We start from the raw sequence: 57,812 nt of genomic DNA on the forward strand, positions 1-57,812 counted from the left end.
CATATACAAAGTACTAGCTTTCATAAAAAGCTGCAATATTTTTTGTCTAAGGTCACACATAAAAGCTGTGCTTTGAGATTTATCTGCCGTAAGATATTATTCATTGTCTATCTTATTTCTTTGTTTACATTATAAGCTGAATAGAAAGATGCAATGAATACTGAAAGTGAACTGGTGGGAGCAGTCTGAACACAGAATAGACCATAAGGTGGTAAGTGCTTGGAGGATTTGATGGACAGAACAATGAGAAATTCAATGTTGTGGCGAGACAGTCTCGTGTTGTATATACATGTACATGTTAATGTTGAGTATAATTTGACACCAGCCGTTCCAGGGTATAAACTTGAAGAAACGATCATATAAGAGGATCTCCAAGTTTAAGTTAAAGGTCTTGAGATAATCATAAAGCACAGTAGTATCTAGGATTACATAAAATGTGTTAGGGGCGTCACTTGGAATTCATTTTCTCCTATGTGCTTACACGTCACATGTAGGTCTTAAGTCGCCACTTGGCATCCATTTTATCAATATTACTTAAGCTGTCATTTTCCTCCAGGACGAGAGTATAAATAGTAACTTATGCAAAGAAAAAGTGTTGTTTATTCAGACGGGATGGTTTCTGCCATGAGATGGGGCACTCGAGTCCATTATAAGGTCAAAGGTCATGCATTATTTGGTCTGTCTTATATTGGGGATTAGGTTCTCAGATTACAATTGCTGGCTGCCAGCTTCTCACTTTTGATTTAATTGGCTGTTGAATACAAAGAACGTTTCCTCTATAGGAATATGTTTTCAATTTCACCCACCATCCACCCCAATCTACCACCTTAAATATTAGTTGAATGTAGGAACAGTTCTCAGCAACCCAGTGGTGTTTTATAAATAAATGACGATTACCAAATTCAACAATGATTAATTTCTCTTCTTTTCCCCTAGAAATAACTACTTTTCATCTCTCCACCATCAATTCAACCCCTTTCCGTAGCACCCTGCTATGTGAAAAAGCATGGCCTCATCCCCGTTTAGAATCCTCCGTGTGCCAGTTGATGGGTGGAGTGTCCATGTCCACAGGGCTTGGCTACCCACTATACCAAGTGTTGTCGACAGGGCATGGAGCAAAATTTTCCCAGCAGAGATACCGACTCCCAAAGGGCAAACTTATTTTACATAATAAAAGTAAAACTTTATCAAGCCTTATAGTTATCAACAGCCTTATCAATTTGGCGAAGACCTTGTGTCAGGTCTAGTCATTTGTCTGGTTCTGGTTTTTATGTGGTCAGTAATTGTGGTTCTTCATCTAACGACAGAAGTTCAGAGACTGTAGCATTTGGTTCCCTGTTGTATATAAATGTACATGTTTATGTTGAGTATAATTTGACACCGGCCATTCCAGGGTTAAAGAGCAACACTTGAAGAAAAGATCATATAAGAGGATCTCCAAAATTTAAGTTAGAGGTGACTTGAGGTATAATCATAAAGCACAGTAGTATCCAGGATTACAAAGAATGTGTTAGGGGCGTCACTTGGCTCATCGTCTCCTGTGTTCCATTCATTGTCTCCTGTGTGCTTACATGTCATGTAGGTCTCAAAAGTTATCACTTGGCATCTGTCTATCAATATTGCTTAAGCTGTTATTTTCCTCCATGATGAAAGTATAAAGTGAGGAAAGGATAGACATTGGATTCAATGCAAAATATTATTTGTCGCCAGCTTGGCAATCTGGATGATCTAATATTCATCCAGCCAAAAAATCTGGTTGCATTAGGCAACCTGGCGACTGCTAAGTTTAGTCCCTGCCTCATTGTGACAGCATATGACTCATCATCACTCCAGTAATGCCTCAATTCTTTCACATTGAAATGAGATGAAGCTAATTCTAATAAATAAAAGCAAATGTAGACAAATGGTGAGTAAATCCATGAAATTTCCAATGAATGTGAATGTGAAATACAGTCATGGGGGTCCTATAATACAAAACAAGTTGCTTTCTTTAAAAAAAAGAAAAGCAATACATGAACCTAAGACCGCTGAGTGCCGGGTCACCAAAAGATTGTTGCTGAATTTGTGTTTGATTTTCAATTGAAACAATTGACTGTGTATAGAAGAAACCAGTTGAAAGTATATATTTACAGCTTCTATTTGAATAGATATTGTAAAGCTCGACTATTCTATTCATCACTCGAGAATTTACATAATTTTTCCGATTATAACCCTTTGGCAAATCCTAATTTCTACTAACCGGATGACTTATGCAAATTGCACAAATCTATCGCAATATAAATTTATGCATTCGGTTTGTTTTATTATCTGCAATTCCGGATGCATTCTTTTTATCTGTCATATCTTTATATTTTGTTTCCTACATCAATGCCTTTATATTCTCAACTTGTATTTGAACCCGTCTTTTCTCATGGTAGATCATGTATGTGGTGAAAACCTGTGGTATGCAATTGATTGGGATCTCTTATGAAGAGACATTTTTTGGTCTCGTAAAACATTTCAAATTATAAAGATTTCCTGATTTTACTTAGATCAATTCAAACATTCTACAGGGAAACTTAGTTTTGTCAAAGACTTTCTTAATTCAGAAGTTTATGAATATCTATACACACTTTCAAAATAACAAGTTTATATAGAAAGGTATGTAGATATTAGAAGATACATGTACCAGAATTAAAATGATGTACGCCAGATACGAGTTAAATCTACAACCAGATGCTCTGCAGGGCGTAGCTTTATACGACCGCAGAGGTTGAACCCTGAACAGTTGGGGCAAGTATGGACACAACATTCAAGCTGGATTCAGCTCTAAATTTGGATTGTGATTAAATAGTTGACACAGCATAGGTTTGTGACACAGAATGAATGTGTTCTAATGAACTTAAAATTTTTGTTTTCTCTTAGAGCAATTCACTATGCTGTTGAATATTAATCCTCTCAAAAAAATGTTTGAAGAAATTTTCTTTTTATTTATGAAATTTCAAATGAGAAAAATTGAACCCAATTTTTTAATCACATCCCCCTTTCCCTTATTCCAAAACTAATCTCAATAAAAATTTTCTAATGGAGTTTGCAACAATAACTACTCATTTAAATACATCATAAAATATTAAGATGTAAAAAAAACTGCTTGTTATCACTGAATGGTAAAGATTATTTAAATTTATCAGTTGGTAGTAAAAAGTGAATATACATTGTATAGTGTATATAACAAAGATTTAAGTTGATTCTGGACAAAGAAAGATAACTCTAGTTAAAAAAAAATTTGCTATTTCACAATATTGTGAAATTAGATATTTCTTGCCATTGCACAATACTGTGCAATTGAAAAGACTTGCTATTGCACAATACTTAATATAATAATTTTAGATCCTGATTTGGACCAACTTGAAAACTGGGCCCATAATCAAAAATCTAAGTACATGTTTAGATTCAGCATATCAAAGAGGCCCAAGAATTTAATTTTTGTTAAAATCAAACTTAGTTTAATTATGGACCCTTTAGACCTTAATGTAGGCCAATTTGAAAACGGGACCAAAAATGAAGAATCTACATACACAGTTAGATTTGGCATATCAAAGAACCCCATTTATTCAATTTTTGATGAAATCAAATAAAGTTTAATTTTGGACCCAGATTTGGACCAACTTGAAAACTGGGCCAATAATCAAGAATCTAAGTACATTTTTAGATTCAACATATCAAAGAACCCAACCCATTCATTTTTTGTCAAAATCAAATTAAGTTTAATTTTGGACCCTTTGGACCTTAATGTAGACCAATTTGAAAACATGACCAAAAGTTAAGAATCTACATACACAGTTGATTCGGCATATCAAAGAACCCCAATTATTCAATTTTGATGAAATCAAACAAAGTTTAATTTTGGACCCTTTGGGCCCCTTTTTCCTAAACTGTTGGGACCAAAACTCCCAAAATCAATACCAACCTTCCTTTAATCATCATAAACCTTGTGTTTAAATTTCATAGATTTCTATTAACGTTATGGTGCGAAAACCAAGAAAAATGCTTATTTGGGTCCCTTTTTGGCCCCTAATTCCTAAACTGTTGGGACCTAAACTCCCAAAATCAATACCAATCTTCCTTTTGTGGTCATAAACATTGTGTTTAAATTTCATTGATTTCTATATACTTAAACTATAGTTATTGTGCGAAAACCAAGAATAATGCTTATTTGGGCCCTTTTTTGGCCCCTAATTCCTAAACTGTTGAAACCAAAACTCCCAAAATCAATCCCAACCTTTCTTTTGTGGTCATAAACCTTGTGTCAAAATTTCATAGATTTCTATTAACTTAAACTAAAGATATAGTGCGAAAACCAAGAAAATGCTTATTTGGGCCCTTTTTGGCCCCTATTTCCTAAAATTATGGGACCAAAACTCCCAAAATCAATACCAACCTTCCTTTTATGGTCATATACTTTGTGTTAAAATTTCATAGATTTCTATTCACTTTTTCTAAAGTTAGAGTGCGAAAACTAAAAGTATTCAGACGCCGACGCCAACGTGATAGCAATATACAACGAAAATTTTTCCAAAATTTGCGGCCGTATAAAAAGCATCTGACAGTGACGCTCGAATGAAAAAGATTAAAGGCTAAATATATTACAAAGTTAAGGAATCTTTTCCCTGGGTAGACAATACTTAGCTTTTCGAAAAGGTCAAAGTTTATAATAGGACAATGACGCAAAAAAGAAACAAAATAGAAACAACTCGAGGTCAGAATACCGTTAGTGATGATGACCGTGCTTGAAAGTCACATGTAAAGCTGTTACCTGTCGTGTCCTGAATTTAAATAACAAAAACGAAAGCAAGCTTTCAAGAGTGAATTTAAAAGTAAGCACGAAAAAGTAAATAGAAAGCTTCTCACTGATGCTCAGGAAAAGAATACGCATTTGCGTCATCAAATATCTCAATCTAATAGTTGAATTCGAATGTCAAACGGCCTACATTAAATGTGTTGACTCCGGATTCAGTGACATTTTATCTGGAATTTTTGAGAACGCAAGCCGGTAGTATGCTTTTTAATTTATAATGTGAATGAATCAAGAGGTGTAGGATAGTTGTTCAAGACAATGGATACAATTTTCAAAACCGTACCATAGTACAAATATGTAGATGCTTTAAGGTTAAACTATGAGCCTGTGTCGCTCACCTGTTACTGCATTTACTGATGTCAGTCATCTTGGTTGGTAGATGGGGTCATTAGACACTTTTTTTTAAATAGATACCCTAGTAATGATTGTGGCCACATTGAGTTTAATATGGCCCATAGTTTTAGAAAAAGAAAATGTTTGTACAAGTTACAAAAATGACGAAAAGTTGTTCAAAATTGACTATAAAGGACAATAACTCCTTAAGGGGTACTCTTACAATTTTTATCATGCAGACTTATTTTTAGATCCTACTTTGCTGAACAAAATTGCTGTTTACAGTTTATCTCTATCTATAATAGTATTCAAGATAATAACCAAAAACTGCAAAATTTCCTTAAAATTACCAATTTTAGGGCAGCAACCCAACAACGAGTTGTCAGATTCATCTGAAAATTTGCTAGGTGATAGATCTTATTCTGATGGACATTTAAATCTTGAAAGATTTGCCCTAAATGTCTTAGTTTTTAAGATATAAATCAAAAACTGCATTTTATCACTATGTTCTAATTTTAGCCATGTCGGCCATTTTGTTTGGTAGGCGGTGTCATCAGACACATTTTTTTAAACTATATACCACAATGATAATTATGGCCAAGTTTGGTTTAATTTGGCCATGTAGTTTCAGAGAAGAAGATTTTTGTACAAGTTACAAAAACTGACGAAAATTTGTTAAAATTTGACTATAAAGGGCAATAACTCCTTAAGGGGTTGACTGACAATTTTGGTCATGTTGACTTATTTGTAGGTTTTACTTTGCTGAACATTATTGCTGTTTACAGTTTAACTATATCTATAATAGTATTCAAGATAATAACCAAAAACAGCAAAATTTCCTCAAAATAACCAATTCAGGGGCAGCAACCTAACAACGAGTTGTCTGATTCATCTGAAAATTTCAGGGCAGATAGATCATGACCTGATCAACAATTTTACCCTTCGTCAGATTTGCTCTAAATGTTTTGGTTTCAAAGATATAAGCCAAAATTTACATTTTACCCCTGTGTTCTATTTTTAGCCATGGCGGCCATCTTGGTTGGATGGCCAGGTCACCGGACACATTTTTTTAACTAGATACCCCAAGGATGATTGTGGCCAAGTTTGGTATAATTTGGCCCAGTAGTTTCAGGAGAAGATTTTTGTAAAAGTTTACGGACGACGGACGACGGACGCAGGACGCCAAGTGATGAGAAAAGCTCACTTGATCTTTCAGGTCAGGTGAGCTAAAAACAAACAAACAAAAATAGAATTAAAGTTTTATAATAAATAGTATTTTTTCAAATTTTTTTAAATATATATATAATATCAATAAACACGAACGCCTAGTATTTATGGATTGACATTTAATTTTTAACGATGTGAATAATATTACTATATACAAAATAAATGCAGACTTCTAAATGTATACTAAAACAGTATGAAATAATCAACATTATGGTTGTAATTAATTTTTGTTGTGTACGTGTATATTGTAAATTATTTCTACAGTTGTTGTGAGCAGCAAGAATTTAAAATGATGCATTATGACACAAGTATCTATATTCACGACCGTTTAGAATTTCAATATTTAATAAATTTATCTTACTTTAAGTTTTATGAATATATTACAAGACAAAAGAATAAATAATAATTACTCATTAAACCTTTTAATACTTAAATGGTATGAAATAATTAACTTAGAAATATAATGGTTATTGTCTACACATTATTTGTAGGATGCAAGGATTTATTTAGATTTTAGTTTTTATGTTTCCTTTACAAATAAATATTTAAAAATACCAAAGCAGTTTCTTGTCATATAAAGTACTTATTTCTTAATCATGTTAATTGCAACTCTGAAAAACTTATTTCAATCATTGTTAGTTTCTTCAGAAACATAAATACAGTATATTTTTTGTATATATTTCTTTGATCTCACTTTAAATAAGAATATTATCTTTCTGTTTTCCGATCTAATATTAATATTTTAACCAGAATGTTCTCTCTCGTAAGTCTATGATAAAATGCACAGTATCCCGTGATTAAATCTTCAAACATAATTAGTGTACATGTTATCGAGACAACAGACACTACCACGTTATAATTGACCCAGATACAACACACAGTATACAGTGGTCGTTTTAAAACAAATATAATTGCGTCATCAAGGACCATCAAGGGACCATATCAAAGATGTAGATAACTACCTGTTAAGACCTGTATAGATAACCGAAAACTGTCGAGACGCTCCAAGAATTTCATTCAGACTTCCGGCCGAGAGATATCTAATGGCCCATAGACACATCCAAAACTCACCAAATAAGCAAAAAAATATTTAAACCTAAATGAATGTGATGACTATGATGTATAAGACAACATAAAATTATCTGTTTTATGGAAAGCTACATCAGGAAGCTGATAATGTGTAATTACATTTTGAAGCTGTAGAATTGGATAAAATTAGTGTTATTTTCAGTTTATTTATTATGCTGCGCTAAATAGGATTCATATCATAAATTAATTTTCAAATTGAGTGAGGACAATGGAAACTATTATTTTTCTGTTTATATTGTTGGGCTATTTAATGAAATGGTTTTTGTCAAAAAGTAAATAACAAGAATTTGTCCTCAGTACACAGATGGCCCATCCTCACTATCATTTTCTATGTTCAGTGGACTGTGAAAATGGGAGAAAACCTAATTTGGCATTAAAATTAGAAAGATCATATCATAAGGAATATGTATACTAAATTTCAAGTTGATTGGACTTCATCAAACTACCTCGACCAAAAACTTTAACATGTGGGACAGACGAACGGCCAGAACGAAAAAAAAAAAGACCAGAAAACATAATGCCCATAAATGGGACATATAAATTACTTGAGGTTGTTATTTACTATAACCACTGTTACCATAGCTTCCAACTTTTGAAAATACCCATGGGGGTTTTAGCGCGACAACAATTTCGAAGGTTACAATTCTTTGCGGCGTCTATTTTGCGCGTGCTGTTTTGTGGTCTAGAAAAAGTGTCATATTTGTAAGATGAGCTTACATGCCTTTTTCTTAAGTTTATTTGCATGATTCTAGTTATTATATCAGCAGAAAATATATGAACATGTAGCTGTAAGACCAGGAATTATTTTCATGTTTAAGGAAACTAAATAGTTGTTGACTTTTCCAATTTAAAATTATACACAAAGAAGGACCTTTATCAGGTTGGAATTAACACCTAGGGATACCCCCTCAATGAAAGGACATTAAAAAACACTTTTTTAAGTACAAATGATCACACATTCATATTGTTTGAAGAAACTTTTCCCAAAGAACTATACATCCTATGTTATGATCTATCTGGTATATTATATGGTCTTTACAAATGTCCAGGAATTTTGATATGTTCTTGGCCTTTAAATTGACTTTATAATTCAAAATAATTGGACCCTTCATTTAGAAAAGCTGTTCCAAATATAATGTCATAATTTCCCATTTTTATGTTAAAGTCATAAGAAACCTCAAATCAAAAAAATAATGCATATGTTTTTTATAACTCAATGGATAGTTGTCATTATAAAACTTATGTACATATACTTTTTTCTGAAGAAAATTCTTTAATTTATTCATATTTAGAAGAAGTTTACTTTATTTTAATAGCTTGCTTCCAGCAAACAATTCCCCCCCCCCCACCCCCCGACATATTTTCCGTATGCAAAGTGATCTCAGTGTGACCCGGGCATCTCGTAGTGACCCATCTCGTAAAAATCCGGTGATCACAATACGCATGGATGTCCTTAAAATAAACTATTATCTGAATTTACATGTACATGTAAACACGTGCTCTCTTTCCATGCTTTTTTGTTTATTTTTTGTCGATTGTTGACAAACAGGTGACCATCGTTAAACTTCGGCTTCAAAACACGAACTTTAATTACCTGCCATATTTTCACAACAACACTGACTGATTGAAAAAAAAATTGACGATTATACGAAATTTACACCAAAAAAATGATAAATTCGTGCACAGAAGACTAATTAAGTTTATGATGTTTGTATGCATTGGTTCAAGATTTGGAAGAACATATGATTTTTCACCGGTCACTCGTTTCTTATGACTTTAATAAATCTACATTTTTCTATTTTATTTTTTACAAGAGTGATCCCTTGACTAAGGGTACTCCCTCATGTAAGGGATTCCTTATGTGGATGTGGGGGGGGGGGGGGGGGGGGTCCATGTGAAAAATAATGAATAGTTCATTATACTTTAAATGAGTATAATTCTTAAATAAAATTATGTTACAGCAAGTGTAATGTCAATAAACTATAATGAATAAACTACTATTTATTATCTTCAAGTTAGTACTGCATCATTGGAGTTTGTCAATCAGCCATGCTTTTATTCTTATTCTGTATAAGAACCTCCTTGCAGTTGAAAATTCATTTGCGATGTTCACGTTTTAACAATTCTGATCAACATACAGAGGAATACAATACATGTTCAATATCTGGCATGTTAAAATAATCTCGAGAGAAAACGTTTTTGATTGGCTGATTAATTTGATCATGAGAAACATACAATTTGATTGGCTGAACACGATTGTCCTCCATTGGACACAGTTCAAAATCGGGAACAACAATAATTTTCGTGTAGATTTTCACCAAATCGTGTTTTAGAGGGTTTTTCAGCAACACGATCGTGCAATCGTGACAAAAGGTCAAAATCCTGTAGTACACGCCTAAATCGGGCCAGTTGGCAGGTATGAAGAACTTTCAAAATTTGTATGCTGAACCAGACTTTTAAAATCCTCTGTTACAAAACGAGATACATGATGGAGAATAATTTATACTCGATTAAAATATGAATAAGATTGCAGTATATTGACTCATCTTTCAAAACTTGTTTATTTTTTCTGTTAAATAATAAAGCTCTGAAATGTTACAACATGTGTTTTTATGAACCTCACTATTTATAGACTCAGCTGTAAATTTTGTCAATGTCCGGTTCCAGATTTTAAATGAAAGTGAACTCCACCTTCATGTCCTTCATACTTCAATACAGTTTTTCAATGAAAAGAAATATAACCTGTAGCACCACAGACCCCCAAGAGTGTATAAAACAATAGTTATAGACTCTTGATTCAATTGGTAATGAAAGGTTGACTGTCAGCAAGAAATAATAAATTTACAGTCGTGCACCTAATGACGACAATTAAAGTCTCCATTTCAGTTTTTTTTTTACAAATATCTATCTCACAACTCCAAAATAAACGTACATTCATTACTTTTGTACAAGTTAAATGATTTTCAATTTTCATGATAAAACAATGGTGACAACACTTTGATTTAATTGGTTATGAACGGTTTTTCAGGAGTTTTTTTCTCAACAATCTTTGAAAAAAACATATTTAGACACCTATTTAGACCCAATAATAAAATATCGAATGCATTTGAGGTTTGTAATAACATCTATGAAGCAACTGGGCTAAGAAACAGTTCTAAACGTTAATTTTACTGTTTGCACTGTGACCATCTAAAGATAGAAATCTATGTATCCTTAAGGATACATTTGGCATGTGCACGAGGATACGTTCCAAATCAAGGGCCATAACTCGATAATTATTAAAGTGACGCCCCCAAATTCATCTTGATCTGTATTTTGTGGTACGTAAAAAACATTGTGTATAATTTTCATTACATTTGGTTGAGGCATCTCAAGTTAAAAAACAGAAACTTAATATTTTGAAAAGTACAAATGCAACAGCATTTAAAATTAAAATTTACCAACCTTATCTCAAAAAGAGATCTACAGATGTTACAGTACAAAGAATATGTAAAATGGTCGTCACTAGAGATGTTTCAGACGAACTTCCAAATTGTCTGATTTTTCAGCATTGTCAATTGACAGCACAAAGAGATTTATAAACCATGTTAAAGAATATCAGGTACATAGGTTCAATATTGGCCAAGTCTGCAATGGAGAAGAACAGAATCGAGGAGTGCACTGCAATCGGTGTGTAACCCATATGGGCCTGGTCAATTTTATTTTCAGTCTATTCTGCAATTGCCTACAAAATAAAACATACATAAAATAATTTTTCTGATAATTGGAACTTTTAGCTAAAATTTTCTGCCTTTCTTCCTAATCAAAATTTTATGGGAATATGCTATAGATGTAAAAAAAAAAATAATCTATTAGTCACTTGGAGATTTGACAGTATCAAACAAGTATTAAAAGCAGGGCTTCCAAAATTTCCTGACGACAGCCGGACATTTTACAAAGAAATATTTTTGATGGTCAATGATCAGCTGGATTCTTAAATGTAACTTGAAGGATGCATAAGCTATATGTGTCTAAGTAATTAGAAGTGTTATATGCAATAAATTATTTATAACTGTTTTGTTGTCTTTATTCTTAAAATGAATAAAATATTTTCCTCGTTTTTGTGTCATTTTTCTGTGTATCGGGAACCAGCATTGCATAAGTCAGCTTCAGTACCTGACTTTTCTCATGTTTTTGTTTTTGTTTAAATAATCTATCTTCTCTCTGTGGGTACTTTAGTTACACTTGTTAATTAAGGCCATATTATTTAAAACTGTTGATGACAACTGACTTTATTATTGTAGTACAGCTTGATACACGTGATACTTTTCTTTTTTGTGTATTGATTACCTGACCACGTGACCTTTACAACTTGCGGTATTTATAGATAACATTGAAGAGGCCCAATGAAGGATCTTGTTTAAGAGCTTGAACGTGGTCATTGCTATTAGCATGTTCTACAACGGCTGACTTTTGAAAATTTGTCGAACCAGGCTTTACAAAGTTATTTTTCAGTTTATGTTTTTGACAAATGTCACAAAACATAGCATTTAGCAAACGGTCAAATCTTAACCATAAAAACAGTTGTAACCATTTTTGACTAAAGCTTCTAGCATTTTTAGCAGATTTCGAATTTTGATCGGAATCGTCACATTTACGTTTGCCCATGACTGGCAGATTTATAAAGTTCAATTTCAGACAAAGTCTTTATAAGAGTCAGAGATTGTCATGATTGGATATTATTCTTTATGATTTCAATTGTAAAAACATTTTTTTAAATATGAAAACAAGAATAAAGACCGCCCTCTTATTCATTGGACAAGTCAGCTTGGTATACACAAGCGAAGCTTTTCTTGGTGTTTTTAATATATATTTCAATTAATTTCCCCCTTTGTAGTACCCCAGTATTTAACACGATGTACAGTGTCAAATAAAATTTATACATCTGATATCATACTTATTCATTTAAAAATATACTTATTTAAATTATCACTTTTAAATATCAGGAAACTTTGTTAAACTGAATGCTAATTTAAAATAATATCTATAAAGCGTCATTAAATATGATGTTGTTCAGTACACGCTTACATATTTGACCTGGTTACCTGATCACCTTTGTGTACCTTGTTATGCATCATTAGTTCTATTGATAAAGAGGCAAGCTAAGGACACCTCGTCAACGGTGCATTACGTTTGCGCGCATTACCATTACATTTGCGCGCAAAAATCATTACGTTTGCGCGCAGCTTTTGATTACAATTGCGCGCATTTTTTGACAGGTAAACTCAGGTAAATATAGGTAATAATGCCTATTTATTTATAATTTGTTCCATTTTTTACAAGTATGAGTACTCATTCCGTTAGTCTTAGTCCCCTGCTCACCAAAGATGAGCTTGAAGTAGGATTTCGAGAAATATAAGTCTGTTTTATTATGCACAAGCACTAAATCCTAGAAATATGTACAGATAAAAAAATTAAAATGCTAAAACATAGCTTATCTTAAAGGTAAAATTATGGATAAATTCATTACTTTACATGTCTGTACGTGCCGCAACTCCATGGCTATGCTTTCGTATAATTTTACAAACAAACTTAAATTATTCACTAATTTAAAAAAACGATTACTATTCGTTGAAACACTTTTCACTTTTAAACATTCGCAATAAAGTTACATGTATGCTTTAAGCTATACTACGGAGTTTATAATGATCACTTTTAGTATAATAAGTTAGAATTCAATATGAACAATATATAATTTGAATTAAGAAATATTTTCAAAATTGATATGTAATAGTCATATTTATTACAAAAAAAAAATATATATATATTTTTACTGAGTTTACCTGTAAAATGAATGCGCGCAAATGTAATCAAAAGCTGCGCGCAAACGTAAAACATTTTAATCCCCAAATGCGCGCAAACGTAGTGCGCCCCTCGTCAAAGGTAACAAACCTGTAATCAGTGAATGATTTATGGCTTAAATATAACTTATTGAAGGGATAATTGTTTGACAGCTTGTTGTTATTTAAATAAAAGAAAACATGTTTTTTTCTACTTTTTATTGATGTACACAAGCTAAAGACCAAGCCGTACATTTATGTTCCCAGAGAATTAGACTAACTGAGACACTTCAAAGAATCTTAAAAATGCTGCATCTGTTGTAATAAACCCAATTATGACCGAAATATCTTTCTGAAATAGTATGCCCAAGCGGACATGTCCAAAACCCAAACGGACATTTTTAATGATCGAAAGTTGTTCAAAATTGAAATGACCGTTTTATGAAAAATGTCTTGAAAAAAATAATTCTATTAGACCGTTTGAGGCTGAGAGCAGCCGGTCTTTTTATAAAAGTTCCGGTCATGTCCGGAATATTTGACCGTTTTGGAAGCCTTGATTAAAAGCATATGAATATATATTACAGTTTTAATAATCATAATGGCAATTACAGTATAAGTAACAATGGTGACACTGGCATGCCAGGGATCAAAAGACTTAATTGAGATCTATGTTTTTCCTATAGTAGTTCAAATAACCAGAATATACTGTTAACACAGATATGTCTGTGAGCACCAATCACAAACTTTAACAATGGTTGATGTTGGCAATGCCAAGCCAGTGCCAGACACTGCATACCTATGTCATTCTTTCTGAAACTTGTTTTGGAGGAGAGACAAACACTACGAGCAGAGTTTATAAATTTATACTCCGCTCCTCTACATTTGAACAGATATGGCAATGGCTATGGTTTGCTATGCGAACCCCAAAAAAACATGTAAGATTCTCCAATTTCCTTTGAAATTCAGTAGCAAATTCAGGATCTCCTTCATATTAACTTTAGTTACCACATTTGATTTACATTTTGATACCATTTAATTATAGAGAACCTCTTACCGTTTATTTTCCTTAGTGAGGGTATACTGTTGATATCTGAACTTGTAGTTACGACATAACTGTGCTCCATATAGCTGTTCTAATAGGTTCAGTACAGTATTGTGGTTCACTCCAAACATATTTACTCCATGTACACCTGAAATAGGATATAATTGTTAGGGCTTTTCCTGATAAAGTAAATGGGAGTGTAGGAAGGGAAGTTTATTTATTGAATGTGGGTCATGGGTGTTTTTTCAGTATGCTTCTATAACCAATATGCTAAATTATCTAAAAAATGGTTCTTGTGGTTCTTGGTTGTAGGGATAATTTATAAGTCCCTTCCTTCCCTCCCACATACATTTCAATTGAATAATCCTTACAAGATTTGACTCCTGTCAACATATACAATATGACTGATGGATAACTTGCAAGTTTATGTCAGTTTTCTCTTCTGAATATAGTGTATGATTGTTAGGTTTGAACATAAAGTAGAAAAAAACCAATGAACTCAATACAGTAACTTCATATAATTAGATGAGAATGTATCAAGCCAGTCTTGAAAATGTCCAAGAAAAAGCTTGAAATAGATCATTTTTCAAAATTGCTAGAACTTTTAATACTTGACATTTATCCTTAGATAGTACTTTCACCCGAGATACTAGCTGTCAATATTGTTATACTATTAGATTTTAGAATATCTATCAATTTCTATCATACTAATTCAGATATATGAAGCTTTTTCATTGCATTTCCAAACTGCAAAGTGTCCAATTCAATAAAGATTCTGTATTTTATTTAAAAATCTTATCTTGTTTTCCTTCAAAAGAATTTTGTTTGAATTGTTTTACATGGTCTTATCGTGGCCTTTTATAGCTGACTATGCGGTATGTGCTTTGCTCATTGTTGAAGGCGGTGTGGTGACCTATAGTTGTTAATGTCTGTGTCATTTTGGTCTCTGTGAATAGTTGTCTCATTGGCAATCATACCACATCTTCTTTTTTATATTTCCCTATACATCTACTTCTGGAAAAGACCAAGACAATTTGTCCTTAACCAATGCACAACTTTAAGTAAATGGTACAGAAATAATGTTATCATGTACCAGAAACATATGAAACCTTACTTACTTGCAGAAGACAAATGTTTCAACCTTGCAGTCTTTCTAGTATCCTGTGTTACTTTTTCTGTAACTTGCTGCCAAGCTTCTGAAAAACATAAAAAAACAAATTTCTTAGAACAGATGATAAAAATTTAACTTGCATTTATCAGAACTATAAAATGAATTGTACACAGTTTTTTTTCAATTTTGGGGGATTTAACAGAATCCAATGTCATAGATGCAAACACCCTTTTGACACAATCAGTAACAAACTATCAAATTTTCCGTATTTTTAAAAAGTTTTCAGAATTCATTCATAAACTTGCATTTACCAATAAAAAATACAGATGAGTGGTTGCAAAATGATGTGCACTAAAATTGGTCATTCAACATGTTGTCTGTAGTATGAATTCCATTCATTAATTGTTCAGATGTTCTCGACTGGTACATATTCGTTTTGTCAAGGAGAAGTAGAGAAAGGGGGAAAGCTATTTCTTAAAACGCAAGTTCTCTTCTTAGGAAGTCAGTTAGTTTCCAACAATAGGTTGATAACTCCCGAGAAACCAGAATCATTACATTGGCGTATTCTAAATACTGGACCAGGACGGAAAAGTTATGATAAAAATCTGTGTTTTACAAAATTGAATGGCGATGATTGGGAATCCGTAACTATTTGACTTTGACCATAATAGCGTAGTTTTTACCACAAAATCGGAATAACTACGGAAAAATCGTAATGGTTGGCATCTATGCAATGTGATCAACATCATAAAACTAGATGATTTATGCCATTGAAAAACTTTTACATACTAAATTTGATAAAAGAACAGTACCTTACTGCTTGCCCTGCAGCTTTGGGAATCATAGTTGATAAATTATCAAGTTTTGCTTAAAGTTGAGAATGGAAATAGAAAATGTGCAAAAAGACAACAGTCTGACCGAATAGCAGAAAACAGCCCAAGACAAACAATTGGTTTTCAACGGTGAGAAAATCCCACAGCTATCTACATTTTAAAATTCAAAGACAGTCATATGAACTCTCTCAAACTATCTTTGTACTAACCTTCCATGGTTTCTGCTTTACAACTGAATCCATCATCACTGGTGATCTCAAACATAAGGTGGGCTCCATCTTTATCTTTCCTCTCAGCCTTTTCCTGAACTCGCTGTTGGTGTTCCATAAAGCTAGACATTGAGGATTCTGTCACTTCCTCTTCTAAGGCAGGCTGAGGCAAGGATGTCACCTCTTTTGGACCATGGATAATAGGATAGGAGGATCTTCCTGCAAATTATATTGTAGAGCATAAGTATTTGTGTAAGAAAAAAACATATTTCGTGCAGTGATTAAAAATTCCTTCACAAAATATAAATTGGTTAAGTAGACAAATATTTGAGTTTGTTAGGTCTGAAATGCCTTTACCAAGTCATAGATATTCTATGATTTGTATGATGTGTTTGAGATTTTGATTTTGCCACTTGATATTTAAAGGGACTTTTCTTTCTAAATGTTCTTGGAGTTTGGTATTTTTGTAATTTTACTTGTATTCATTATTAGTATTTCATCAGCATGTCAAACAGGGAAATGTTTGCATATGGTAAATTTTGAAGGACATCCACAAAAATATTCTGATACACAGTAAATGTATGCAAGAAGTTTAATTTTCTCATGGTTATTCCAGGAAAACATGCACAAGTGTGTTGGAAGACACAATATTTTTTTTTCTTTGTAAATTAACAGGGATGGAGTCAGTGATTATATTACAATTCAAATATAAACTTTGAGTAGAGTATTAAACACAATTTGTCCATATTGCTTAATACATGTTTTCTTGGTGCATATGTAATTAAACTTACCTCCTGCATGTGGTGTGCTGATATTAGATTTTCTAAGTGTTTTCTTCTTCAAATTTTTATCCTTGGGTTTTCTCCCTCGTTTGAAGTATTCATGACCAGTTTGTGTAGTCTGCTGCATGCTGTTGGCCATCTTTGGGTTAGGGGATCCATCTTTCACCAGTTTTCTCATATTAACTTTAGACAGTAGTCCTTGAACAGTCCCATTCTTCTCTTGGAAGGTTGATATCATAGGCTTTTTGAAAGAATTTCCTGACAAGTTGATTGGATTGATGGCAGGTCTTTTGCGATTCACAATCATTGGCTTGACCAATGTCTTTTCCTGAATGGTACCATCAGTTTTTTTCAAAAGAGAGGTCATGACCTTGGGTTGCACCGATATGGAAGATATTGGTCTGTCTGGTAATGGTAACCTTCTAATCAGCTCCTGCATATTTCTAGGCAATATTGAATTTTTAGAATAGCTATGATGATTTAAGTTTCTCTGCCTGCTTAAGAGAGATGATAATACTTGGTTTGATTTTGAAGGAGAAAGTTTTGACACTAGGTGACTATCCAACGCTTCTTTGGCAGATGAAATTGTCATTTGTTTGCCTGAAGAATCAGGAACATTTCCTGGTGCTTTCCATGGAATGAACTGATCATTTTCGGATATTGGTACTATAGGCTGTATTGCTGGATCTCTTGGTAGCTGGTTGTTCGCACCACTTGTATTCACAGGACTTGAATTGGTCGAAGGAACACAGTGTGCTGATACTGTGACAGAACATGTTCCACTCTGAATCTGACCGCCGCCCAGTTTCTTCAACAATGCTGTAGGATCCTGAAAGACTGTTGGATCTGTAGTCAAGGCAACTGGTTTGCCATCTTCTTTCTCCTGCATTGAATCTGAAAGTTCTTCTGTCTGTTCATCATCTTGAGGAGTAACAGCAACTTTTGGAGGTCTTCCTCTTCCTCTTTTAATCGCTGTAGTCCTTGAGGGGTTCTCTTTAGTGGAATACTGCATCGTGATGGTGATAAACGATCTAGTACGACTTTTGGAGACATGGCCATAGCTGCTCCCCATCTAAAATCATATAACAAATTCATCAGTCAAATTCTTACAAAAATAATTAAAATGTCAATTCAATTAAAACTATCAATAATTTTACCCCTATGTTCTATTTTTAGCCATAGCGGCCATCTTGGTTGTTGGCCGGGTCACGCCACACATTTTTAAACTAGATACCCCAATGATGATTGTGGCTAAGTTTGATTAAAGTTGGCCCAGTAGTTTCAGAGAAGATTTTTGTAAAAGTTAACGACGGACGCCAAGTAAAAGAAAAGGTAAGAAACTATTTATTCACCTGTCCTTTTCACCACCAAGACCACTGATCAGTTGCTCGGCTCTTTCCATGGCAATTGCCAATTCTCCCTCTGCCTTCTTCACCATCTTCTCGTTCTTTTTTACAACTTTAGCCACCCTAGAAATAGAAAATTTTTGAAATTTAATGGCATAGCTTTGTATGTTAGTTTTGAATAGAATAAAATTGAGAATGGAAATGGGGAATGTGTCAAAGAGACAACAACCCGACCAAATAAAAAACAACAGCAGAAGGTCACCAAGTCTTCAATGTAGCGAGAAATTCCCGCACCCGGAGGCGTCCTTCAGCTGGCCCCTAAACAAATATATACTAGTTCAGTGATAATGAACGCCATACTAATTTCCAAATTGTACACAAGAAACTAATATAAAAATAATACAAGACTAACAAAGGCCAGAGGCTCTTGACTTGGGACAGGCGCAAAGAAACAAATTATATGCATGTTACTTCCTTTTTATTTATTATGTTTGATATGGTCAAGGAAGAAATTATCACAGATTTACTTGCATAGATAGCCGTAGCTAGAACTTTTAGAATATTTGGTTTCAAATGCTCTTCAAATTTGTAACTGATTTAGCCTTCAAACTGTTTTTTGATTGAAAAATAAAATCTTTGAACTAATAGATCATAACATAACAAGAATGTGTCCCAATGATATTGTTGGCTTTTTTCAAAACTACCTATACCCTTTTTTATTGGGAAAATATGCGTAATTTTCATCAAATTGGGAAATTTAGAATAAATCATGAATTTTGCTGAAACTTCAATTTACAGACCCCTTTCAAAAGTCAGACCCTGCTTTGAAATAAGACAGTGATGATACATAATTAGACCCTCAAATCTGCACATATAGCAATTTTATGCATGAAAAATATATAAATGAGTGTTTTTCAGTTTGAATTCATGCACAATTACTACTGAGACTGCACTGTTTAGGAAAAAAGTTTTCTTTTTGTGAATAATTTTTAGCCATTTTTTTTCAAATTGGGATTCTTCTCCAGGGGAAAAAGCCGTTAATTTGAGGCAAACAATATCACTGTGTCCATAGTACACGGATGTCCCATCGGCACTATCATTTTCTATGTTCAGTGGACCATGAAAATGGAGTAAAATCTATAATTTGGCATTTAAATTAGAAAGATCATATCATAGGGAACATATGTACTAAGTTTAAAGTCGATCAGACTTAACTTCATTAAAAACTACCTCAACCAAAAACTTTAATCTGGAGCAGGACGGATGGACAAATGAATGGACGCACATACCAGAAAACATAATGCCCTTCTACTATTGTAGGTGGGATATAAAAATCATAAAACAAATTAGTGTTGAGACCATTTGGCAAATAACTCATAAAATGTGGTATGAATGGCAATGAGACATCTCTCCATAAGAGATCAAAATGACACAGAAATTAACAACTATAGGTCACTGTATGTCCTTCAACAATGAGCAAGGCCCATTATGCCTCTCTTTTAAAACATGGTGACGACACTGTATATATATATAACATTACCTGTCATACACATCCATGGCTCTGACCCATTTACACAGACCCACACAATGACTCGAGGCATAACCAATCTTTTTAGGATCAAATTCTGGATTTGAAATATATTTCTTACGAATCTGTGCCATGTTTTGGACTGGAATGTTGTCCTAAATAAAAGAAGATATTCATTTAATAATGTTTATTTTAATTCTGAGGCATAACAAAAAGAATTAATACATTAGAGATCGGAAAACTGTACAAAATTAAAGCTGAATCCAGCTCTAAATTTGGATTGTGATTAAATAGTTGACACAGCATAGGTTTCTAACACAGAATGAATGTGTTCTAATGAACTTAAATTTTTTGTTGATATTTCTTGCTATTGCACAATACTGTGCAATTGAAGATTTCTTGCTTTTGCTCAATACTGTGCAATGGAAAATTTCTTGCTATTGCACAATACTTAATATAATAGTTTTAGATCCTGATTTAGACCAACTTGAAAACTGGGCCCATAATCAAAAATCTAAGTACATGTTTGGATTCAGCATATCAAAGAACCACAAGAATTCAATTTTTGTTAAAATCAAACTTAGTTTAATTTTGGACCCTCTGAACTCCAATGTAGACCATTTGAAAACAGGACCAAAACTTAAGAATCTACATACACAGTTAGATTTGGCATATCAAAGAAATCCATTTATTCAATTTTTGAAGAAATCAAACAAACTTTGATTTTGGACCCCGATTTGGACCAACTTGAAAACTGGGCCAATAATAAAAATCTAATTACATTTTTAGATTCAGCATATCAAAGAACCCAAAGGATTCAATTTTTGTCAAAATCAAACTTAGTTTAATTTTGGACCCTTTGGACCTTAATGTACACCAATTTGAAAACGGGACCAAAACTTAAGAATCTACATACACAGTTAGATTCAGCATATCAAAGAACCCCAATTATTCAATTATTGATCAAATCAAACAAAGTTTAATTTTGGACCCTTTGGGCCCCTTATTCTTAAACTGTTAGGACCAAAACTCCCAAAATCAATACCAACCTTCCTTTTATGCTCATTAACCTTGTGTTTAAATTTCATAGATTTCTATTTACTTATACTAAAGTTATGGTGCGAAAACAAAGAAAATGCTTATTTGGCCCCTTTTTGGCCCCTAATTCCTAAACTATTAAAATAAAAACTCCCAAAATCAATCCCAACCTTCCTTTTGTGGTCATAAACTTTGTGTTAAAATTTCATATATTTCTATTCACTTTTACTTAAGTTGGAGTACGAAAACTAAAAGTATTCTGACGACGACACCGAGGACGCCAAAGTGATAGCAATATACGATGAAAATTTTTCAAATTTTGTGGTCGTATATAAACATTCAAATGGCAAATGTTGGGTTTGAGAATTTACAGAATCAATCACATTTTTCTAGCAATGATTTAAGAAAGATTCATGCAAGCTACAGATGTATTATTTTTTTTTGTACATTTATCTAACGGTTGTTAAAATAGAACAGCCACACACAGCATATCCACCCTCGCTTCAGTTTTTTAATGACAGTATTTGTCCTTTTAGAAACAAAACAATTCATGGACTCGGCTCAGGATAAAATTTGATTATCATAGCCCATGCCATTTTTCCAACAAATTTACCGGTATGGCTTCCGTGAATTATTTCTTAATTTTCCTTTGGAAAACTGGTTTAAAACTGCACGAGTAGGCTTTTACTTTTCTTTGTTGTAATATGTAAACATACCTTATCAAAAGTCCTCAGTTGATGAAGAAACTTCATATCTCCCAACATTTTCTTGGCAGGGCCCCAGAAATCCTTTATTTTCTTGCCACTACCTGAGGGATCAGGGACACGATCTGGTTTGATTCCTCTGATCACACACACAGCTTCCATTACCAGTTTGACAGGTGCTGGGGTTTTTTTCATTGTCTTGACAATGGCGATATCCTTTTGCAAGTTTTGTGTCAGTTTATCCAAAGCAGCTAGGGAGACATTCCGTGCATGAATAGCCACGGCCAGGTCAGCGTCACATTCATCTTTGATAGCCTTGGCAGCTTTGGCTTGTTCATTGGCAACTGCCTCATCAGCTTTGATTACCTGTTATTAAACAATTTATTAGTATTACTATTAAATATATGTCACTGAAGGGTATTTTGTAATAAACTTGTATATATCTAAGATATTTTCGATGTTTCATCTCTCCTATATACTAGTATGTCCACATTTTGTCACAAATGATTTCATTGAGTAGTTTTTTGTAGAATGTCTTAATAAATGTTATTTATTACGAAAGAAACCAGCTTAAAAAAATCTTGATATACTGATAATAACAACTTACTTCTTCTTGTAGCTGATCATCTTCCATTTTGGCTTTATCTTAATAATATTCTTCACAATTTCCTTTATCTTAATAATATTCTTCACAATTTCCTAAAAAAATAGTTTTTATATCAATATCTTTTCTATTTATTTTAGCATTAAACAATATTTGTCACTTTAAAATGTTGTTTCAGGATCTAATGCATTATGGGTAATATTTTCCAAAGCCTACACCAAAACATTATTTTTTACTAAAATGTATCCTAAACAATAGAAACTCAACCAAATCATGTTTTTTTTTTTCTTCATTTGGCATTGAATTAGAAACAGCCAATATTCAAACAGCATTCTTATATATCAAATATGCGACTTGGAGTAAAAGTCATAGGTACTTTGGGACAGGACAAAAGTTTTACTCCCTTTTTTCCGATATTCCCATTTTTTTTTCTTTAAATTTTGACAACACAGGAATAATTTTTGCGCCTATCTATATTAAGTTCATTCAGTCCTATAAATATAATTTTAGCGCCTATCTATATTATGTTCATTCAGTCCTATAAATATAATTTTAGCGCCTATCTATATTATGTTCATTCAGTCCTATAAATATAATTTTAGCGCCTATCTATATTATGTTCATTCAGTCCTATAAATAATTCTTGGGAAATCATGGTACCGTAAATAAACTGTATTTGCTTCTTACTATTAATTCTCAGTGACAGTTTACTAATCGATTCATGGCAGTCATTTATATCTTATACAGACCCCCTCTATTTAATAAACTTTGTAACCGCTGTGGATAGTAAACTTGAAAATGATATCCATATACTCTGTATTCTTAGTAAATGTATGTTCAATGTTTACAGAAAACCACAATCCTGAAGTCTAGTCTGACTTAAAGTTATTGTCCGGAAACCAAATGTCTAGAGGACGCTGAAGATGTTATACCAATGTATGATCCAAAATATATTTGCTGTTGTACAAAAACCAGCTTAAATAAGCTTTTGATAAGACAATGACGAACTGATCAATTCATTCAGCATTGGGTGTTGCAGATAAAAAATTCTTTTTTTAAATTTTTGCCATGTTGAAAAATCTGCAATTTCAATAACACATGTGGACACAAACATGATGGTAGTCTCACATATCAAAAATCCGAACAAAATCTGTAGGTGTATAGAAAAATGTCCATATAATTGTGATTTTCAAAGTTGTAAACCTTTAATTTTGGCAAAAGTTAGAGCGAGTGGAAGGAAACTTTAAATTTGATCTGTAACTCATCATGGTAAGCTCAAATAAAAAAATCAGCCCAATATCTGAAAGCATTTAAAATAAAGGTCTGTATAACTGATTTTCAAAAGTTTATGAAAGTCTAAAGCCTAAAATTACAGCAAAGATTAGCCCAGCCTAACGAAAATTAAGCTTGATCTTTTACTATAAATCATGAGTAACTCACCTACCAAAATACAGCCCAATGGCTAAAAGCATTTAGACAAAAAGTCTGTATAACTGTGATTTTCAACAATTTATCAGTCCATAGCCCTTAATTTGGGCAAAAATTAGCCAAGCGAAAAAACCTTAAACTTGATCTGTAACTCATATCTTAGTTAACTCACATGCCAATAATCAGCCCAATATCTGAAAGCGTTTAAAAAAAGTCTGTATATATGTGATTTTCAACAATTTATCAAAGTCCAAAGCCCATTTTTTCAGCAAAAAATTAGCGGAGCGTAACTAAACTTAAACTAGATCTGTAACTCATTGTGGTTAATTAACTCACATACCAAAATTCAGCCCAATATCTGAAGGCATTTAGAAAAAACTGTATAATGATTTAATGAGGAATGACGGAATGACGGAATTTCGGAATTACGGACAAGGGTAAAACTATATGGCATTGACAACTTCGTTGCGGGGCCATAAAAAAACTTCCAGGCAGATGACAAAATACATCTATGATGATGAAATATAAACACTAAAAATGGTTTAGGTTGTTGACCTTTCAGTTTGGAGTACGTGTCAAAGCTGAAAGCTAGGTCCTGGACCTTCCTTCCAGTACCAAATGTTAACTTGAACCCCTGAAATTTTCAATGGCTTATAGTTTTTTTCTGCTTATTTTATATATTTTATAGCTCCTTCATTTATATTCTATTGATTTATAACAGTCTTTTAAAGAAAATATATTTTAAAACAGAGTAGCAAACTTCCTTAAGGTTAATATTGATGGTTTATTGTGTTTATTGTATACTTGAAAGATATATATTCATTGTTTTTTAAACATAATTTTTAAAGTTAATTTGAGTCTCATTTAGGTTTATTTCCTATACAGGTTTTCCCAGACTTTTTTTAAGTGTGACACATCACAGTCAAATAATTTAGTGTGAAAACGGGAAACCAAGTCACAGGGGAAACAGGAATAACATGCAGTATTTTGGCGATGAGGATCAGGATAAGGGATTGACAAAACAATAAGTGGCATCTGGGATCAGACCCCCCAATGAGACACCCAAAGTACTGGCAAATGAGGTGGGAATACACTTTGGGACTTCCAGTTCACGAACACTTCTGAGATGTCAACTGGGAAATAGTACTTTAAAATTAACAGCACCAATGTTCCTTTACTGTTACAAATGTGTATTTCGAGAACTCTTATTATATCTCTTCACATGCTTTAGTGATGCTGAAGGCCAAAACCCTAATGCAAATGCTGCAAAGCTGATAAGACCATAAAGGACCTGAAGTTTACCCAAAACCCGAACGCAAACACTGCAAAGCTGATAGAACCATAAAAAACCTAAAGTTTACTCAAAACAGGGCAAGAAATCAGAGCTTTGAACAGGGGAAGTAATTTCTTTATTTAAATGAATTCTTAACTTTTTATTAATCAATGAAAAATACTTCTGTATTCTAATGCTTTATTATAACCCATTGTCCAAGCAGTGGCTAATGTGTAAGTGGTATACCCAGGGACTGATAGTATACTTACAAGTGGGTCTCATTGGGGTCTAAGCGTGACGCTTGATTGCCGATTTTTTGTAAGTGTGAAACGTGAAAGTCAAATTATTGTGTCGTGAAAACGGGAAATGAGGTCTTGCGGGACCCAGGAAATGACAAAAAAATGAGAATTGGTTGCATGCATAGTGTAAGCGGGATACGGGAATCTGACAAAACAGTAAGCGGGATCCGGGATCGGAACCCCCCAATGAGACCCCCTTACAAAATATTGGTCCATTTGTAGTAAAAACATTAACTGTACCAATTGTTCTACTTCAGATGCTTCCTATTAACAGGTTGGGCACAAGTCATGAAAAGTGGGGTTTAGTATTCCTCCTTTTCAGTTCAGAGTACACCCTAGTTTTTTTTGTGTTAAAAAATCCCAGTTTACAGGCTGGGACTTACCTTTGCTATTTCAAATTATAGCATGAAATTTACACACAAGTGCACGCTTTAACTGCATGAGTATTATTTTTCATTTACTTTGAAAAAGTATTTCACAAGTGCAATAGCCTTGGTTTTTTTTTCTAGTACTCAAAAACATTTGTTGTAGACTTGGAGATATAAAGGTAACTAGTTAAGTTAGGGAAGATCTTCTTTAGCTCACTTGGTTAAGAGTGCTGCCTTTAGATCCCGAGGTTGAGGTGTCAATGTATATTTGTTCCACCTAACAGAAGTTCCAGTGGAAACTTTATTATAAACAATGTCATAATACCTGTACCTGTCGGAACAAATATTCTATACTATTTATTCCGTTAGGAACATCTACTGTAATATTTTTTCCTGTGGAAATAATATTCCAGAATAGTTTTTCCATTTGGAACTTATATTATGACGGAACTTCTATTCCGTGACAGAGGGTTCGAAAAACCCCTGGTACCATCCATGGATTTTCACATCACATTCAATATGAAATCTTTTGTTTAGAAAACCGTGATACCATCACCCCTTAAATCAATACTATATTCTGAATATACACAAAATATATGCCACTGGACTTTAAGAGGGGTGCTTCATTTTATATAACAACTAAATTTTCGTCCACAAAAGGTTGGCAGGGCTGGGCCTCCTGGGCTTAACCCTAAATCTGCCTCTGTGGAGGGAGTTGACTCTTGAAATATCAACTGAAAGTTTTTATTGCATACTAATATAGTGCCTAACAAGATTGTGTGAGGTAGATGAAATTGATTTAAAACGATCGTATTGACTTTTGATGTCCAAAAATAGAAAGATCAGACATATTTTGACTTCTGTTACTTACTACTTAAGTTTGGGATTAATTGTTAATAACATATTCCAATGAGACTGAAAAAAGCTTTTTTTTGTTATGATAAATAATAACTTTACCTGCCGTAGTCGTGCGTAAAACGTATTTCGGCATTTCTCTCAAGAAAATGATTTCTTTAATGGAACAAAACATCTTATTTGTAATCTTTTTTGTTCATCTATACAATAGGCTTTTAAAAAATAATCAATTGACTGTGTATTCGGAAAATTTGGTGAAAATAGAAGAAGTGGCAATTCTTACCTTTCATACCTTAACTTTCATTGATAAAACATAATATGGACTCGTCCAGTGTCCAGTTTGAAGGTCATTTTAGCTACCGTACACATGCATGCACATTCTTATCATCTATATAGCCATGTATGAAAAGCATAAACAAGTTAGAAGGTAAACTAATAGCAAGTTAATCCAATCAAATTGCCTACGAATTAATAACAATGACCAGTCCACCTCATATAAAATAATAGGGGTAAACTGGGTAGGGAGAAAATGTCAGATATTTTAAGGTCATTATTTTGCAATAATAAATAAAAATTTGTAAACCAAAAGATTTGCTAATTACTTCCATAAACATTTCGTTCTGTATTGGTATAGTTTTTGGATCTTTTATCTGCCTATTTAAGGCTGTGGAAAGTTTGGGCGTCAAAAGTCAACACAATTATTGACTTTATACAGAAAATTCGCCTTTTTAAAACATTGAATATTTTACAAATAATACTCGACAACAAAGTAAAATCATTTTTCAAAATACTGCAAAAAAAATCATACAGATTGATGCAGTGGTATTGTCATCAATTGCGTTGGAGTGAACAGTGGTACAGCAAACATTGAATTCCCTCACACAATGTTATCACACACTATAGTACTTAAAGAGGAATAATTGTATGGATTAATAATGAATATTATTGAATAATTCTTTTTTTGAACATTTTCGATTCTTTTTTTATGGAAATTAAATGAGCCAAATCCGTTCAGTTAAAATTGTTGTGTGCAAGAAAAAAATACTCAAGCACACCCAAATCATCCGTCTTGGTACGGTTTGTTTTATTTGACTGATTTTCACACATATTGAAATTGCCTTTGAATCGAGGCAGTAAAGTTTCACGTTTGGTGCCTTAAACACGTTTTATTCGTATTTAACGATGCATTATTCATGTTATGATATCTTTGTAATAGAGTCGGCCATTTTATTTTTTCTGACATTGGCATGTTCATGTTTATTCAATCATTTTTTTCATGTCGTGATAATTTCCTATATTATTTACAGAGACAGACATCGACAGCAGTATAAAATTCACAGGAAAAGTTGTATTATATTATTATACTCTTACAATAGAGTAAAGTTGTACTATACTTATCTGTCTCCTAGATTGTGATATTTTTACCCACTCATAATTGTACTAAATTTAATTGGTTAGTTTCTGTTTTTGTAAACTGCGTAACTATTTTATTGTCAATAAATGTCAGTATTTGCCATCATCTAAATTCTTCATTTTTTCTTCAAACTTTAAACACGTCTAACTTACCGTCTGTAATTCTTGAATTAAGAGAAATTGTTCAGATTGGACATGCGTGACAAAATCATTTCATTAACCAATCAAATTATCGAAAAATATGGGGCGTGTTTTATTGGTCTCTTCTGTAGATTTTCAGAATGGATATTGGTGAAAAGCAAAAAAGATGAATCTGGACCTTTTCTGGAAAAGCAAACCAAATACAACATCAATTTTTTTTAATTGTCATAATTAAATGGGGGGGGGGACTATTTTCGGGACGCCGGGATCGGCCGATTTTAGAAACGGGAAATCGGGACTGCCTTGTTTTAAGATCGGGATTTCGGGATAGAAAAACATCAGGATACGGGAAAGCCACGTTTTTAGCAACGGGAAATCGGGATTTTTATGTTGAAATATAACGGGATTGACAAAAAACCCGTACCTTGGTCATATAACAATGCCATTTTCATAATGATTATACTTCAATCAGAATCCGACTATCATGATTTTTTTAATCTTTAAAACATGTTTTCTACATAAGATAAGCTTAACTTTCTACTTTTTAAAATTTTCCCAAGGTCGGTCGATCAGCTTCTTATTGGCGATCAGTTGTGTAGTTACATACAGCCCTAAGCATAATAATTTATCCTAACTCGTGTCTTAAAATCTGCTATTTTTTTCAAATTTTATAATCATGGTAATACCACAGTCCCACAGGCGGCCACGATCGAACTACGATTTGTGCAAAAAATGCAAATTTTGATGATCGTACAGTACCGTATCGTGAAGATCACAGTAAAGGTCGTTTCACGGTCGTGGTGAGTTCTTCAAGATCGTGATGAGTGTGGTAAACTTTAAGGTTTATGTACCCTTCTGTAACCATTTTTGTACGAACTTTTCAAACTTCAATTGTATTAAAACTACAGATATATGAATAATTGAGATAGACCATTTTGTACATATTCCAAGGGGAAACTTGATGCAAAGCATTATTTTTCACTGTACCATTGCATTTAATAGAAAAAGAGAACTTTGTGGAAAATAAAAGTCAAGAGCTCGAGTGAGTAATTTATGTTTCAAATTTTATAACAATAAACTCTATATTAAAGGTCGTGGATTTTCTATAAAAATCTTGATTTATTTGCCACAAAGTCCTCTTTTTCTATCAAATGCAATCAAAAGTGCTATCATCGTCATTTTCACATGAAATATATAAAAAAAGGTTCCTAAATTTTGTTTATGAATTTATCCATTTGCTCTAACTATGTTTCTTATTTTTATATCTATAGATAGGACCGTTGGTTTTCCCGTTCAAATGGTTTTACACTAGTATTTTTTATGCCCTTTCTAGCTTGTTGTTAGGTGTGAGCCAAGGTTCCATGTTATAGGCCGTGTGCTAGCCTCAGGGGCGGATCCAGCCATTTTAAAAAGGAGGTGTCCCAACCTTGGACAAAAAAGGGGGGGTCCAACTATATGTCTCCATTCAAATGCATTGATCATCCAATTGTTTTTTCTTGGATGGAGAGTTGTCCAATTGGCACTCATACCACATCTCTCTGTATCTGTTGACATATCTGTATAAAACAAAAGATGTGGTAAGATTGCCAATGAGACAACTATCCACAAAAGACCAAAATGACACACACATTAACAACTATAGGTCACTCTCTAGTACTGTGTCATCTCTGCTATCGTTCCCTTAAATATCTTCATTTGAGTTTTATAAATAGGTTGTAATTTAGGTTGGATTGGTCGGTCAGATATCTCTGCTTGAACAGGATGCGTTACTTTGCCCCTCCGCTGCCTTTGCATCAACCCTACCACCGCGCCCACGTGTTCTAATATATTTTGTTGGCATGACTGTATTGTTTCCGAGAAATCTACGTATTAATCAGAAATAGAAGGAATGGAACTGTATTGATATGGAACACGATGCTAACGTAATTGCTGAGAACGTAACTAAGATCGCGGTATGAACGTAGTACAATCGTGGTAAGAACGTGCTATAATCGCAGTAGAAGCGTGGTAAGATCGAGTTGCAATTGGATAACTCTTAGTATAGTCGTAGCGACAACGTGAAGACCGTAGAAAGATCTTGATAAGCGTAGTGAGGTCGCAGAATAAACGCGGTGAGAAACATGGTGGTTTAATCGTAGGGGGGTCGTTGTAGAAGCGTAATGAGGACGTAGCAGCATCGTGAAAGCTGAATTTGTTTTGGATCGCGGTGACTCTCGGCGTGGTGCGATCATGGTCTACGATGGGATGGGGCCTTGAATCATTGTTTCTACTACTCAAGTTATAAATCTCTCAAGTGAAATTTGTAGTTCTGTTTGTGTCTGGAACTTGGTTTAGTGGTTTTTAGGATGGGGACTCAATGTATTCAAATTTCTCTCCGTTACAAAACGATCCCAGTGCTTGTCATAAAGGTTCTTGTATTGACTTAAACTAGAGTGTGTCCAATTTTCTGCATGACTGGCTACTGAAGATTTACGATAATAATAAAATTAACGGTACCAATTTTCTTGCACCAGATGCGCATTTCAACAATACATGTCTCTTCTGACAGTGATGCTCGTGGCCAAAATATTTGAAATCCAAAGCTTATATAAAAGTATATAAAATGCTTATATGCAGCTTGACGTCACGGTCATAATGATAATACATATACTCATATTTGTTACGCTGAAATACTTTGAATATATCAATCATACCCGAGACGTTTAAATCGTAAGCATTGAACTTTAAACTTTAAAATTGGGAAACACATTTATCGGATCGGGATTTTTAACAAAACATGCCCGGGATTTCGGGATTTTCTGATATTAAAACCGGGAAATCGGGATGAGACCCCCTCTCAACCCCCTCATGTTACGAAGTTTCCGTCAGTCACATGTCAAATGTCCTTGACCTCATTTTCATGGTTCAGTGACCACTTGAAAAAAAAGTTCAATTTTTTTTGTAATGTTGAATTATCTCTTATTATAAGCAATAGGATCATTATACATTGTATTTGGTATGTGCGTCCTTGCAAGGTCCTAATGCCCGTCAGACAGTTTTTACTTGACCTCGACCTCATTACATGGATCAGTGGACAAGGTTAAGTTTTGGTGGTCAAGTCCATATCTCAGATACTAATAGCAATAGGACTAAGTATATTCAGTGTATGGAAGGACTGTAAGGTGTACATATCCAACTGGCAGGTATCATCTGACCTTGACCTCATTTTCATGGTTCGGTGGTTATAGTTAAAAGTTTTTTTTATGTTTTGGTCTGTTTTTCTCATACTTTATGCAATAGATCTACTATATTTGTTGTATGGAATGATTGTAAAGTGTACATGTCTAGCGGGCAGATGTCATCTGACCTTGACCTGATTTTCATGGTTGAGTGTTTATAGTTAAGTTTTTGTGTTTGGTCTGTTTTTCTCATACTTTATGCAATAGATCTACTATATTTGTTGTATGGAATGATTTTAAGGTGTACATGTCTTGAGTGCAGATGTCATCTGACCTTGACCTCATATTGGTTGAGTGGTCAAAGTTAAGTTTTTGAGTTTTGGTCTTTTTATCTAATACTATATGCCATAGCTCAACTATATTTGGTGTATGGAAATACTTTATGATCTATATGTTAGTCGTGCAGGTTTAATTTGACCTCCACCTCAATTTCACAGTTCATTGCTCAGTGTTAAAAGTTTTTGTGTGTTGGTCTATTTTTCTTAAACTATAAGTAATAGCACGGTGGGTATGGTTGTCCTGCGAGAGAACGTACTGTACTGGTGATTTGGTCCTGACGGGTGCTGGTGATCAATGAAAAAATGTAAACAAAGACGAAAATGATGATTTTTGACGTTTTCACTCATAAAAAATGGAAGAAAACAGTTGAGATTTTTCAATTTTGTTTCTTATGGGTTCATATGTAAACCATTAAAAAGTTGACCCTCTAAACTGTTTCAGTAAGCGTAACACAAAAATGCTCATTTTCAGAAAATCTCGAACTGAAAAAAACCCAACAAAAATGCTCATAGAGTCCACTTTCTATACTGCAATCCACACGACAAAACTATTTTGTAAAAAAACATTGCAATTTATTAAAATTTAGCATTTTTTCAATTGACTCATGTCCTGATACTGTGCTGGTGGGTCCTCAGTGTCATTGTGCTGGTGGGTCCTGATACGGTGCTGGTGATTTTGGATAAGAAGTTGGTCATATTTGAATCAAATGTTACAAAATTTATAAAATTGGGCAGATAATTGTTTTCAATAGGATCTATTACTCCTATTTTAGCTCTTGTGCATCCATTTGGCTGTTTAATATGTGTTTTCAAATGATCGTAACTTGTATAACATAATTACATAAAAGGGCAACATCTTTCGTCCAATATCAGAGAACAATATATAGTATCTAAAATAAGAATAGTTTTATTAAGATATTAATTGCCCCTTAAATTGATGCTTCAACAATGATCAAAGCCCATGCCGCATAGACATGTTTGTCAGCGCTCCGCATACCCCTCCCCACTTCCACCCATTCAACCCTCCTCATTTCCTCCTTCATTGTAACAGTGCTGTTCCATTCCAACACAACAATTTATCACATTAAATAATAACACAAAGACACACATTATTGAACAACGAATGCTCGCAGGTACTGAAAGCTATTTCAAAGCCGCATTTTCAAATAATAGATAAACCATGTTCTCATATACAAAAATCTCGTCGATTAAAAAAGTCTCAAAACTTAAGTTCATATTTTAATGTTTGATGAAGCAGAACTTTAAAAGTGTGGAGTGAATCTTGTGCTCACAACAGTTATTGTCATAATTATGTTTACATAAGACTTATAAAGGAATTAAGAAGGTACCAAGAAATGTTTTACAGTTCAATTTAATGATCATGAATGGAAGGTGAATGGAAACTGTGAGGATCAAAATCTAACATTGCTTATAAATGTTGCTGGACCCAGTTTCGTTATCTGATCTGAATGTTCTGAAATGTGCATGGAAGATAGACATTTTGATTTTTTTTACTCGGAAAGTTTTGCTCTAATTGATTGAACTTTTTCGATATTAAAGCTTTAAGCCGATTTCAATGAGTGTGAAGACAAAGGGAATATCTTTGGTTATATTGCTTGATGAACAGAAAAGTCATTGTTATGTTATGTAAACTACCCTACTTTAAGAGTATACTAGTCCGACAAATGACACATCTTTCTGTCTGTAGGACCAGGCTACTTCGAAAGGAGGATACGGTTTAGCTATCAAGCAAGCTAACCAAAGATATTATGTTTGCCTGCATACTCAATGGAATCGGCTGTAAACAAAACCTCTAATACATTTTAACAGACAGTGGTCATGTTTGTTGATGAATATTGTTTTTCCTAGATTCTCTTGAAAAATCATGTGGTAACATTTGGTCAAGTAATTTCAGAAAAGATCGTTTTGTAATTGCGGACACCAAAACAATACATGAACCTCACACGACCCCTCGACACAGGTGAGCTTATATGATCTCATAGCGATTCAGGTTGATAACCATTTGAAAGTAAGCCAGTTTGTGTGTGTGTGTAGATTTGTATTGTTTTAAACTGTTATGACCTTTTAAAGTTAAATGTAGGTGTTTAATCTAAGAATTTCTTTTTTAAACTTATATACTTGTTTTAAACTCAATTGGTAGTATGAAGCTATTGATTGATTGATTGTTGGTTACTTTACGTCCAGTGGCAGATATTTCATGCATATTCAGAACGAAAACAAGTTCACAATAAATACAATAGGTAGGGCTTGTCATAATATTTGCCAATGGTCGTGGAATTTTGGACTGTCACTGGAAAATGAGGATGTATTGGATAGGAACAGAAATTTTGCCTTGCAGCAGGCCACCTACGGACCCCTCAACTTTACAATACCAAGTGACTATTTTTCTATTTCCCAGTAACCCTTGGGGAATTTTGAAATGCACAATTAACAAAGCAAACGTTAGCTTCAAATACTTTTAAATAGATTTTTAAGGATAATGTACCCTTGCGTTGATCTCATGCTAAACATAACAAAAATCTCTTTACAAAAATTTGTGAAAAAAATGGTGATTTTATTTAAATTAAGGCTACATTTTAATATAATATTACTAAGAATTCACAATATAAAAAAATGCAGAAAAAAATGGATGAAGTGAAATATCTTAGTAAGGAGTCATTACTACAGAGATGGCGTGTTTGACACACAAAACTTAAAAGCTTAGTGATATTACCAATATTAAAATGGTAGGATGACAAATTTTGTCCTGCGTTTTTTTTTTATAGTTTATCCTGACTTTTTTTTTTGCAAGTGTCTCATCCTGCCTTTTTTTGTTACTCAAAACTCCTGTCCTGCCTAATTTTTTTCAAATTTAATCCTAGCCCCCCCCCCCCCCTAAAAATCAAATAGTAGCTCCCTAAAGAAGGACACATTGTTCACTTCCTCCCCCGTAATTCTTTATTTATTTTGGTTTCTCTAAATGAAAAAGCTAAGAAATCTTAGTTTTGTTAGTGTTCTCTAGGTTATCTCGTCTTCATTCTCTGACATATTCTAGTCTGCCCATTCATAAAATAGTGATTTTTTTTAGTGTTCTATCGAACTTTCGAAAAAAAACCACCTGATAACCGTTCAGACAAAAAAGTTGTGTTGAAAAAATCTTTCAGATACAGCAAGTGATTCTTAATAGCTACAAGATTCATTTTTCTTTTAAAATAACAACTTTTTAATCTTACGGGAAACCATTCCAAGCTTTAAACTTTTAACTGTAACCTCGCTCTTTCTTATCCCCCCCCCCCCCCAAAAAAAAACCCCATACAAACAAACCCGCAATACTATTGTCATTCTTATAGTCAGCACTCAATTGTTCGCAAAAAAATGTGTTTTAAGCTACTAAAGACATATGATTCAAACGCTCAGAAAGTCCTTTGTCCTATATTTTTGCTCTCCATTTTGATGCAAAACCTTTTACATTTTTATGTAATGGGTTATTGTTGAAGGTATTACGATGACGTATGGTTATCAACACATGATACTTCCTTTGGTTTCCGAAGTTATGGAAATGTCTCCATTGACAACAAACATACCACATCATCTACTTTATATAAGTATTGTATAAATTACAACGTATTTTGGTGATCTTGCAAAATAATCGTAATCCCGAAAATCGTTAACATATTTTCTTTATCTTAAAAGGGAGCAAGAAGGGTTCCATTAACATGCCAATTAAAAGATTACAGTTAATTTTAAAAAATAAATAAAAAATATAGGGGTATTTTTTCTTGCATAATAACAGTAAACGGATTCACAACAATGTCAATTTCAAGAAAGCAGGCAACAGTTAATTAGTCATTACAGTACAGCATCAATGATCTTGAATATATGCCACTTTTAACTTAAATATAAAGGCACAGAACCAGGACATAGGAGCACAGAACCAGGACCGTTTTTCTTATCACCAGCACCGCGTCAGGACAATTCCGTTTAACGAACTTGCACGACTTTTGCAATATAATATTGTTGTAATATACTTTGCATGGTACTTATGACGCATCAGAGAAAAATTAAGAAACAAAACAGTCGTTTTATTGCCGTTCTGATACAATGTAAACAAACCCACCAGCACAGAATCAGGACCCACCAGCACCCGTCAGGACCGAATGACCAGCACAGTACGTTCTCTCGCAGGACAGCCATACCCACCGTGAATAGGTCAACTATATTTGTAGTATGGAAGCATTGTTAGCTGTATATGTCTGCCTGGCATGGTTCATCTGACCTTGACCTCATTTTCATGGTTCATTGGGCCATAATAAATAATAGGTTTGTTTGCCCAAACGCTACCTACCCAGAAAAAAGCTGCCTACTCAATTTCTTTTATTGTCCTGATTTGAAGAAGTTTTTTTTAATCAAATAGGAATGAAGACTAATAAACATCTGATACCTTAATTTTTTTTTTTTTAAAGAACATGCCTACCTACCTACCCACTGTCTCAACCTTTGGGTAGGGTTTGGGCAAACCAAAATATTTTTAAGTGTGGCCTTGGTCTTTGCTTAGTTATTTGTTAAGTTTATGTGACAGTTTTTAACAAAGATAAACTTAGGACTATCAACATAATATCAATGATTAGAAAGGAAGGCGAGACATTTCAGCGTGTGCACTCTTGTTATAAATTTCCTGTTATAAAACTTTAAAATTTTCAGAAACTAAGGATTTTCTTATCCCAGGAGTAGATAACCTTAGCCATATTTGGCACAACTTTTTGAAATTTTGGGTCCTCAATGCTCTTCAACTTTGTACTAGTTTGGCTATTTAACTATTTCGATCTGAATGTCACTGATGAGTCTTATGTAGACAAAACGATACAATACAATACAAAGTTTTTTATTGTCAATTATGACGCCCAATAATTTGAGCAGTACAATTAAGTTCAATTGCATACAAGTGATTACATATTGATTACATTGATTATTTAACAATTAAACAAAGTCAAGTCTTTTTCACCCAAATAATATCTGCAAAATAGATGATTATATATATATATATATAGTTTTACAATATAATATAGATGGACAAACTACTGGTGACTAAACTGTATCTAGAATTGATTTTCTCTCTTTGAATAAAGTACACAATAATAAACTTACTTTTTTAATTATAACATTATCCTCAGATGACATTAACCATATTAATTTTGATTTATTTGGGAGGCTTTTAAAGTTTTTGTTAACCTTATTTAAGTTATCTATATATTCAGATCTTTTATTTTCTAAAACAGGACACTGAAGAAGAAAATGAATTTCATCTTCAACTTCAGTGTTACATAATTTACATATTCTATCCTCCACTCGAAGCCCCACATATCTGCCTCTTTCAATTTCTAATTTATGTGCACTGACTCTGAACTTAGTGAGCAGTCGCCTTCAGTGCCCATATGATTACATTTCACACTTCTATAAATAGAATACAACCCTGGATAAAGGCTCTCAGCCTGCTTTACTTTGACAATATGGGTAATCAAGAAGATAATGTAATAAAATGGTCAGATGTACCAGAAAGATGGTCTGACAGACATGATGTTGCTAACTCCATATTAATAGAAATCAGAGATCCAAGTGAACATATCTTGAAATATAATATCACCTTTTTTGTAACAACAGGTACTATTAGAGTACAAGGAAGTAACTACCTCTCCTTTGTTGAAAAAGATTTCCCAATTCTGATTGAAATAATGAAGCTATTAGATACATGTGAAAATGACGAGACCTCCATGAACCTAATGAAGTGGTCACACAGCAAACAATAAATGATCAAGTAATGATGGTTTCAGAAAAACAAACCAAGACTGATGCTAACAATATAAATGAAGAAAAATCTGAAGTTTCACAAAACCTAAAACCAACCAACCCAAAAATTGATAATAATAACAATGCAGCAGATACCCCTTCACAAACTGAAGTCAATATGTCTCGTCTCCAACAATGCTTCCTTGACACTATATGCAAACTTCAAATTAGTCAGGAAAAAGACACTACAACTATAGTAGAGACTGTTAATGGGTGCAAAATACTTCTTTTGCAAGGCCAGTCTCAACTTGACCAAAAGAGCACTGATAAGGACACTCTGTCTAAAGAATTACAATCAGTACAACAAAAAATCAAAACATTACAAGAAGAAAAAGATTCTCTGAAGTCACAACTACAAATTGAAAAAGGGAATGTTACGCTTTTAAAATGTCAGTATGATGATTTGAATATTCATAGTAGAAATCTGCTAGTAGAGACTAGAAAGGAATTAGAAAAACTTGTCTCATCAACAAACTCCGAGCTTGACTTTAATGCAAATAGGCTTATTATAAAAAACCAAGAACTACAAACACTTCATGAATCTGAGCACAATTTAAGGTTACAGTTGGATAAAGCGATGGATGAAATACTCAACCTGAAAAGTCAAATTTCATCATCAATGGATATTTCTGGTCAACACGCTGGAACTGCAACATCCAAGTCACAACACCAGACTAAAGAACAAGTTGATCAACAACCAATTTGGAAACATAGTGTCCTTCTTATAGGAACGTCAAATATTCGTGGGATCAATGAAAGTAAATTATCGCCAAGTATAGATGCTATTAAGGAAATATGCTTTACTCTGGATAAAACAAATGAATATATCCTTGGTTATAATCCTCAAACTCCACCAGCTGTTGTTGTTTTACACATACTTACCAACGATTTGAAGACAAAAAACCCACAGAATTGTGCATGTGAGCTGTTTGCACTTATATCCACTATTCAAGAGAAATGGTGTGAAGTTAAATGTCTAGTATCACTTGCTACACCAAGAAAGGATGACATGATGCACCACACTAATGAGCAGATTGTTAATGCTCTCATCAAACAAAATTTCTATGGAAGGCATTACACGGAGCTTAAGAAATTCCAACTCATTGAACATAATAACATGTATTATGAGGGTCAGGCGAATGAGGATTTATTGCAATGACTTGTATCACTTAAACGATAAAGGTGTGTCATTTCTTGCATCAAATATTAAACAAGCAGTACACCAAATTCTCAATATTCCGCTCCCACCCACTCGTCGGCCTAGGAGCCAATCACGGAACAGACGAGGAAGAGGTAGAGGTCGTGGTCGTGGCCGTGGAGATTCAGATTAACTTTGTAAAATAATACTTATGTCAATTTTATTCTACACATATATTATGTATATTGTTCATATTCATATCACATAATTATCTTTTCATTACACCACCCATGTATATGCAGTAGAACTTGCATGTTCTATTTTGTTTTTCCATATAAAATTCAGGATGTCATAAATGAACAAACATTACATTGTAAACTTTTAATATTGTTCATTATTATTTGAAAAGTTAAAACTCATAAATAAATTCAACTAATTAGTTCTAAATAACATAGTGAATATCAAAGAACGCAAGGATTGCCTTAAATTTATTCCCTTTATTACAATTGAATGTGTGAATTGCACACAAGGGAATTTTGGTACACTACTAACTAAGTTTACAAAAAGAAAGATAAAAAAAGGAATCAAAATCAAGTGAAGGACAAAATCAACTGATTTAACTTGACGGCCATTAAATTCTAATTCTTTAATTGTCACCTTATAAAAAGGTTTATCTTTTTGCATATATTCTTTATCATATTGTTTATAAAATATTTATATACTTGGAAAGTATTTAAATAATTCTTTTTTCATTTTGTTTTTTAAATTTCTTTGATATTTAAAATAAATACAAGAATAGAAGGGACTATGTCACCAAGAACAGTCACATCATTAAAAATGTGCTTTCTTAATTTAGGGGGCCTTATGAACAAGGAGGGTAACAAAACGGATGATCCCCTTTTCTTAAACAAAATTGATAAATATGATTTGGCTTTTTTTGCTGAAACACACATAGGATATGAGTCCAATATTCATAGAATAGGTCCTTTTAATTGTTATAATGTATGTAGACCTAAAACTAGGGCAAACAACAGATTTTTTGGTGGGTTGGCAGTATTAGTTAAACAAAATATCAAACCTTATGTAAAAATTCTTAAAAACACTTGTACTGACATTATGTGGATAAAGTTAGAAAAGGATTTTTTGGGTTTTCAAAAAGACTTGTATATGTGTGTAGTGTATAACCCACCCTCAATGTCATCATATACTCAGGGACTCGACCGGGGCATTACTGAATGTTTAGAACAGGAAACTGCAAAATATATGAAAATGGGTAATGTTAAACTGTGTGGTGATTTTAATGCAAGAATTGCCAATTCCCCTGATTATATTTTAAATGATGATCAATCTTATTTACCTCTTTTTGATAACTACCCAATTGATAAGCAAATCTTAAAAAGACAAAGCAGTGATACAACAATTGATTCAAGGGGAAAGAGTCTATTAGATCTCTGTATTCTAAACCAGTTAAGGATACTAAACGGTCGAGTCCTAGGGGATGTTTTTGGAAAGTACACATGTTATACGCCAAACGGCAGTAGTGTGGTTGACTATGTGATGGTGTCGGAGAGTATTCTGGATCAAATTTTATATTTTTATGTTCACAACTTTATGCCTACCATTTCAGATTGTCATTGTATACTGGAATGGGAAATGTCAAGTAAATTTACTGTTGATGATAATGATTGTAATATTAATATGTTTGATAAATCTCCAAATTTCATATGGTCAGATGAATCACCTACAAACTTTCAGACAGCTCTATTATTACCAGATATACAAACACAAATTAATACATTTAATAAAAGTATAATTAAAGAGTCTCAATCCTCTGTCGATGAGGCTGCAGCAGAATTATCACATATTTTCTTGTCTGCTGCTACTAATTCTTTAAAAAGAAATAAACTAAGAAATAAGAAAATAAAGACAAAAAAAATGGTTTGATGGAGATTTGTACCATCTCCGAAACAAATTAATAAGTTACGGTAAAATATATTCAAAATTTTCTTATGACCCATTAGTGAGAGGTCACTATTATAAGCTTAATAAGCAATATTCTAAACTTAGAAAATTTAAGTATAAAGAATATAAAAAATCACTTGTTGAGCAGTTACAGAATCTACATGATGATAATCCTAAATCTTATTGTAAGTTAATTAATGATTTAAAAAATAATGATAATAAGGACCATAGTTCTGCTGTGGCACCATCTGTGTGGGTTTCACATTTCAATGGATTATATCAATTACATGAGTCATTCAAAGAAAGAGTGGCTAAGTTGGAAAAAAAGCTAGATAATCTTGAAAAAAATGTTTGTTTTAATAATCTTGATAAACTTATAACAGAGAAAGAAATTTCTTTTGCCATTTCTAAACTACGTTGTAACAAATCACCAGGCTTGGATAACATTTCAAACAATATGATTAAACACAGTCAAAATGTTTTACTATCGTCTCTTTCAAAAATATTTAATTCTTGTCTGTCTCATGGTTTATACCCAAGAAATTGGACCGAAGGTTATATTACAGTTTTACATAAGTCAGGTGAAGTCACTGACCCAAATAATTATAGAGGACTAACAATCACTAATGCAATTGGTAAGCTTTTTAACAGTATACTTAATATAAGGTTGGATAGTTTTTTAGAAGAAAATAATGTAATTAATGATTGTCAAATAGGTTTCACAAGAAAGGCAAGAACATCTGACCATATGTTTGTTTTAAAATGTATTTTTGATAAATACTGTAATACTAAGGATGGGAGAGTGTTTGCTTGCTTTGTTGATTTTCATAAAGCTTTTGATAAAGTAATACATACAGGAATTAGAATTAAGCTGTTAGAGATTGGGGTTAGTTCAAGGTTTTATAGCGTTATAAAGAATATGTATCTTGAAACTAGATCTTGTATAAAAATACAAATCAAATCAAATCAAATAATTTTATTGGTGTAAATTCCTATACAGAAATGATACCAGCCGACATTTACAAAATACAGATACAAGTACAAAAATAAACAAACAGACAAAAAAAAAAAAAAAACCCATATTTTCTCAATGATAAGAGATACATATTTTATATTTACATTGCGTGGAGGTGTTATTCATACAAAATTATTATTTCAAGCTATTAACAATTAGCTTTAATACTATAAAAGTTCTTAACAACATTATGTTTGCTTTAAATGAATGTTCATATCATACATATCGCTTATTCCAGCTACACTTACAGTACTAATGTCTGTATCATTACTTTTCAAAATGAAACTAAACTTATCTTGTTCACACATATTAGCAAAAGATGGAACTATATCACTTAAATTACAAAAGAGTACATTTCTATTAATTTCTAGTGCTTTACATTGAATGAGGAAATGGAACTCATCTTCAATTCCATCGTTACAAATTGGACAAATTCTCTGTTCTAAAGGTGTTCTAGTATATCTACCAACTTCTATTAGTAATTTACTATTACTAATTCTGATTTTTACCATTTTAGAAATAACACTTTTGTTAAGGTCCAGTAGAAGATATTTTTCTAATTCAAAATTATTTTTAACTGTGCGATATGTTCTTAGTTTATTACCATGACTATTACCATTATTTGAGTGACAAAAAAGAGCTTGTTTCCAGTATTTTATGAATTCCTCTTCTAATTTCTTTTGAAATGAAAAAAGTAATTTTTTCTTTGACATAGTATTTTGATTTTCCCAGACATGTTGAAAGCCAACTTTACTTAATAACACTTTTAATTTACTACAAAAACCATGAGGAAAGTTTAAGTTTTCATTGTATGCTTTCTTTACCATACTCTCACTGTCCATGTTAATGATATGAAGCCAGAAGTTAATTGTATTTTTAAGGGCTGACAATGAAAGCGGGAATAAACCTAATTCAGAAAGTACAGCATTATTAACAGCACCTTTATTTACTCCTAATAAAAATTTAGCAAATTTGATTTGAATTTTATTTGGACTGAAGTTTGCATAATTTGACTCGATGGTAGTATTTTGTTTCACTAAACTAATAGTAGCCCAAACTTCACTGCTATATAACAGAATAGGTTTAACGCAAGAGTCAAAAAGCTTTAAATGTGGTAATAAATTCATCTTTTCAGAAAATAATAGTTTTCTAATACAAAATATAGCTTTGCTAGCCTTTTTACATAACTGATCAATTGCTGTGGTAAAAGATCCAGATGGTTTAAAAATTATACCTAGATACTTGTATTCATCAGTTAGCTCTAGTAATTTTCCATTATAATAGAATTTGTGCTTTCTAATAATTTTCCCTGCTTTATTAAATATTATTATTTTGGTTTTATTAAGATTAACAGATAGATTCCATTTTTCACAAAATATATTTAATTTATCTAAAGCATTTTGTAGGCCAGATGCAGATTCTGATATTAATACTAAATCGTCTGCATAAAGAAGACAAGACACTTGTTTATCATCAAGGCATGCCGGATCACATTTGTGGTCAAACATTTCAACCAGTTCATTTACATACAATGAAAATAATGTAGGGCTTAATATACAACCCTGTTTTAATCCTACACATGAGGGAAACGTTTGTGTTAGTCCCTCTTTTAATTTTACAGAGAAAGATACATCTTTGTACATATCTTTTAAAATATTGAAAAAACAACCTTTTATATTATATTTTAGTAACTTATGAAAAAGCCCATCTCTATTGATTGTGTCAAACGCTTTTCTTAGATCTACAAAGCAAGTGTAGAGATGTTTAGATTTTTTAAAGGTCTTGTCAATCAGAGTTTTTAATGTTAGAATGTGATCACTTGTTCTGCTATTTTTCCTGGAGCCTATTTGCTCCTTATGTAATATACTGTTAGTTTCTAGAAAGTTGTCTAATCTGGTAGATAATATTTTTAAGAAAAATTTACCTAAACAGCTCGAAAGAGCTATACCCCTGTAGTTTGAAGGATCATTAAAACACCCTCCTTTAAAAATAGGCTTAATTATATTTTCTCTCCATACAGAAGGAAAGATTCCACTTTTAAATATCAAATTAAAAATCAACACATATGTTTTAACTAATTTACCACATGACACTCTAATCATTTCATTTGTTATACCATCACAACCAGCAGACTTTTTTAACTTTAAGTCTTTTACAACCTTTAACACCTCCTCCGCAGTAATATTATTATTCAAACAATCATTATTACAATCAATACTACTAAGGTTTTCATCAAAATTGTTACAATGTTGAAAATTCATTAAATCTTTAAAATACTTCAACCATTCATCGTGTGAAATATTGGAACTAGGTTCTTCCTTTGTTTTCTCCTTTAATAAATTTACAGATTTCCAAAATTCAGAAGGGTTTTTCTCAGATAGGTCAAGTATATTCTTTAATATTTTATTTTTGTAGACCCTATGTTTTTTACGTACAAGCTTGTTGAAGTTTTTTCGCTCTGTAAAAAATTTTAATCTCAAACTGGAATCCCAAGGATTCCTACCTAAAGTTCTACAGAGAGCTTTTATATGCCTATATTTAGCATCACAGTCTTTGTCAACCCATGGTTTTTTGATTTTCCTTCTTTTTTGTTTATTATTCAATTTTGATTCAAATTTGTTATTTAGGGTTGCTGCTCCCTTTAATAATTTATTAAAATCAGATACCACGTCATTCACGTCTGTTGTGCTGTTATCAGCATTCTCATTTGCTATCAGGCCTTTTCGGTTTTTGTACAAATATTATTAAAACTATCATAATTTAAATTTTCAATAAATTTTTGCTCTCTTATTGAAGACCATCTTATGACTGGTGGCAATTTCCGAAGGTTATTACCTGTGTCCTGTTTAGGGCCCAATATTTTACTACAAAAAATGTTTACGGTTATTTGACAATGATCTGAATCATTTGGATGAAAGTCTTCAATTGTAAAGTTTAGTATATTTGTTAGGAATGTTGAACTACAGATGCAATAATCATCTATTGAGGTTCCATTGTAACTATGGTAAGTTACTTTCCCTATAGAGTCTCCTAAAGTACGTCCATTTAAAATACGTAACTGTGAACTAGTACACATTTCTAGGATACTTTTTCCATAACTATTTGTACGTTGTGGCATTTGAGTATTACGTTTAATTTGTACATTATCTGCAATATAGTTAGGTGGAAGAAAATCTTCCAAGGGGTCATTTAATTCATCACATATAAAATCTACTTCTTTTGATTCAATATGAGCATTCAGATCTCCCATTATCATGACTTCACCTACTGAGTTAAAATTAGAAATATCAGTCTCAAGTTTTTCAAATATCTCTTTATCCATACCAGTTCTTAATGTATATGATGAATTAGATGGTGATATGTACACAAAACAAATATAAAGATCACGTTTAAGACCAAAGTAGGTGTGGTCTAATTTAAACCATACCATATCACTCAGAGATTTATCAACTAATTTCACACCACCTATGATTGTTCTCTTTACAAATATAGCTAAACCCCCTCTTTTTCTACTACTTTCAGTAGATCTACAATTAACAAAACATTTGTATCCTTCAAGGTATAATACATCATTAGAAAAAGAATGAGTTTCTGATAGAAATACAATATCTGACCTTATTTTTTCTCTGAAATTTTGATCATTTAATTTGCTCATCTTATAACCATTAATATTTCTATAAAGTCCATGTACATTCCATGAACTCACAGATACACTTTTGGGTATTTTAATTGTCATAATATTTGATTTTCTTTTGAAATTATCTATGGGATCCTTAATCACACAAATGAGAAAAATATAAACGAGTTATAATAATCTACATATAAAATATCTAATATAAACCTTTTAGTTCTTAAAAAGTAAAATGAATAAAAATTCTAACAAAATACAATAATACTGATTAAAGGGAAGAAACTCTAACTTTCCTTTGACTAGACTGAAGTAAAAAAGTACACAACTATTGTTAATTCTTGTCTGAGACTACTATAACACATGTGTTATAGTAGTCTCAGTTCTTGTTAACCGTTAAGAACACTCAAGAGTGCTGAAGCTAGTGAATTCATCAGATTGTTATTGGACTGAAATTGGTCACCTCTCAGATTTTGAAACCCATTTCCTCGGTGTGTGTTGTGACTAGGTCTTTGAAATAAAGGCTTATTTGCATATGCACGGTTCTGATGTTGACGGTCAAAGCGCTGTCTCCTTGGTATTTGTGATTTGTTATGATTGATGGATTCATCACGAGAGAAGATTGTTCGTCTTAGGTTACTGGCAAGTACCTTCACTCCTTGGTCTCTGGATAGTTTTGTGTCAATCCAATACAGTTGTTGTAGTATTTTGCCTTGACGACAGAAATTGTTATTCAAACACAAAGCTATTTTGGCTGAGTTTTCAAATTCAGATGCAATTAGATTGTTCATTTTTGATATTTTGTCGTTAAGAAAATCAGCTGCACTGGGAGTCATGAGTGATAATACCAGATTGATCGATATTGACAGTGCACTGTTTACCAGAGATACGTATTGTTGAAAACTTTCCTCAACATTGTGTGTTTTTAAGTCATTAACTCCGACGTGTAGAATGAGAGTGTCGGTTCGATCAATGTTTTTGCCGGATGACTTCTTCTGCTTTTTGGATAGTATAAGCCGTTATTTTCTTTCCTGTCATGTTTGATCCATTTATGAGTCGCCTCATATCAATATCATGGCAAATTGAATCATGAATCATAATAATATCACACGATCTTTTATGTCTAGAAATGTGACTATCAACAAAATCCAATTCCTCAATATTTTGTTTCTGTTTGCATTCTGTTTGCCTATTGTGAACTTCTGAATGTTCACTTTCGTTGCTTAAAGCATGGTAAGGATTTTCATCTACAACGGGAGTTACTGTGTTGTTAGTTTCACTCCTTACATGTATATTACCTTCTGGAAGTACTTTTGCTCTTTCATAATCTACTTTTGACCATACTCCTTCATTGTGGTCATATAAGGCGGCATAATGCCTATCTTTAAGATCTTTAATCTCTTCATCTTTTTCTTTTAGTCTCTCTTGATATGAATTTTTCATGTTCATTTTTATTTTATTTTGTTCGTCCACTTCAGTTTGTAGTTTCTCAATTTTAATTTCGCAACTGATCTTTTCGGCCCTTATAGACTTTATTTTATTTTTCCATTCAACTTTGTCAGCTTCACTTTTTGAAACAATCTGTGTTTTTTCTTCCATGTGTTCTTTTTTCATGTTATCAATCTTTTTGTTTAGCATATCAATAGTACCTTGTTTTTCTTTCAATGATTTCTCTTGAATCTTAGCTGGAGCTAGATTATCGAGTGACCTAATCTGGTCTTGGATTTTACTAAAGATTTCTGTGACCTCATTCTTTATTTCACCTTTAAGTGTACAGTAATTTGTGATGGTATTTGTCATTTGTAAGACTGAATTTTCTAGCACATCTATTCTATTACCAAATGGCTCCAAAATTTGTTGTAACATTTTGCTGGTAATGTCATCTTGGGTTTCTGTTTGTGGTTTGGTGTTCTCCTTTAAAGTACATGATAGAATAACTGAATTCTTTCAAACAAAGCTTGGTGTTAAACAATGAGATAACTTGAGTCCTAACTTGTTTAAAATATTTATAAATAGCCTTCCAGACTATTTTACACAAACCAGAGATCCAATTATGCTGGATGGCAAACTCATTCATTGCCTTATGTATGCTGATGACATTGTAATTTTATCTAACTCAGCTGAAGGACTACAAGAGAAATTAAATGAACTTCATAATTTTTGCAATGACTGGTGCTTAGATATAAATACTAAAAAAACTAAAGTGTTGATATTCAACAAGGCAGGCAGACATATCTCTCAAAAATTTATTTTCAACAAAGATGAGCTGGAGTGTGTATCTAATTATAAATATTTGGGTATCCAATTTAATGCATCATGTTCTTTTTCATATGCTCAGAATGATTTATACCAAAGAGCCTTAAAAGCATACTTCAAACTATGTAATGATTTTTTAGTGCATAATCCTACTGTTAAAAATGCAATTCATGTTTTTGACCATACAATAAAGTCTATACTTTTATATGGGTGTGAAATTTGGGGATATTTCAATCCCTTTACTGCACGTTTAAAAAAAGAACACATAACAGTGGATACAATTTATTCAAGGATACTTTGTGAAAAACTTCATATTAAATTATGCAAATATATTTTAGGCGTTAATAGGAAGAGTACAAACTTTGCAGTTTTGTCTGAATTAGGCCGTTTTCCACTTCACTATGATATAGTCAAACATGTTTTAGGATATTGGCATCGTTTAGAAAATATTGGCTCATCATTTCCCTTGTTAAAAGCTGCATATAATTGTTCTAAAAAGCTATTTGAAACAAAAAAAAACTCTTGGTATGGATCAATTAATATTTTAAGGGAAAAAATGTCAGGCATAGAAAAACATATTCTTGAAAAATATTCAACATTTAAACTACACTGTGGCCAGATAGTTAAGGGATACTATACAGCATTGTGGAAAAAACAGCTAGATATACATAAAGATGGTAAACTACGAACTTATGTAACATTCAAGTGCAACTTCGGTTTTGAAAACTATTTGTCAATAATTCGACATTTTGAGCAAAGGAAATGTATTACTATATTAAGAATATCTGCTCACAAATTGCAAATTGAATCTGGTAGATACCAGGGTACTCTTCGACAAAACCGAATTTGTCTCAGGTGCACCTCAGGTGAGGTTGAGGATGAAGTTCATTTTTTATTTAAATGTGATACTCATTTATTAAAAAGAGAGGAACTGATGCAAAATATATTAAAATCATGTCCAAACTTTCAAAATTTTAATATTGATAACAAATTAATTTGGATAATGAATAATGAGGATCCCAATGTACTATTTGCATTTTACAAATATATAGAAGATACTAAGAATTAAAGTACAACTTAATCTGCAATAACGAATTCACTATAACTCTTTAATATGAATTTGGATACCCTGTTAAGCCTGCACAGATCATAAGAAGAATTTCAAATTCTTTGGCACCGTCCCTTGATGATCTTTGCTGGCTGGACACAGAATCTATAATCTTAAAAATATGCTTTAAAAATATAATCAATAATTAAGGAGCTTGACTCATCTGCATAAAGTACAAGTAGGGACTCCCCTTTAAGCACCGACTCTTGGTGCTTTCTGCAGATAAGTCATATTAAATATCCTTTATTAAATATACTTTGTTATTTGCCGTATACCTCATAGTCAAATGTGGGAGTGCTTAATTGCTTTGTTTTTTATTGGGTTCTTTTTGTATTGTATTTTTTTTTTTTTATATTGACATTTCTCCGCACAAACTACTAATGCCTCATGTTTGTCTTTTTAAAGTGAAGATACACTTACCGGGTGCACTTGAGTCAATTACAACATAGTATTCATTGAATAATAATACATTGCTACTATTTTGAGTGTATTTTCTGTGGTATATTATTTTATTTTATTATTTTTATAACACTGTTATATATCTTTTATTATGTGTGTATTGCATATGTTAATGTTTATAATAATATTGTCTGTATTATATGCCCTCCTGGGGCCCTAATTTGGAAAATAAAAATATTCTATTCTATTCTATTCTATACATCATTCCCATGACCATTTGAACATTTGTTGAACTTTACCAATTAAACAAGTTAAAAAGAACTATCAACTCATCCTGGGAACAGTATATCTATGTTCCTGACTCATCCTACACAAATGTAAATACATGATAAGAATTTTTTGTGATTTGTTTTTGTGAAGTTTTTATTGCACATTGTTGCATGTCAGTGATATTGTTGACTTTTTTCAAAACTACCTCTACCCTTTTTTATAGGGAAAATATGCGTCCTTTTCATCAAATTGGGAAATTTAAAGTAAACCACAAATTTAACTAAAACTTTAATTTACAGACCCCCTTTCAAGAATCAACCCCTGCTTTGAAATAAGACCCCTTTTTGTCAGTGATTATACATAAAAAGACACTCAAATCTGCACATATAGCCATTCTAGGCATGAAAAATGTTAAAAATGAGTGTTTTTCAGTTTGAATTTGTGCACAATTACTACCAAGACAGCACTGTTAGGGAATAAAGTTGTCTTTTTGGGAATAATTTTAAGCCATTTTTTTTTAAATTGGGATTCTTCTCCAGGGGAAAAAGCCTTTATTCCCCCCTCATTTAAGGCAAACAATATCACTGCGTCACGTATCATGATTATTGCAAAAATAGTGACAGAATAGGTTTTCACAAATTCAAAAACTCGTAAATGCAAGGAAAAATTTCCAGTATACCATAATATTACATGTTATGATATACATACATCATGTACATGTAGTTCATATCACTTTATTGATTACATAAATGAAAAGGTGTGATAAAGGCATTTGTTGTATTATATTACACCAAAGTCTGAGGTAAGAGGGCCAGGTTGAAGCACTCTCAAACATGTTAAATCCCACCACATTATTCATGTTTAAATTCATGTGTCTGTCCCAAGTCAGAAGCATGTAGTTCATTGGTTGTTGTTGGTTAATGTCTGTCCTATTTGTGTTTAGAAAATTGTTTTGTTATAGATTAAAAAAATGTATATAATAAGGCTCTTAGTTTTAAGGTTTGACAATTTTCATGTGCTTTTCATCACCAGCCCAGTAGCCAGTACTTGGGTACTGGCATGAACATACGGATTTTTTGTGTTATTTAAATTTACTGTTACGAAATTTTAGAAATTATTATAAATTAAGGAATGTATCTCCCTCATGCAAAGCTCTGATTCCTTTCACGGATTTGGCTTTACTTTTTGGACCTTTTCGATTATAGCTCTTCATCATTTATATAAGCTTTGAATTTCAGATATTTTGGCCACGAGCATCACTGAAGAGACATGTATTGTCGAAATGCGCATATCGTGCAAGAAAATTGGTACCGTAATTTTTTTTATTATCATGTTTATATGTCTATATAGAATGGGTTTTTCTCATTGCTAAAGACAGTAATGAATTTGATTGGCACTAATTGCTTTGAACTCTGGTGAATAGTTATCTCTTTGACAATAATACCACACATTGCTACATCTCCTTTTATATTAACCCAAAATTTAATTTCCCAAGACAATGATTCAATACTTATAGGCATGATAAAACATTTAATAATTGAACTACATTTGTAAAACTAATTCTTTGATTTTCTAGCTAATCGTTTCGATCTAACAGTTTGGTTTCCACTTTCAATTACATAAGTTGTTTTCATATTTTGCTTATTGAAACCAATAATTTCTATATCAGTTCTTGGCAGCAACTTTGTAACTACCCCTGTCACAGTTGTCCTTTGTAGCTCTCTTACTGTGAATCTTGTCCCAACTTCAAAAACCATGGATTTTCTAGCCAACATTGTTATATTTACAACTTCACCAGGCATAATCATTTTTGTCTCCTCTGGTACTAATATGCAAGATTGTACTGTAAAATAATTGGTATACAGTAACTGCATGTACTTGTCAGTGATCGGTTTTGTCCGTCCTCCTTCAGCACGTGTTAGCACATAAATTTTTGCCTCAAAAGCATCATGTTGAGAAAATGCATTTGGTTCACATAAAAACATTCCTCTTGTTACAATATTACTTTTGATACCTCTCATGAGAACACCAACATTATCTCCCGCTTGGCATTCTGTTACAGATTTTTTAAAAACTTCAATATCAGATACCGCTGTTTTATGTGTTACTCCTTCTCCAAGTATTTGAGCTTGCTGTCCTTTTTTTATAATTCCATCTCTGAGTGTACCAACTGCCACTGTTCCTCTTCCTCTGGCTGAAAACACATGTTCAACTGGTAAAATAAATGGTTTTGATAAATCACGAAATGGAATATCAATGTATTTATCTACAGCTTCCATCAGTTTTAATATAGAATCATGTCCAGATTTATCCCCTTTCAAAGCTTTCAATGCTGAACCCCTGACAACTGGAGTATTTTCTGAATCATATCCATATTCTTCAAGTAATTCTCTAACCTCAAGTTCAACGAGCTCTGCAAGTTCATCATCAACCAAGTCAATTTTGTTCAAGAAAACTACTAATTTATTTATTCCTATCTGTTTTGCTAATAACACATGCTCTCTAGTTTGTGGCATTGTGCCTTCTGATGCAGCAACGACAAGTATTGCCCCGTCCATTTGAGAGGTGCCATTAATCATGTTCTTAATGTAATCAAGGTGACCCGGACAATCAGTGTGTGCATAATGACGAAGGTCGGTTTCATAACCAACATGACATGTATTTATTGTTATACCGCGTTTTCTTTCCAACTCTGCTTTGTCAATATCCTCAAACTGCACAAATTTTGCTTTACCGTAATCAGACAAAACTTTTGTAATAGCTGCTGTTAATGTTGTCTTGCCATGGTCAATGTGACCTATTGTACCAACATTACAATGCGGTTTCCCTGGAGTTTCAGCTTCGTCATTTTTTTTCGTATAATTCCTGGTGGTTAGAAGACTTCTCGAGTAATTTGAAGTAAAATTAATTAGTGATTGTTTATATAATGTACGAATACTGTGAAGAAATGCTCGGCGAACTACGTTCGACATGGTTGTATTTATGGAGTTTATGCGGACTGGGGATGAAACGAAAATAACTTGTGTTGTAATTCTTCTATATGAATTGTCTCCTGTGATTGGGCAACCATCAATATACTAGATATAATGTCGTCCGATATATATTAAAGGCTCTGAACTAACGATTTTCTGTGCTTTTGTTATAATTAAGAATAAGAAGTTTCGTAAGTGACTGGTCATTTATAAACTGAAATTAAGAGGGCGTTGAAAAATATTTGGGTATACTTCAGATTTCCATGGGGTGGGCATCGAATATTATTTACAAGATTTCAGTAACTAAGTATTTTTCAAACATGCAACAGTTATAGTTAATTTGATGAATATCCTAATTTAGTATATGACCATTCAACAGGAGTGTCTCAGTAACACTTTATTAAGATGTTCAACTACTGAATGATCTCAACATCTAAACTGATCAAATCATAATTTTGGTTTTGTACGGTATACCGTCAGATACATAATACTCAGCCCACTCAGCTAGCTGTTAATGTATTCAAATAGAAGTTATTCCAAATATTGAAAGGAAATCCCCGAATGGAAATTTTGAAATGCACAGGAATGTTCACACAGGCGCGGGTGCAGACAATTTCACACAAATGAATATGTTTTTGGTGTTTTTGACACAATTAATTTTATGAATTGATCATCTGTACAGCTCCTGACAGCAGTATATATACCTTTTATATTACATGTACCATAGGCGAATCCACGGGGCCCCCTTTTCGTGGTACTGAAAAAAAATTGGTTGATTATATAGGGAATCACTGAAGCATGACTGGAGCGGGTCCCCCTTAGGTAGGTCAGTCGTTGTACATGATTGTACTATTCGGTGTGCAAAAGCTTATCAATATGTTAGAAATGGGTATGAAACGGCGTGACACATTCCAAAGCTTTTTAAAACGAGTACATGTACTTAATCTTTCCAAGGAATGTTAGCCATAAAAGTACGCTAAATTCATGGATGGTCTGCTCCAGTAAATTTTCGAATCCATGACACTAGTAGCTTGAAACTCAACAAAAATATCTAAATTTATATGCATGATATAAACGTGTATCACCTTAAGGCAATATGACGTATATATCACCCTGCCCTTCGTGTGAGCTTGAACACGGCCCTTCAAGATCAAAATGCTGGATTTCTAAGAAAATGAATTGCAATCAGGCGTTCCCGACGACTGGGCATATCTTATATTCTAGCTCCAGTAAGTTCCGTTTCACATCAATCCAATTCAAGATTCAGGTTGTTTTAATTTTCAATATGCAATGTAAGAAATGTCAAAAAGTTTTAGACGTTGCAAATGCTTCCTAACACACCAAAAAAAAAGATCAGCACTTGAATATAGAAAAACATAATAATGTTCTCGATGTTTTCTTACGAACGCTACAGAACTATAACGAGAGAAAAAACCGTGATAAAATGAACATACAGAAAATATCGACAAACAGTACACAATGTCCTGAATCAACCATAAGTTGGTTCTACCCGTGCATATTTTAGTGAGCATCTACGACCAGCATGATGACGTTACACACAGTGCTCGGTTTAGTACTGGCAACGTTACTCGACGTAGTTTTCAATTATTTCAACCGACTTCAGTACAAAACGTCAAAGATTTGCACTTTATTTTAATACAGCTGGCATATTTTAAATGTTAAACTACTTATTTAAACAAAAAATAGACTGTAAACATGATTGATTAAATATTTTTGACAAATTAACTTTATTTCCTCAAATTATACTATATTTCAAATATGTGTCACTGACACAGCATGCAAACTTGAGTGTTGCTTGATGCATATACTTTATGATGCTCAGGATTCCGTCATCACACGCAGGTATCTACGTCTAGGCATATATATATATATATATATGTTACAGGGAATTTGTAAAATCACTGAAATTTCAGGGAATTTGTAAAATCACTGAACTGATAAGTGATACATAAAATCCCTGATATTGACTAGTGAATTTACAAAATCCCTGAAATAATTAAGATTTTTTTTTACAGATTCACTGATTAAATTCAGGGAATATGTAAAATAAACTCATTTATATTTATTAAGAATTTCAGTGAAAAAAGCCTATAACAATAAAACTCAATAAGTTTGAGGTTAAGCTAGCCTTTATCTTAATACTTAGCAAACAGCTTTCATGCAATATACAACTGACAGACTATAGAAAAATGGCTCAGACACATGCAGTTGTTTTAATCAAGACCAAACATACACAAAAAAGTTACTTCAAATTATTGAGGGAAAAACTTTTAATGTGTTATCGTACTATATGTATGTATTACAGAAGACTGTTAAATGTGAAAATGCTCGACCGTAATCGACAAAGGAAACGACAGCAATGCGCTTCGAAACGAACAATTAGATCTACCTGAGACTCTCAGGATCTACTATGAAGTATCTGAAGTTGTTTTTTTAAGACAAACGTACTATCTCAACCATGTCATTAGCAAAGCACCATATGGAGAATGGGCAGACATTATCACGGAATCTAGTTTCATAGTTTCATAGTTTATTAGTTTATTAAAGAAAACTCAGCCGCAGAAGACTGCATAACAGGAGCACATTATACACAATATAAATCATAACAAACTACATAATATATACAGTTAACATTTTTAAATTATACATCTTCAGAAAAAAATCTATGTTTATTGCAATTTTAAATAAGACAAGCATCTTTTCTATCTTGAATAAAAATTGAAAGCTTAGACAGCACATTATTATTACAACTTGACAGAGAGGGAGGCAGGACTCGGAATTTCGGGATTGAACCTTTCGGGTTCAGGGATTTCTTTTTTCGAATTTCGGGATGTCGGGATATTTACTTTTTTTTTTATTATTAAATTCGGGACCCAGGATATCAGGATCAGTACCCCACCGACACCCAACCCCCGCCCCTTGATGCATATTTTTAGGGGCCAGCTGAAGGACACCTACGGGTGCGGGAATTCTCGCTACATTGAAGACCCATTGGTTGCCCTCGGCTGTTGTCTGCTCTATGGTCGGGTGGTTGTCGCTTAGACATATTCACCATTTCCTTTCTCAATTTTATCATAATATACAGATAAGCGCTAAAATTATTTATGTGTTATAAAGATTAATAGAGAACAAACAAAACAATAGGAATTTCAGGGGGAAAAGGAGAAACCGGGCTAGCAAAACAATTATCCTGTCCAAAAGTGCCTATGACTTTTTATACCTTTTCTGAAATTCTCCAGTCATTAAATCTTTTACAAAAATTCATTGATTACCAAAAAAAAAAAGATGTGGTATGATTGCCAATGAGACAGCTCTCCACAAGAGACAAAAAATGACACCGATATTAACAAATATAGGTCGCCATACGGCCTTCAATAATGAGCAAAGCCCATACCGCATAGTCAGATATAAAATGCCCCGAAATGACAATGTAAAACAATTCAAACGAGAAAACCATTGACCTAATTTATGTACAAAAAAAGAACGAAAAACAAACATGTAAAACACAAACAACCACTGAATTACAGGCTCCTGACTTGAATGTTCATAATATACTAAATGTAATGTCCATAATGAAATGAATATAAAATAAACAAGAGGCTGTCACAACGACAGCAAACCGGATTTATTAACATTTATTTGTGTCCTGGCAATATCACAAGAACCATTACTGATGATTGGTGCAAGTGAAAATCGTCAATATCAAATTTGACCTCTATTTTGTCATCAGTATCAACATATTGAAATTTGAAAAGCTTAGATTGAATGGCTCGTGAGTAAATGCAACAACGTGAATGGAAACACCATTTTACGATCTTTCAAGAACCATAACTCCTGAGCGGTAAAAGTCAAAATCGTCATTATTTAACTTGACCTCAATTTGTAATCAGTTACAACATATTAAAATTTGAAAAGCTTTGGTTGAATGGTTCATGAAAAAATGCACGGACACGACTGGAAACAACATTTTTCAGTCTTTCAAGAACCATAACTCCTGAACGGTAAAAGTCAAAATCGTCATTATTGAACTTGACCTCCATTTAGTCATCACTGTTAGTAACAACATATTAAAATTTGGGAAGCTTTGGTAGAACAGTTCATGCGTAAATGCACGGACACGACTGGAAACGCCATTTTACGATCTTTCAAGAATCATTACTACTGAACGGTAAAAGTCAAAATCGTCATTATTGAAACTGACCCCTATTTTGTCATCAGTAACAACCTATTAGAATTTGAAAAGCTTGATTGAATACGGTTCATGAGAAAATGCACGGACACGACTGGAAACACCATTTTCAATCTTTCAAGAACCATAACTCCTGAACTGTAAAAGTTAAAATCGTAATTATTGAACTTGACCTCCATTTTGTCACCAGTAACAACATATTAAAATTTGTGAAGCTTTGGTAGAACAGTTCATGGGTAAATGCACGGACATGACTGGAAACGCCAACTTGAATCTTTCAAGAACCATAACTCCTGAACGGTAAAAGACAAATCGCCATTATTGAATTTGACCTTCATTTAGTTGTTAGCAACAACATATTAAAATTTCAAAAGCTTTGGTTAAACGGTTCATGAGTTAATGCACGGACAACATTTGATTGCCGCCCGTCCGGACGCCTGACCGCCCGCCCGGTCGCCCGCCGAGCATCCCTAAATCAATAATGGACATTTTTGTCACAAAAATCCGGTTAAAAATGGGAACTTTGGAAATAAAGGAGGAGGGATAAAACAAACATTTTGTGTCCCCAAGTACTTACGACTTTTGATACTTTTCCTGAAATTCTCAAGTCATTAAAACAAAATTCTTCCTACAACATTTTACATACTTTCAACCACGCTCTGAATGCCCGCGATTTCGTGGGTGTGTTCTAGTGTTCATTTATCTGAACAAACAAAGTGTTTTCAACTGTATTATTTATACCCCAACACTGACGAAATCATGTATTTCAACTTTGCCAAAAAAATATTCAGGATATTTTAGTGACTTTTTGTCTCTTTTACCATACTACATCTTTAAGAAATGACTTCGGATTTTTAGCGCATTTCAAGTTTGCGATTGCGCTGGTACACTAACAAAATATATTTTTAACTTGTGTACATGTTATACCTATCAATTTGATACTATTCTTCAAAATCTCAATGCACAATTATTGAAAAAGTCATTATTCCCCTAAAAAGCACAGTTTTCTACGCCCTTCTTTTTGAAAGTATTCTTCAAAATTCCAAGAAAAATAAATGGTTGTAACAGAAAAAATACATGTCATTAGAGTCGACTTGACTCTAAACCGATAATGATAGAAGTTTAATGCACAGTAAATCACATTGCTGGTTATCTGAGGATTAATTTGAGCCCTTAACCACATCTGTACGTCAGCAAATGGCGATGAAACAAGTCTCTAAAATGCCCCCAAAATA

The 57,812-nt window shown here is 32.9% G+C and overlaps 1 protein-coding gene across 1 annotated transcript; it reads right to left on the reverse strand.

Annotated features, from left to right (window-relative positions):
• Positions 1–50,905: 50,905 nt before the first annotated feature.
• On the reverse strand, positions 50,906–52,393 carry LOC134715492 (elongation factor Tu-like). Its single transcript, XM_063577698.1, has one exon. It carries the CDS (start codon positions 52,365–52,367, stop codon positions 50,952–50,954), a length of 1,416 nt encoding a protein of 471 aa, XP_063433768.1. The 5' UTR covers positions 52,368–52,393; the 3' UTR covers positions 50,906–50,951.
• Positions 52,394–57,812: the final 5,419 nt, after the last annotated feature.

Source organism: Mytilus trossulus, chromosome 4 (assembly GCF_036588685.1).
Source record: "Mytilus trossulus isolate FHL-02 chromosome 4, PNRI_Mtr1.1.1.hap1, whole genome shotgun sequence".
NCBI classification, from domain to species: Eukaryota; Metazoa; Mollusca; class Bivalvia; order Mytilida; family Mytilidae; genus Mytilus; species Mytilus trossulus.

Excerpts from the sequence above, each read along its gene's own strand:
- LOC134715492 (XM_063577698.1), bottom strand. The coding sequence starts at position 52,367 with ATGTCGAACGTAGTTCGCCGAGCATTTCTTCACAGTATTCGTACATTA.